At 40.6% G+C, this 72089-nt stretch overlaps 1 protein-coding gene across 1 annotated transcript; it reads right to left on the reverse strand.

The window, feature by feature from the left end:
* Positions 1-26240: 26240 nt before the first annotated feature.
* Positions 26241-30127, reverse strand: LOC120028137 (enkurin-like). The gene is made up of 5 exons (XM_038973336.1): positions 29914-30127; positions 29472-29617; positions 29153-29385; positions 28819-28965; positions 26241-26601 (listed from the first exon to the last, which is right to left on the reverse strand). Exons 1-5 carry the CDS (start codon positions 29991-29993, stop codon positions 26428-26430), a joined length of 780 nt encoding a protein of 259 aa, XP_038829264.1. The 5' UTR covers positions 29994-30127; the 3' UTR covers positions 26241-26427.
* Between the last annotated feature and the right edge of the window lie 41962 nt (positions 30128-72089).

Below are 72089 nucleotides of genomic sequence, written 5' to 3' on the forward strand. Positions count from 1 at the left end.
CCTTGAATTCTAAATAAAATCACAGACAGTGTCTCCAGCAAAGCACACACACACCATACCACCTCCTCTTCCATGCTTTACGGTGGGAAATACACAGGCGGAGATCAAATCAAATCAAGTTTATTTTATATAGCCCTTCGTACATCAGCTAATATCTCAAAGTGCTGTACAGAAACCCAGCCTAAAACCCCAAACAGCAAGCAATGCAGGTGTAGAAGCACGGTGGCTCGGAAAAACTCCCTAGAAAGGCCAAAACCTAGGAAGAAACCTAGAGAGGAACCAGGCTATGAGGGGTGGCCAGTCCTCTTCTGGCTGTGCCGGGTGGAGATTATAACAGAACATGGCCAAGATGTTCAAAATGTTCATAAGTGACAAGCATGGTCAAATAATAATCAGGAATAAATGTCAGTTGGCTTTTCATAGCCGATCATTAAGAGTTGAAAACAGCAGGTCTGGGACAGGTAGGGGTTCCATAACCGCAGGCAGAACAGTTGAAACTGGAATAGCAGCAAGGCCAGGTGGACTGGGGACAGCAAGGAGGATCATGCCCGGTAGTCCTGACGTATGGTCCTAGGGCTCAGGTCCTCCGAGAGAGAGAAAGAAAGAGAGAAGGAGAGAATTAGAGAGAGCCAAGATTTTCAAAATGTTCATAAATGACAAGCATGGTCAAATAATAATCAGGAATAAATGTCAGTTGGCTTTTCATAGCCGATCATTAAGAGTTGAAAGCAGCAGGTCTGGGACAGGTAGGGGTTCCATAACCGCAGGCAGAACAGTTGAAACTGGAACAGCAGCAAGGCCAGGTGGACTGGGGACAGCAAGGAGTCATCATGCCCGGTAGTCCTGACGTATGGTCCTAGGGCTCAGGTTCTCCAAGAGAGAGAAAGAAAGAGAGAAGGAGAGAATTAGAGAGAGCATACTTAAATTCACACAGGACACTGGATAAGACAGGAGAAGTACTCCAGATATAACCAACTGACCCTAGCCCCCCGACACATAAACTACTGCAGCATAAATACTGGAGGCTGAGACAGGAGGGGTCAGGAGACACTGTGGCCCCATCCGATGATACCCCCGGACAGGGCCAAACAGGAAGGATATAACCCCACCCACTTTGCCAAAGCACAGCCCCCGCACCACTAGAGGGATATCTTCAACCACCAACGTACAATCCTGAGACAAGGCCGAGTATAGCCCACAAAGATCTCCACCACAGCACAAACCAAGGGGGGGCGCCAACCCAGACAGGAAGATCACGTCAGTAACTCAACCCACTCAAGTGACGCACCTAGGGACGGCATGAAAGAGCACCAGTAAGCCAGTGACTCAGCCCCTGTAATAGGGTTACAGGCAGAGAATCCCAGTGGAGAGAGGGGAACCGGCCAGGCAGAGACAGCAAGGGTGGTTCGTTGCTCCAGAGCCTTTCCGTTCACCTTCACACTCCTGGGCCAGACTACACTCAATCATATGACCTACTGAAGAGATAAGTCTTCAGTAAAGACTTAAAGGTTGAGACCGAGTCTGCGTCTCTCACATGGGTAGGCAGACCGTTCCATAAAAATGGAGATCTATAGGAGAAAGCCCTGCCTCCAGCTGTTTGCTTAGAAATTCTAGGGACAATTAGGAGGCCTGCGTCTTGTGACCGTAGCGTACGTGTAGGTATGTACGGCAGGACCAACTCGGAAAGATAGGTAGGAGCAAGCCCATGTAACACTTTATAGGTTAACAGTAAAACCTTGAAATCAGCCCTTGCCTTAACAGGAAGCCAGTGTAGGGAAGCTAGCACTGGAGTAATATGATCAAATTTCTTGGTTCTAGTCAGGATTCTAGCAGCCGTATTTAGCACTAACTGAAGTTTATTTAGTGCTTTATCCGGGTAGCCGGAAAGTAGAGCATTGCAGTAGTCTAACCTAGAAGTAACAAATGCATGGATTAATTTTTCTGCATCATTTTTGGACAGAATATTTCTGATTTTTGCAATTTTACGTAGATGGAAAAAAGCTGTCCTTGAAACAGTCTTGATATGTTCGTCAAAAGAGAGATCAGGGTCAAGAGTAACGCCGAGGTCCTTCACAGTTTTATTTGAGACGACTTTACAACCATCAAGATTAATTGTCAGATTTAACAGAAGATCTCTTTGTTTCTTGGGACCTAGAACAAGCATCTCTGTTTTGTCCGAGTTTAAAAGTAGAAAGTTTTCAGCCATCCACTTCCTTATGTCTGAAACACAGGCTTCTAGCGAGGGCAATTTTGGGGCTTCACCATGTTTCATTGAAATGTACAGCTGTGTGTCATCCGCATAGCAGTGAAAGTTAACATTATGTTTTCGAATAACATCCCCAAAGTTAAAATATATAGTGAAAACAATAGTGGTCCTAAAACGGAACCTTGAGGAACGCCGAAATGTACAGTTGATTTGTCAGAGGACAAACCATTCACAGAGACAAACTGATATCTTTCCGACAGATAAGATCTAAACCAGGCCAGAACTTGTCCGTGTAGACCAATTTGGGTTTCCAATCTCTCCAAAAGAATGTGGTGATCGATGATGTCAAAGGCAGCACTAAGGTCTAGTAGCACGAGGACAGATGCAGAGCCTCGGTCTGACGCCATTAAAAGGTCATTTACCACCTTCACAAGTGCAGTCTCAGTGCTATGATGGGGTCTAAAACCAGACTGAAGCATTTCGTATACATTGTTTGTCTTCAGGAAGGCAGTGAGTTGCTGCGCAACAGCTTTTTCTAACATTTTTGAGAGGAATGGAAGATTCGATACAGGCCGATTAGTTTTTTATATTTTCCGGGTCAAGGTTTGGCTTTTTCAAGAGAGGCTTTATTACTGCCACTTTTAGTGAGTTTGGTACACATCCGGTGGATAGAGAGCCGTTTATTATGTTCAACATAGGAGGGCCAAGCACATGAAGCAGCTCTTTCAGTAGTTTAGTTGGAATAGGATCCAGTATGCAGCTTGAAGGTTTAGAGGCCATGATTATTTTCATCATTGTGTCAAGAGATATAGTACTAAAACACTTAACGGAGATCATCCGTTCACCCACACCGCGTCTCACAAAGACACGGCGGTTGGAACCAAAAATCTCCAATTTGTACTTCAGACCAAAGAACAAATTTCCACCGATCTAATGTCCATTGCTCGTGTTTCTTGGCCCAAGCAAGACTCTTCTTCTTCTTGGTGTCTGACCATGAAGGCTAATTCACACAGTCTCCTCTGAACAGTTGATGTTGAGATGTGTCTGTTACTTGAACTCTTTGAAGCATTTATTTGGACTGCAATTTCATAGGCTGGTAAATCTAATTAACTTATTATTTGCAGCAGAGGTAACTCTGGGTCTTACATTCCTGTGGCGGTCCTCATGAGAGCCAGCTTCATCATAGCGTTTAATGGTTTTTGCGACTGCATTTGAAGAAACTTGAAAAGTTCTTGAAATTTTCCGTATTGACTGACCTTCATGCCATTTCTTTTTGCTTATTTGAGATGGTCTTGCCATAATATGGATTTGTTATTTTACCAAATTGGGCTATCTTCTGTATACCCCCTATCTTGTCACAACACAATTGATTGGCTCAAATGCATTAACTTCTACTTCCTCCCAATCCCGGGTCCGGGAGCACCCCCATCAGTAAAAAAGCTGACTAGCATAGCCTAGCATAGCGTCACAAGTAAATAGTAGCATCTAAATATCATTAAATCACAAGTCCAAGACACCAGATGAAAGATACACATCTTGTGAATCCAGCCATCATTTCTGATTTTTAAAATGTTTTACAGGGAAGACACAATATGTAAATCTATTAGCTAACCACGTTAGCAAAAGACACCACTTTTTTTACTCCACCATTTTCTTACTGCATCAGTAGCTATCACAAATTCGACCAAATAAAGATATAAATTGCCACTAACCAAGAAACAACTTCATCAGATGACAGTCTGATAACATATTTATTGTATAGCATATGTTTTGTTAGAAAAATGTGCATATTTCAGGTATAAATCATAGTTTACCATTGCAGCCACCATCACAACTCTCACCAAAGCAACTAGAATAACTACAGAGACCATCGTGTATTACCTAATTACTCATCATAAAACATTTCTTAAAAATACACAGCGTACAGCAAATGAAAGACACAGATCTTCTGAATCCAGCCAATATTTCAGATGTTCTAAGTGTTTTACAGCGAAAACACAATATAGCGTTATATTAGCTTACCACAATAGCAAACATCACAACAGCATTGATTCAAGCCAAAAATAGCGATAACGTATAAACCACCAAAATATATTAATTCACATTATTCATATTAATTTCACTAACCTTCTCAGAATTCTTCAGATGACAGTCCTATAACATCGAGTTTGTTCGAAAATTTGCATATTTAGCGGCACAAATTGTGGTTATACAATGAGAAAAGTAGCAAAGCTGCCCAGAAAATGTCGGGAGAAATCTTTGGAGAGGCACCTATTCTAATCAGTAACTAATCCTAAACTTGACTAAAAAATACAGGTTGGACAGCAAATGAAAGACAAATTAGTTCTTAATGCAATCGCTGTGTTACATTTTTAAAATTAACGTTACTTCAACATACAGCGTGCGTTAAAGCGAGGCTGCACTGAAATTAATGGCGGCTTATGCATTTGACATTTTTCAACAGAACAACGAATTATCAGCATAAATAGTTCTTACTTTTTGATGAACTCCCATCAGAATCTTGGGAAAGGTGTCCTTTGTCCAAAATAATCGTTGCTCGGTTGTATAACGTCCTCTTCAACGTTGCAATTAGCAGTAAACATTAGCATTTGAGACAGAGATACCCAACTCCCTAGAACGCCACGAAAATAAATACCCGAAAATTGCAATATACTGACATAAACTGATATAATTCGGTTTAAAATAACAACATTATGATGTCTTTAACCTTTCACGAGTATCAATCCCGGATCCGGGATCACCCCCCACCCCCCCCACACTGATTAGCATAGCTAGCATAGCGTCACAATTAAATAGTAGCATCTAAATATCATTAAATCACAAGTCCAAGACACCAGATGAAAGATACAGATCTTGTGAATAACCCCATCATTTCTGTTTTTTAAAATGTTATACAGGGAAGACACAATATGTAAATCTATTAGCTAACCACGTTAGCAAAATACACCATTTTTCCTTTGTCCACCATTTTCTCTCTCCACCAGTAGCTATCACCAATTCGGCTAAACTAAGATATTGATAGCCACTAACCAAGAAAAAACCTCCTCAGATGACAGTCTGATAACATATTTATGGTATAGGATAGGTTTTGTTAGAAAAATGTGCATATTTCAGGTAGAAATCACAGTTTACAATTGCACCCACAGTCACAACTGGACTAGAATTACTAGAGAGAGCAACGTGTATGACCAATTTACTCATCATAAAACATTTCATAAAAATAGACAAAGCATAGCAATGGAAAGACACAGATCTTGTGATTTCAGACAATATTTCAGATTTTCTAAGCGTTTTACAGCGAAAACACAATAAATCGATAAGTTAGCATACCACATATGCAAACAATACCAGAGCATCAATTCAAGCCAAATAGCGATAACGTAATCATCGCCAAAAGATATTAATTTTTTCACTAACCTTCTCAGAATTCTTCCGTTGACACTCCTGTAACATCATATTACAACATACATATATTGTTTGTTCGAAAATGTGCATATTTAGCCATAAAAAACCGTGGTTATACAATGAAGATGGTAGCAAAACCAGCATGGAAAAGTCGGTCGCCATCTTTCAGAGTGATCTAGTTTAATCAATAGCTAATCATATACTTGACTAAAAAATACAGGGTTGACAGGAATCGAAAGACAAATTAGTTCTTAATGCAATCGCTGATTTACATTTCTAAAATTATCCTTACTGTGCAATACAGGGTTCGCCAAGCGAAGGGATAGAAAACAAAATGGCGAAATATGCGTTTAAAATATTTCGACAGAACAACGATTTATCATATTAAATATTACTTACTATGAGGTGATTTTCCATCAGATTCTTGGGCAATGTATTCTTTCTTGGGTCTAATCTTCTTTTGGTCGAAAGATGTCCTTTGTCCGTCTAAATGCCCGCTAACGTTCGACCGGGACCCCGAAATGTGCCCGGTGCTTCACATAGAAATGCATCAAAATCGCACTAAACGGATATAAATTGCTATAAAACGGTTTAAATTAACTACCTTATGATGTTTCTAAGTCCTATATCGAATTAAATTACAGACGGATACATTTCACGTTGATAACCGAGCCTGTGAAAATGGCATCCGGAGGTCCCTTCCTGCGTAAGGGCGAGCGTCGAAAGGGGGGCTACTCTCACTCCTTGGTCTTTTATAACCTCTGAGAGCTACCTAGAAGGCCCATTCCACTTCTCATTGGTTACTGACATCCAGGGGAAGGCGGGTGCAGTTCGTGTCGTTCCATAGGATACACAGAGACCTTAAAAACTGATCTGAAACCAGAGCTTCGCTCTCAGACCTTTCACTGTCTGTCATGGATTTCGCTGTAGAAAGAGTTCTGGGTCACCCACAGACATAATTCCAACGTTGTATGAAACTAGAAAGTGTTTTCTATCCAATAGAATTAATAATATGCATATTGTACGAGCAAGAATTGAGTACTAGGCAGTTTAATTTGGAGACGACAAAATGCTAATTCGGAACAGCACCCCCTGTAGTCGCAAGAAGTTTTAAAGCCTATATCGAATAAAAACACAGCTGCAAATTTCTAAGAGCTATAACCGAAGGTTCTAGTACGATATGCCAAGGTCCTTCCGTGCGTCAGAGCGAAGAGGGAAAAGACCAGTACTTTTCTTCCCAAGCCATTTATAACCTTTCAGATCTACGTAGAGACTCCATTTCAAGTCTCCCTATTCGCTAACATCCAGGGGAAGGCGTATGCAGTGCATCTCAACCAATAGAAGACAGGCAGATTTATAAACAGATCTCAGAGCAGCTTGCAAAATTTTGCATTCTCACATCCACATAGGAAAATTGCTCTAAGTCCAGTTCTGTTTTACTCACAGATATAATTCAAACGGTTTTAGGAACTAGAGAGTGTTTTCTATCCAATAGTAATAATAATATGCATATTGTACCAGCAAGAATTGAGTACGAGGCAGTTTAATTTGGGAACGTAATTATTACAAAGTGCCAACAGCACCCCCTATTGAGAAAAGGTTTTAAGAAGGAAGGAAATTGTACAAATTAACTTTCAGGTGTGCATTCCAGGTGACTACCTCATGAAGCTGGTTGAGAGAATGCCAAGAGTGTGCACATCTGTCATTAAGGTAAACGGTGGCTATGTGAAAGATCTCAAGTATAAAATATATTTGTTACGCGGAGTGTAACAGGGAAACCCAGACGAGGAGACTGGGATGAAGTAACCAAGGTAATTATTGAAACACAGGGGGAAGATGGAGTGCAGGCCAGGGGAAGCTCGGGCGGGATGCAGGAAACCAGGTGCGGAGGCTGAGGCTGGAGCAGGGGAGCAGTAGAATGTGGAATCAAGGGCAGAGTAGCAGGATGAGGAGACGTGGGACTGGAGACAGGGACCAGAGTCAGAGAGGGCAGAACTGTAGCGGAGAGGAAAACCGTGTCAGGCAAGGAAAACAGGCACAAAAGGATAACAGGATCTAAATAGTAACACATGGCTAGAAACGTAGACTGACTGAGCAGAGATTACGATCTGACAGTGTGGAAGTGGCAGGACTGAGTATTTGTAGAGGTCTTGATAATGGAACTGGTTGCAGCTGGTGGGGATCTGCTCTGACTCCAGCACACCTGTCTCCGCCCACACAATCACACACACACACACAGAGAGAGAGGGAGAGAGCACTGGGGGAGTGGCGGCAGGTCAAGGAGACACAGGATGAGCAGTAGAGGGCGTGGCAGGAGCAGATCCAACAATATTTTGATTTGTTTAACTTCTTATGGCTGCAGCCCGACGTCGGTACACTTATGACAACAGCCAGCTCAAAGTGCAGGGCGCGAAATTCAAAAGATATTTTTTAAAAATATTTAACTTTCACACATTAACAAGTCCAAGACACCAGATGAAAGGTACACATCTTGTGAATCAAGACAACATGTCCGATTTTTAAAATGTTTTACAGGGAAGACACAATATGTAAATCTATTAGCTAACCACGTTAGCAAAAGACACCATTTTTCATTACTCCACCAGTTATTTACTCCATCAGTAGCTATCACAAATTCGACCAAATAAAGATATAAATAGCCACTAACCAAGAAACAAATTCATCAGATGACAGTCTGATAACATATTTATTGTATAGCATATGTTTTGTTAGAAAAATGTGCATATTTCAGGTATAAATCATAGTTTACATTGCAGCTACAGTCAGAAATTGCACCGAAAGCAGACAGAAAAATTACAGACACCAACGCCAAATAACTAAATACTCATCATAAAACATTTCTGAAAAATACATAGTGTACAGCAATTGAAAGACAGGCATCTTGTGATTCCAGACAATATTTCCGATTTATCAAGTGTTTTACAGCGAAAACAAAATGTAGCGTTATATTAGCTTAGCACAATAGCCAGAAACACTTGGGCGCCGGCGACTACGGCAGATATATGAAATAACATCATAAAATGGGTCTTACTTTTGCTGATCTTTCATCAGAATGTTGGACAAGGTGTCCTTTGTCCAGAACAGTCGTTGTTTGGATTCAGAACGGACACTTTCCCTCTTCATTTAGCAAGCGCGCTAGCCGGGTGCCACGACACTCTCCATGTCAACAAACGGAAGAGAACGGAACACAGCAAAACTCCCGAAAAAATTTCAATAATCTGATGAAACCATATTGAAAAAACATACTTTACGATGATATGGTGACATGTATCAAATAAAATCAAAGCCGGAGATTGTAGTCGCCTATAACGGAAGCTAAACAAAAGGCAATCACACTGTCCAGCTCGCGCTATTCAGAGTACCGAAAATGGTGGACACGAGATTCCAAGATGATGTGTTCCAACTCAGATCGAGATAATCCCCTCATTTCTTCTCTCACAGCCTCTTGACAACCAGAGGAAGGTGTATGACGTGTATGTATACTAATAGGTCTTGTGCCCATTTATAGGCATGAAGAAGAACAGAGCATCGATTTCAGACGTTCCACTTCCTGGTCAGGAAAGTGCTGCAGAATGAGTTCTGTTTCACTCAGAGAAATAATTCAAACGGTTTTAGAAACTAGAGAGTGTTTTCTATCCAATAGTAATAATAATATGCATATTGTACGAGCAAGAATTGAGTACGAGGCCGTTTGAAATGGGCACGATTTAACTGGCTACTCAATACTGCCCCTTGCAGCCATAAGAAGTTAACACTTTTTTGGTTACTACATGATTCCATGTGTGTTATTTAATAGTTTTGATGTCTTCACTATTATTCTACAATGTAGAAAATAGTAAAATAAAGAAAAACCCTTGAATGAGTAGGTGTTCTAAAACTTTTGACTGGTAGTGTATATGTAACCTCAGCAAAAAAAGAAACGTCCCTTTTTAGGACCATGTCTTTCAAAGATAATTCGCAAAAGATAAAGCTCCAAGATGCAGGTGTTTCAGCCTAGGTCCGTGCTTTCTGTCGTAGTGGGGCAGCCAGCGGAAAATGCGGAGTGTAGGGTTTGGTAATGTTCTGTAGTTGCGCCGTGATTGGCTCAGTGTTCTGTCACTCATTGGGACACTACGTCACCTCAAAATCTATGCGTAGAGCTCGAAAATTCAAGCACCTTTGGTGCTGCCATAGAGTTATATTAGAGGTACACATCTAAGAAGGCTCAATGTTATTGACCACAGATAACAGGATGTCAAATCACATTATATCTACAATATCTACTTTGATTGGACTGATCATGTTTGCATCATACTTTCAACATTTTTGCTAGCAAGCTGGCAGCCATCATCATGAATCAAGTCAACAATCTACTGGCAAATCTTTTTCAATCCTTGTCATATGAAGAGAAATTATGAAGAGAAAATATAAATATAACATATCGGTGCTCATCGGCCATTGGACATGAGCCAATTGTAATCGGGGGATGATTGTGCCATGGGACCTTTAGTGACCACAGAGAGTCAGGACATCCGTTTAACATCCCATCTGAAAGCCATCACCCTACACAGGGAAATGTCCCCAATCACTGCCCTGGGGAATTGGGATATTTTTTTTGACCAAAGGAAAGGGTGCCTCCTACTATCTCTCAAACACCACTTCCAGCAGCATCTGGTCTCCCATCCAGGAACCAACCAGGACCAACCCTGCTTAGCTTCAGAATCAAGCCAACAGTGGGATGCAGGGTGGTATGCTGCTGGCTATTAGCCCATGAGGACCGCCACACCACCTTCCTGATCAAGTGAGCACAGCACAACAAGGTGAGTCCAAATAGGTATCGTATGCTGCTGCATAAATGATGTAATATGCTAGGGAGATATGTATACGGTAGCAAAGAAAGTAATACAAAGTGTATGTTGTGTAGTAAGCTGCTAGTAGCCCATGTGCCTCACCCTAATATTTTGGTCCCTTTCCCACTTATAATTTAGCCTACTGTTCTGACTTGGTGGGGCAGATGTAGCCTACAGCCTGTTGTATAGAAATGTAATCATTGAATGATGTAAGAGCTTTCATTGTCTGCTTATATGCCCCTTTATTTATCCTATGGTTCTGACTTGGTGTACAGGAAGAATGCTGTAAGAACGGGCCATGTTCTGAATTCTGTCGCTGTTCATTTCAAAAGTGCTGAACAAATAGTTATATTTACTAGTTTTGTGTTGTGTTGTGGCTTTGCTGGCATACATAAAAAAAAATGTATTCCAGACCCCTTCCCTTTTTCCACATTCGTTACGTTACAGCCTTATTCTAAAATGTACAAAATATTTTTTTTCTTCATCAATCTACACACAATACCCCATAATGACAAAGGGAAAACACATTTTTTGAAATTTTAGCTAATATGTTAAAAATAAAAAACAGAAATACCTTATTTACATAACTGTTCAGACCCTATGCTATGAGTCTAGAAATTGAGCTCCAGTGCATCCTGTTTCTATGGATCATCCTTGAGATGTTTTTACAACTGGATTGGAGTCCACCTGTGGTAAATTCAATTGATTGATCATGATTTGGAAAAGCCCACACCTGTCTATATAAGGTCCCACAGTTGACAGTGCATGTCAGAGCAAAAACCAAGCCATGAGGTTGAAGGAATTGTCCGTAGAGCTCCAAGACAGGATTGTGTCGAGGCACAGATCCGGTGAAGGGTACCAAAAAATGGTCCCCAAGAACACAGTGGCTATCATAATTCTTCAATGAAAGAAGTTTGGAACCACCAAGACTCTTCCTAGAGCTGGCTGCCCTGCCAAACTGAGCAATCGGAGGAGAAGGGCCTTGGTCAGGGAGGTGACCAATAACCCGATGGTCACTCTGACAGAGCTCCAGAGTTCCTCTGTGGTGATGGGAGAACCTTCCAGAAAGACAATGATCTCTGCAGCGCTCCACCAATCAGGCCTTTATGGTAGAATGGACAGACCGAAGCCACTCCTCAGTAAAAGGCAAATGACTGCCCACTTGGAGTTTGCCAATAGGCACCTAAAGGACTCTCAGACCTTGAGAAACAAGATTATATGGTCTGATGAAAACAAGATTGAACTCTTTAGCCTGAATGCCAAGCGTCACATCTGTAGGAAACTTGGCACCCTCCCTGCGATGAAGCATGATGGCAGCATCATGCTGTGGGGATGTTATTCAGCGGCAGGGACTGGGAGACTAGGCATGATCGAGGGAAAGAGGAATGGAGCCAAGTACAGAGAGATCCTTGATGAAAACCTGCTCCAGAGTGCTCAGGACCTCAGACTGGGGCGAAGGTTAACCTTCCAACCCTAAGCACACAGCCAAGACAAGGCAGGAGTGGCTTCGGGACAAGTCTGTAAATGTCCTTGAGTGGCCCAGCCAGAGCCCGGACTTGAACCCAATCTAACATATCTGGAGAGACCTGAAAGTAGCTGTGCAGCAACGCTCCCCATCTACCCTGACAGAGCTTGAGTGGATCTGCAGAGATGAATGGGACAAACTCCCCAATTACAGGTGTGCCAAGCTTGTAGCGTCATACCCAAGAAGACCCGAGACTGTAATCACTGCCAAAGGTGCTTCAATAAAGTACTGAGTAAAGAGTCTGAATACTTATGTAAATGTGATATTATTATTATTATTTATTTTTTTAATTTGCACAAAAAAAATCAGCTGTCATCATGGGGTATTGTGTGTAGATTGATGAGGGGAAAAAAACAATTAAATCAATTTTAGAATCGGCTGTAACATAACAAAATGTGGTAAAAGTCAAGGGGTCTGAATACTTTCCGAATGCTCTGTACATGCTAAAATCTCCACTGTAGTCTATATACTGTAGAAATAATGAAGCTCAAGTTGAAAATCATTAAACAAAATAATGAAGATGTCTATCAGCCTAATCAAGTGTAGATTACATCTCACATTCCAGTGTTTGAACTTGTAAAGAAATGCATGGGATTTATCTTAATGTGACTCCGTGCAGCAAATGGCAATGTCCGCTTTCGCTATATAATGCCAAAAGCCACTTGTGCAGTTGCCAGGAGCCAATCTAATAGAGTTCCACCACTGACCGCCAAAAGTGTATTTGATTAAATGGAGCCCTTAGGCAATTCAAAGTGTATTCTTCAGCTGTAGGTGCAGTTAGTTAAAGGTCGAGACCGTATCTGCATCTCTAACATGGATTGGCAGACCATTCCGTAAAAATGGAGCTCTATAGAAGAATGCCCTGCCTCCAGGTGTTTGCTTAGAAATTCTAGGGACAGTAAGGAGGCCTCCGTCTTGTGTCCGTAGAGTACGTGTAGGTACAGTGGTTCTTCCTTTAAAAGTTGCGAGCCTTCACCGCAGGACGTAGAGGTACCCAGTGTCACGGCTTCATTGCTCCAAATCACCACAAGGGGGAGTTAGAGCACTCATTATGCACTTGCTGTTACGATGAGCGAAGGGGGGGAACCCAAGAGCAGACTCAGAAGAGGAAGCCGGGATGAATGCACAAAAAGGTTTATTGATCACAGAGAAATGGGCAGTGCAGAACCCGGGGAAGCTCAGATGAGTTGCAAAAACCAGGAGGGTAGAGTGAGGTTGGAGTTGGCTGAGTAGAACTGGGGAACAGGTCCTGAGGGGAATCCAAGGTAATGGTGGTGGGTGATATCCAGAGCAAGGTGCTTGTTGGTGAGATGTGGAACAGGAGACAGGAGCCAGAGAGGTAACTGCAAGGAGAGGACACAAATGGTGTAAGGCAGGAAAACGAGCAAAGCAGAGCAACAGGATCTTGAGAATAGACAAAAGGCTAGACTGATACTGACTGAGCAGAGATTACGATCTGGCAGAGTGGAGGTGGCAGGAAAGAGTATACTGTAAGTAGAGGTCTTGATTTATGGGACGATTTGCAGCTGGTAGGGAACTGCTCTGACTCCAGCACACCTGTCTCCAACCACAGACAGACAGACAGACAGACAGACAGACAGACAGACAGACAGACAGACAGACAGACAGACAGACAGACAGACAGACAGACAGACAGACAGACAGACAGACAGACAGACAGACAGAGACAGAGAGAGAGACTACATTTACATGTATAATTATTCTCCCTTTCTTGAAAAAAAATGTTATCAGTATGTTTGTAACCAAATGACCTCCATCAGTCTCTAAATCCCCTTCATCATGATGTGGCCGGTTCAGACACTGTCTCTTCCCCCGTGATCTCCAGCGCCTTCCAGGTTTCGCATGTTTTCATTCCCTGGATAGATCAGCCTTTTTGCCTTTAGGCCCAGGTTATGTCTTGAGGACAGAAGCGTCCATCGACGCAAATGTTCATGATATTGGAAAAGAGTTTCCACATGTTTCATCATTTCAAGGACTTTAAAGTAATCTCCCCATCTAAAGCTAAAGACAGGCACAAAATAGTTGACCTCTGTGCAGGCTTTTGAAAAAGTATATGAACTAACTAATTTGGTCGAAATTTAACTTCTTATGGATCCCTTCGCGCGCCAATCCCTTTTAGCGGGATCGATTTGACAACACCCGGTGAAATTGCAGCGCGCCAAATTCAAAAACAGAAAAACTCATAATAAGAATTCATGAAGCATACAACTGTTATACATCGGTTTAAGGATTAACTTCTTGTTAATCCAGCCGCAGTGTCACATTTCAAAAAGGCTTGACGGCGAAAGCAGACCATGCTATTATCTGAAGACAGCGCCCTGCATACCAACACATGAAAATCAGATTTCAACCAGGCAGGTGCTACACAAAAGTCAGAAATACCGATATAATTCATGCCTTACCTTTGAAGATCTTCTTCTGTTGGCACTCCAAAATGTCCCATAAACATTACAAATGGTCCTTTTGTTCGATAAATTGCATTTTTATATCCCCAAAATGTCCATTTATTTGTCGCGTTTGATTCAGAAAAACACTGGTTCCAACTCGCCCAACATGCCTACAAAGTATCTAATAAGTTACCTGTAAACTTTGTCCAAACATTTCAAACAACTTTCCTAATCCAACTTTAGCTATTTTAAAACGTAAATAATCGATAAAATTTAAGACGGAATATACTGTGTATATACTGATAAAATGAAAGTGGAGCGAGTTCCAGGTCGCGTGCCCCAAACAAAAAAGTACACTGGGCTTGACTCTCAGAAAGGAAAGGGCTACTTCTTAATTTCTCAAAGAAAAAACATCAACCAATTTCTAAAGACGTTCGACATCTAGCGAAGCCATAGGAACTGCAAGCATATTTCTATTAAAAGGGGATTGTCATAGAATTGTGCTCAAAACATTTTTTCCCTGGATGGATTGTGCTCAGGGTTTTGCCTGCCAAATCAGTTATGTTATACTCACAGACATTATTCAAACAGTTTTAGAAACTTCAGAGTGTTTTCTATCCAAATCCACTAATCATATGCATATCCTAGCGTATGGGCCTGAGTAGCAGGCAGTTTACTTTGGGCACGTTTTTCATCCGGACGTGAAAATACTGCCCAAAGAGGTTTTAAACTATTGAATTCGGCACAAGCTAAAATTGTCACTTTGGAGTCTGGACTATATGCCACTGATGGTTTTGTCATTGTGTTCATGACACGAAGGACACAATACACCTACAATTGGTCTAGGAGACATGTTTCCTTTCTTCTTTAGTCTTCTGTGGTTTATCTCTCGAGGTGTCTTGTCGTTCGTAGTGTTCACAGCTGTTTACTTATACTGACCAATACCCTACCCCCCCGGAAATGACTGTTTCATATACAACAACCAGGCCATAAGCTCACTACAACAGTGCCCTACTCTTTAAAATGTTCAAACACATTCCACAGTTCAAAAAGGTCACTACACATCAATCATATTGACAGTTTAATGCAAACACATGCTTTACCATAAACAGATGCACTATCAGGTTACATAAGCACTCACTCAATAGCGTGAGAACGGAAGGACAGGATGTACATATATGGGCATAACCACGTGACACATAAAATAGGTCATCAATCCCTTTTCGACGTGCCATCTACTGTATTTCTTCTCACATACCCTGCAGGCACCAGGTTCAAGGGTGTGACTAATGTGACTGTGGGGGAGCTGCAGGCTGTTGTGGTGAGCCTGTAGAAACAGCTCGAGCAGCCATCACATTGTGAGTAAAACCACCCCTTCCTTTCTCAATCTGTGCAAGCTGGGCCTTCTTCAGTGCAGTGTCTAGTACTTATTTTCTCGATTTCTCATTCTTTTGTTTCTTCCAGTTCCTGAACCAGTGTCTGAGAAACTCTTCTTTCTCTCCCCCAGTCTTTCGGTCCCATCCTATTTCATCTTCAAAAAATCTGAGTTCCTCATTCCATATTGCTTTAACTTCTTATGGCTTCAGGGGCAGTATTGAGTAGCTTGGATGAAAGGTGCCCAGAGGTGCCCATAGTACACTGCCTGCTCCTCAGTCCCAGTTGCTAATATATGCATAGTATTATTAGTATTGGATAGAAAACACTCTGAAGTTTCTAAAACTGTTTGAATGATGTCTGTGAGTATAACAGAACTCATATGGCATGCAAAAACCTGAGAAGAAATCCAAACAGGAATTGGGAAATCTGAGGTTGGTCGATTTTCAACCCAGCCCCTATTGAATACACAGTGGCATATGGATCTGTTCGCACTTCCTACGGCTTCCACTAGATGTCAACAGTCTGTAGAACCTTGTCTGATGCCTCTACTGTGAAGTGGGGCAGAAGGAGACTGGAACTAGTCAGGTCTACCATGACCTGACCATGCTCTGACCATGTGCGTTCACATGAGAGGGAGCTCTGTTCCATCGCATATCTGAAGTCAATGGTATTCTCCGGTTGGAACGTTATTCGAGATTTATGTTAAAAACATTCTAAAGATTGATTCAATACATCGTTTGACATGTTTCTACTGACTGTTACGGAACTTTTTGACATTTTGGCTGCTTTTAGTGAACGCGCTTCCTGACTTTGGATTTGTTTACCAAACACGCTAACAAATATAGCTCTTTGGACATAAATGATGGACATTACCGAACAAAATGAACATTTCTTGTGGGAGTCCTGGGAGTGCATTTTGACGAAGATCAGCAAAGGTAAGTGAAGATTTATAATACTATTTATGAGTTTTGTTGACTGCACAATTTGGCGGGTAACTGTATGGCCTCCTTTTGTGGCTGAACGCTGTTCTCAGATGATTGAATATTGTGCTTTTGCCGTAAAGCTTTTTGAAATCTGACACAGCGGTTGCATTAACTTCTTATGGCTGCAGCCCGGCGTCGGTACACTTATGACAACAGCCAGCGCAAGTGCAGGGCGCGAAATTCAAAAGATATTTTTTTTTAAATATTTAACTTTCACACATTAACAAGTCCAATACAGCATATGAAAGGTACACATCTTGTGAATCCAGCCAACATGTCCGATTTTTTAAATGTTTTACAGCGAAAACACCACGTATATTTATGTTAGCTCACCACCAAATACAAAAAAGGACAGACATTTTTCACAGCACAGGTAGCATGCACAAAGCCAACCTAACTAACCAAGAACCAACCAAACTAACCAACAAACAACTTCATCAGATGACAGTCTTATAACATGTTATTCAATAAATCTATGTTTTGTTCGAAAAATTTGCATATTTCAGGTATAAATCATAGTTTACATTGCAGCTACAATCAGAAATTGCACCGAAAGCAGCCAGAATAATTACAGACACCAACGTCAAATACCTAATTACTCATCATAAAACATTTCTGAAAAATACATAGTGTACAGCAAATGAAAGACAGGCATCTTGTGATTCCAGCCAATATTTCCGATTTATTAAGTGTTTTACAGCGAAAACACAATATAGCGTTATATTAGCTTACCACAATAGCCAGAAACACAAGCCCTTCCCCAGCAGTAAAAGTTAGCGATCGTGACAAACCAGTAAAAGATATATAATTTTTGACTAACCTTGATATTCTTCATCAGATGACAGTCCTATAACATCAGGTTATACATACACTTATGTTTTGTTCGAAAATGTGCATATTTAGAGCTGAAATCAGTGGTTACACATTGTGCTAACGTAGCTACTATTTCCCACAACGTCCGGATATTTTTCTGACACTTTTTCTGACACACATATTCTGACCAAATAGCTATTCATAAACATAACTAAAAAATACATGTTGTATAGGAAATGATAGATCCATTAGTTCTTAATGAAATCGCAGTGTTAGAATTCTAAAAAATAACTTCATTACGACATCCAGCTTCGGTATAGCTAGAGTACCCAAACGTTGGGCGCCGACGACTAATTCACATGTACGACAGATATATGAAATAGCATCATAAAATGTTTCTTACTTTTGCTGATCTTTCATCAGAATGTTGGACAAGGGGTCCTTTGTCGGGAACAATCGTTGTTTGGATTTAGAACGGACACTTTCCCTCTCGATTTAGCAAGCACACTAGCCAAGTGGCACGAATCTCTCCATGTCAACAAAGTCAGAGAACGGAACACGGCAAAACTCCCGAAAAAATTTCAATAATCTGATTAAACTATATTGAAAAAACATACTTTACGATGATATGGTCACATGTATCAAATAAAATCAAAGCCGGAGATAGTAGTCGCCTATAACGGCAGCTAAACAGAAGGCAAATCCAGGTACCACCTCGCGCTCTCCAGAAAACCGGAAATGGGGGACACGTCATACAAAGAGCTTGTATTCCACTTCAGACCAAGATAAACACTAAATTTCTTCTCTCACCGCCTCTTGACATCCAGGGGAAGGTCTATGAAGTGCATGTATACTAATACTTATCATGCCCATTTATAGGCAGGAAGTAGAACAGAGCCTCGATTTCAGACTTTCCACTTCCTGGTCAGGAAGTTTGTGCCAAATGAGTTCTGTTTGACTCACAGATATAATTCAAACGGTTTTAGAAACTAGAGAGTGTTTTCTATCCAATAGTAATAATAATATGCATATTGTACGAGCAAGAATTGAGTACGAGGCCGTTTGAAATGGGCACCTTTTATCTGGCTACTCAATACTGCCCCTGCAGCCCAAACAGGTTAAGAACAAGTGTATCTTTAATTCTATGTAAAACATTTATCTTTCATCAAAGTTTATGATGAATATTTATGTTTTTTGACGTGGCTCTCTACAATTTCTCAGGATATTTTGGAGGCATTTCTGAACATGGCGCCAATGTAATCTGAGGTTTTTGGATATAAATATGAACTTTATCGAACAAAACATATATGTATTGTGTATTATGAAGTCCTATGAGTGTCATCTGATGAAGATCATCAAAGGTTAGTGATTCATTTTGTCTCTATCTGCTTTTTGTGACTCCTGTCTTTGGCTGGAAAAATGGCTGTGTTTTTCTGTGATTTTGCGGTGACCTAACATAATAGTTTGTGGTGCTTTCGCTGAAAAGCCTATTTGAAATCGGACACTTTGGTGGGATTAACAACAAGATTACCTTTAAAATGTTATAAGATACATGTATGTTTGAGGAATTTTAATTATGAGATTTCTGTTGTTTGAATTTGGCGCCCTGCACTTTCACTGGCTGTTGTCATATCATCCCGTTAACGGGATTGCAGCCATTCCTTTCAAGCCATTCTGCGAAGTCTATGTTTTCATCAAGGGCTACATGGCTTAGTCTGGTCATATCTCTTACAGTGGGGTATTCATATCTTAGAGTCCTCCACAGGGGTGCTCGGACTTCACGCAACACTGTTTCAGGTGGGGCGTCATCGATGCGGGCTCTCAACAACAGTGTCTCCAATTGCCCTGGTGTCATCATCCTTGCCAGCAGCACCTTGAGGTCCCCCAGGCACAGGTTTTCATTGTGCCTGTGTAAATGCTCAAAAGTCTGTATCCACACATCCGCTCCTTTCGAGATCCTGGGCATCCCTTTCACTGCTGTTTCCAGGTCTCCAAAACTCCAAGCCTTGTATTCCTGAGTCACCTGTCCCCCTGGACCCATATGATACACAAAGGGCATCATGGAAAATGTCTCTCCATCTCTATCCTTCCCTAAGTCTCTCAGTTCCTCTTCACACTCTTCTATCTCCCTCTGGTATTGTGTTACCATATCCATGGCTTGTCTGACCTCCTCTTTTAGCTTTTTACTTTCGCCCACATCATCTGTGTCCATTGTCTCTTTAATCTTATCAGCAATTAGCACCTGCAGATCTTCTATCAACTTTTCTCTTTTCGTAATGAACACAACTTATTATTTTCCAGTCTTCCTTCTTCTCTTTCTTTCTTCCCTTTCTCTCTGAATAGGTCACCCATGGATGGTTGTACCTTGTAATTTTGTTTAGCTTCTTTAGCTCGTTTTTTTTTGTTCAGGCGGCCATATGTCTATGGTCTTCCAGTCTGTTCCTTTTTGTGGAGTGAGTTTGGGTGGACCATATTCCTCTCTTCAGGAACTGTGCCTCCTTTTTTTCATCCAATTCTAGTTCTCATGCCGCTTGTTGCTGCTGTTGTGTCATCCACCTCCTTCATTAGAGTCCTCTCGAGGATAATTGTGGTTGCTTCTCCATTTTCTTCTGTCAGTGGTATGAGATGGTAGATCTGTGTATAGTCACCCGGGGGGCCTCTGGGTTGAGTCTCATACAGCGGCGGGGCAGTAAGGACTACTCCTGTTCTGCCCCTGTCCTGACTCATTTCTTTCCTCTCGCAATCTATTGTTTTCTCCAACTTTAGTTTGGTCACGGTAGCCTTGTTCATGAGGATCTGTCCTTCCAGGATCATCATTCCTATCACAGTTTCTGATACAAGTGTACTTTTCTTCTCCTTCTTTTTATAAATGTTTCTTGTCTGAATTTTCTCCTTGACTAAATACAACCTAGTCTTGTTGAATAAACCATCCAGTGGATATCTGTTTTCTCCTGCCATTTCTGTCCAGACATGCCATCTCTTAAAAGTTGTTGTAAATTCCACAGCTGGAAATGTATTTTGCATATATTCAACAGGCGTGACAGGCTTCATTGCTCCTATCTCCTCATTCTGGTTTGACTGTGCCATGGTGCTCCGGCTTTTTATTTAGATAGTCTGCGTGTAATGTGTTTTCTAATGAATATGTGTCACGACTTCCACCAAAGGTGGCTCCTCTCCCTGTTCGGGCGGCGCTCAGCGGTCGTCGTCACCGGTCTACTAGCTGCCACCAATTCCTTTTCCCTTTTCTGTTGGCTACTAGCTGCCTGCTTTTGTGCGGGCTTATTTTCTGTTCTGTCAGTAGAGGTTTGTGTTCTGTTACATTACGTATTGTTTGGTGTCCCGTTTTGTTGGTTATTTGTGCCTGTTGTTTTTGGCGTGACCAATCTTGGGAATAAATACGTATTTTCTGAAAACTCTGCTCTCTGCGCCTGACTCCACACCCACCACTCCTAGCTAACGTGACAATATGCCAATATAAATTCTTCTCTATCTCCTTTCAGTGTGTGTTAAACAACTGTGGGTGATACTGTAATCCTAATTCTACTCTCACTTAATCCAGGCTATTGTAAATGGTCTACTAAACTCTAATATATTTCACACTCGGCCTCACAGAGACAACCGCATGATAGACTTCAATTCCTAATATTATATCTTAAGAGTGTAGAGCAACAGTAATATTATACTCACCAGTACCCCTGGTGACAGCATCACAAAGTAGTTTTCTATGGAAATCTCTACAGAACACAATTTCTCAGTATGGAGTGCAGTTCACCTATCATCTATCTCATCATGGTAACTTTTTTTCTTGTGACAGGTAAGCCTAGATTTGCTGCAGCATAGCCTATGTTACAGTAATATAAGGACCGAATGTGCGTCAAATTTACACATCTCTATCTGGCTTTCGGGGTCACTATATTTTTTGTTGTAAAGATTTGTTTTATTTATTTCAGCTGCAGAGTTTGAAAACAGTCTACCACTAGAATATAATTTCTTTAAATCAGAGCATGCATGAGCAGTCTCTCTCCATCAATTCCATTGAAATTGCATCCAAAATAAATAATCCTCTTCAAGATATATACTTTATGTCCTAGCCTAACTCTTTCAGGTAATACATTCAATGCAGTGTAAGATAATGAATAATGGCTTATGCATAATAAGCTTCTAATTTATAGCCTCTGCCTCTTGCACTATACGCACGCACCTGTGCTCCGCTAGCCTCTCCTTAAAAAAATGCTCCTCAGTTCATGGAGTCCCATGCAGGAAAAGCTAGACTAGAATAGCTTCCTAGATTATTTTTTTTTGCATTTCTTATACCAATAGACTATTCAAAGAAGGACGCAAGCTCTTGTTTGAAGAATGTTAAATAGAGCAGCCAACAGATCACGTGTAGTTTGAAAGAAAAGAGAACGTGCTAGGCTAGAGCAGTTATTTATTCAGACCCATAACCATTCAATCTTTGTGAAGAGAAGTGAAAGCCGTCTGCATCTAGTTCTAGTCCTATATTATTCAAGCATGTCATTAGAATGATGAAGATAAGGACAATTAACCTTATTTAATTTAACTGACAGCGAGGCAGGAATAAAGCAACAGAGATTGAAAGAGGAGGTAGGCTAATAACATTCAGGGAAATATTATGAAAGGTAGACTATATACTGTATGCATCAGCCTACTAATAGCAAATAGGTCCTATTTCAAAATTAAAATCAAATTTGCTAGCCTATAGACTACTTTTAACTTTGTGTGCTGCACCAGAATTGCATGTTCTCTCAACTTTATCATGATTTGAACTAGGTGTGTGATTCCAGTCCATCTAATACAGTATAATACTGTATGGTACAGTAATACAGTTCACACTCAAAAAGATTAGCCTACTGGAGCTAGTTTCATGTATTTAACCAAGAGAATTTTCGATCAAAGCTCTAATCAAATCCAGACAGGCCTATTTATATGCTTTTGAATTAAATTTATGGTTTTGGCAGGAAATACCGGGTTACCCGGGAGAAAGTGATTTATTCTCTTTGTAAAATACCAGGAAAATATTCAACCCTAGTACAGGGTGAGGGATCCTGAGATAATTCCTGTGAGTAGGCAGAGACTAATAGAGTGATGGGAAGAATATGTGCTTCAGGAAGGTAGGTTTCTTGGCATTCATAGCTATGGTGGTCAATTGTACTGCAGAAATGGATCAAAAGTGACAGAAAATAGAGATTGTGATGGCAGCGGCAGAGAAATACTTGGGATTGTGAGGTTTTACTGCAGAACAGTTGCAGGAGGTGTTGAGTGGTACTGAGTGGTACCGTTGATCTGGAGTAGGATGAGATAGGGTAAATGATGGAATGGGGTGATGTTTTTTATTTTTATTTAGAGAAGGGTAATAGTTGGTAGGGTAATATTTCCTTTTCCCCAATTTTATTGCACCGTATCACAAATAATTTAATGTAGGTAGGCCGTGAATAGCCTTACAGTACAGCACAGTAGGTGGCAGTGTATGAACTTTAAATTGGATGCAATCTGCCAACACAATCCCAAGGCACTCCGGTCGTACCTCAGGAAGTGTCTGTGGATGGTGGTTGGAAGAGCGCGCTTGTTAGAAATGGAAAATCTTCTTGGAAGCTATTGACAAAGAAGAACATCAAGACGAAGCATCTGCTTTAAAAGTGGGATGCACTGTTGAGCGCTACATCCCGAGGGGTTCGTGCTGATTGTACATAGATTGTCACAGCTGGTTAAATTGCTTCCTTTGAGAGGGCAAGAACAAGATGTATGTTGGGAGAAGTGCAGTATTCTCATGAGGAGACGTATACTTACAATACGGAGGATTAATGGAGGGAAAAGGAGAGGCAGAGGTCAACGAGAGAGAGGGAGTAAGAGTGTGAGCTTGAGCTTGAGTCATTTAAAAATGGCAGAAAAAGCGAGATTTGTTATAGAAGAATGGTAGAAAGTGTAAGCAGAGTGAGCTGTGCGCCGGATGTGAATGAGGGTGAAGTATCGGATGTGGTAGATGTGGTGAAGTTCTCGGAGCCTGAGGCTAGCACCGAGGGTCAGGATAAAGATGAGTGTGACAGTAGAAGTGACATTCTTGGAAAAAGTGGATCCTTGCCTTTTGGCTGATCGATTTGTGGATTCAGGGTGGGTGAAAAAAAAACTAGTTGGGTACTGTGGCATCGGTGTAGGTAACCAGAAGTGGGCTTGTGATAATTGTTTGTGTTTCTGCTGGTCAGAGGGAGCAGGTGCTCCATGTTAAACAAATGGGGACAAGAAATGTGAATTGTTTTGCTCTCAAGGAAAGTGTGCAACTGAGAGGAGTGATTACTGGGGTAGCGGTAAATGTGAAAGTTGACCAACTGAAGGGGAAGGTTCCCGGTGTTTGTGATGCTCGTCATTTGGTACGACGCAGACAGGGTGGCGTGAGTGGTGAAACGGAAGAGTCGTCTGTCCTTTTGAGTTTTGATGTTGAGTCTTTGGCCGACAAAGTGATGTTAGGATATATAAGTTATCCAAGCTTTTGTGCCGCGTACATTACGTTGTTACAGGTGTCAAGCTTATGGGCATGTGGCAGCAGTGTGTAGAAGGGAGGTTCCTAAGTGTGAGAAGTGTGCAGAAGGGCATGAGACAAAGGAATGTGTAGCATTGGGTAAAAAAGTGGTAAGTGTTAATATGATATGGGGGGTAGGATATTTATGCCTCTGTAACTTTCTTATTCATCATTATTAAAAAAATGGGGGGACTATGTACAAGAAGTGCTGTAATTTCTAAATGGTTCACCCGATATTGATTAAAATACACAAAAATTAAAACTGACAGTCTGCACTTTAACCTCATAGTCATTGTATAATTTCAAAGTGCTGGAGTACAGACCCAAAACCCCCAAAAATGGTCACTGACCCAATACTTTTGGAGCTCACTGTATTTACCACAATTCCTCCTTCTATTCCCGTGGCTCTGGATGGAATGCATTCTGCCATGATAGTTTTCCCCGATGACAAACAGACAGACAGTAGAAGTAAAAATTCAGAGCCATAGGATGAAGTCAGCAGACAACCACTAAAGGGGAAGGAAGAAAATTAGTATTTTTTGTAAAAAATTACATTTAAGATAATAGTGATGTGGTGTTCCAAAAAAGCTTAGTTCTGAAGTTAATCCTGTTAAATTATAAATACTTTCTTATTCTGTCCCTTACCCTTTTCACTTTTTAAGGAAAGATTCCTGGTGCAATTTTAGGCTGAAACTCTAAACTAGCCATCAAGACAAGCATGCTGTGTGGTCATATTGTAGTCATTAGTGTGACTAAAAACAGGTGGTTGTTGTATTACAGTCCTTCTGAATAGACCACTAAATGTAACAATTAGACATCCACAGGGGTGGATCATAAGCTGCATGTGATATCCTGTAGTAGTTTTCCTGTAGGCAAAGTTGCTACAAAGGAAAAGTGACTAATTTGGGTCGAGAAATTTTGGAAAAGCACCAGATAAGTATTTGCTCATTTAGGCTCTTGTATAACGAACTTTAAGGATTACATCATGAACATAGCATGTAGTAACAGTAGGGCTAGGCTAGCAGGACACCTGTCGACAACTTCCGGTGAAATTGGAGGGGGCGCAATTCAAATAAATAATCATACAAATTATGGATATTAAACATTTAGGTACATACAAGTGTCTTCACTTGGTTAAAAAGCTTAAAGTCTTGTTCATCTAACTGCATTGTCCGATTTACAATAGGCTTTACAGCGAAAGCATGCCATGCGATTGTTTGAGGACGGCGCCCCACATCAAAATATTTTTCAACCAGCACAGGCTTCATAAAATCACAAATAGCGATTAAATATTCACTTACTTTTTGAAAATCTTCCTCTGATTTGCAATCCAATGGGTCCCAGCTACAACATGCATGGTCGTTTTGTTAGATAAAATCCTTCTTTATAACCCAAAAGGTCAGTTTAATTGGCGCCATCGATTTGAGTAATCCACTCGTTCAACATGCAGAGAAAGGAATCCAAAAAGCTACCGCTAAACTTTGTTAAAACAAGTCAAAATACATTTCCATTTAATCCTCAGGTAATATTTCATACGGAAAGAAGTATGTTCAATAGAAAAGCAAAATTAGCAGGTGCACGTCCCCTTCGCTGAGCGCCCACAGACTAATATCCAACTCTGACTCCCAGTACCAAAACTCTAAATTCTTCCTCGTTTGGAAAGAAACAAGCCTGAAACCTTGAACAAAGACTGTTGACATCTAGTGGAAGCAATAGGAATTGCAATCTGGGAGCTAGATTTGGATATGACCGTTCCATTGGAAGGGGCTCTCAAAAAAACAAACATTCTGGTTGTTTTTTCTTTGGATTTTCTCCTACCATATCTATTGTGTTATAGTCTCATACATTATTTAAACATTTCTACAAACTTCAAAGTGTTTTCTATCCAATGGTACCAATTATATGCATATGCTGGCTTCTGGGCCTGAGTAACAGACAGTTTACTTTGGGCATGTCAGTCAGACAGGAAGTGGAGAAAAATAGACCCTAGCCTTTAAACAGCTTATAAGCAGACCTTCAAAAAACACATTTACCATAGTGAATGAACAAATAAACAAAAACAGCACATAAAATACTGACGTGTTGTGTTTGAGATTAAATAACATCAAAAGATCTTAAAATATAGTGCAGAGTTTATTTAGTTTTCCAAAACAAAGTGAAATCATAGACAAGGGTAATGAGAGTTATATGACTATTTTCCAGACAATTTCACATCTAGCATTTAGGGCAGTTGTTTTTTTCTTCACTGAATATCTGTTTACAATGCATTTGCCATTTGACACTACAGAAAAGAGGTGTCGTGTGTTAGTTGTTGGCGATGTAGATAGTCTTGTATCTCTCGATGAGGTCAATGTCCCTCTCCAGCTGCTTCATCTCCAGCTCCAGACGCTCCTTGCGGTACTTCTTAGGTGTGGTGTCCGTGACAACAGAGAGTCCCTGGTACTGATGGTGCAGCTCCCCCCAGTTCATCTTCAAGCCCTGGACAGAGGATGATCCATCAATCACACAGGCTAAGAGATGATCTTTCCATTATTGCTCAGGAACAATGAATTATCAATGAGCCTGTGTATGTCAGCGTAATATTTATTCTCTGTAATACTAATTACCCCACCAAAGACTGCTTAAAAAAAGTATACTTGGTCATAAGAGACTATATATGGGCAAATAAAACTCATAGAATAAAAAGGAATGTTTTACATCTTCCTAAGTTAGAGGGTGGTTTTAAGTGTCTATTTTCTAAGGATAAAGCTAAGAACATTAACAACTTCATAGTTAAGAACACTATAACAATATGGAAGAAAATGAAACGTATTCTACAATAACCAATATCACTTCCTAAAAACACAACCCTATGGAACAATCCTTGGATAGCTTTTCAGAATTCACAGATAAATTGGTCCACATGGAAAACTAAAGGCATAAATGACATGGTAATATGAAAATACATTTATTTCCATGACAGAATTAAAAAGCCATTTTGGACTGACCAATGTAGATATTTTCAAATACATGCAACTTAAAAGTTTCATACCAAGAAATTTCGTTTTGAAATCTTTTGGACATCAGAGCAATCTTGAGGGAACCCTATTTGAGTTAGAAAAGGATATTCATATGATAGGTAAGATATATAAAATCTTGCAGAGAGCCTATCCAACTGACAATCTATTAGAAAACAATATAAACTACTGGAACCAAGACTTAAATAACTGATAATAGCACAAGATGGAGGAAATGTTGGAACATAACTAATGAAATTACAGTTAACAAAAATGTACGCTTAATCCAGTATAAACTAATGTAAGGTATATAATTTATTACACAAAACAAAATTCACACATTCTACTGCACAACAGCAGAGTCATGTCTTAAGTATAAAACTAACAATGACTCAATAATACATGCCTTCTCGAAAAGTTATGCGTGGTGTTAGAAAGTTGGCTGTCAAAAGTATTACAATGTACATTTACTTTTAATTCCGTCTGTCTGCATATTTCAAGACATGGCATATGAGGGTGCAGTGAGATACCTGTATAGTTAACTGGAAATCAACCAATTCTCCATCGTTAACACAAATTACTACATGGAACTCTATTCCACATCAAGTAACTGACGCAAGCAGTAAAATTAGATTAAAAAAAACAGATTAAAAAACACCTTATGGAACAGCGGGGACTGTGAAGCAACACAAACATTGGCACACACACACACTATATTGGCACACACACACACCACTGCGCCACCTCCCGGGTGGCGCAGTGGTCTAGGGCACTGCATCGCAGTGCTAGCTGCGCCACCAGAGTCTCTGGGTTCGCGCCCAGGCTCTGTCGCAGCCGGCCGCAACCGGGAGGTCCGTGGGGCGACGCACAATTGGCATAGCGTCGTCCGGGTTAGGGAGGGTTTGGCCGGTAGGGATATCCTTGTCTCAGTATGTAAAATGTAATAAAATGTATGCACTCTACTGTAAGTCGCTCTGGATAAGAGCGTCTGCTAAATGACTAAAAAAAAAAAAAAAAAAAAAAAAAAAACTATAGATACACATGGATTTAGTACTGTAGATGTGTGGTAGTGGTGGAGTAGGGACCTGAGGGCACACAGTGTGTTGTGAAATCTGTGAATGTATTGTAATGTTTTTTAAATTGTATAAGCTGCCTTAATTTTGCTGGATCCCAGGAAGAGTAGCTAATGGGGATCCATAATAAATACAAATTCAAATGATTTATTATCGAAATGTTGAAAGTGAGTGGGCGATGGAGAGAAACAAAATGGTGCAGTTTGAGGCCATGTGGCGGAGTGATGCAGCGCTGGAGATGGGGGTGTGAGTAGGTGGGTCTGGGCAGGGGTGATGTTGTGGATGTTTGTATGCGTCTGTATGTTGTCGTTTGTATGTGGATGTTTTGTATTATTATTATTTTTTAAATCATAAATAAAATCATTTTAAAAAGAGAATAATCGTAATGCCCTTCCGTGTTCCAAAAATTAACAGACACAAATCTTACCCCTTCTCTCACACCCTTCATTCAATTTGAATGTATGCTGGTGCTTTGTAAGCCTTTTCATCATTTGATACATTGTTCAAATATTGAATCTTATCTAAATGACTAATCATCTAAAACAAATACATGAATGTAATGAAACTTTATGAATAATTCTACGTCAGATTCTATTGGCTTGGTTCTAAGAACCTAAGTGGTTTACCTGTAGGATGTTGTTTTGCTCATCCTCAGAGAGCTGTTTCATGGTGCCCTGTCTCATGTGTTCCTTGACAAAGCTGTCATACTCATCCTGAGCCCTCCTCACCTCCTCAGTGCGATGCTGCAAGTATTCAGGGGTCTTTCCAAAGTCCTAGGGAGGGGATGGGAAAATAGTTATGTTGGGCTCCTCTTCAGTTCAGTTCAAATAGGTTGAGTGTCTTTGTGCAATAAGCATATAAGTATCTTTCTTTGAATAGCAATCAAAATCTTGGACAAATTCACTACCTGCTTGACAGACAAAGCAAAAGCAGTATTTGCATATGTAATGATAAGTTCACCTTTTTCTTGATGTACTTTGGGAGTAGTCCTGAATTTTCCAGGAGCTGTTTGTCTCCAGTTTTAGTGTCGGCATAGATAGGCTGTGGCTTTTTTGGCACTGCCATGATGTTCTCAAAGGCGTTTGTCTTTACAAAGTCCTTTTTGGTGTGAATGCCCATAAGTGGGTTGTCTGCTTTGGCAGGTATTTGTGGTTTTTTGAAAGTCTCATCATCCAAATATGAAAATGGTTGCTCTAAGGGTATAACAACATAGACACAGAGTTAGGAAATGACCTCCAAACAAAGTGATATTGAGATGTAATCTCATCCTATTGCTTACTTTCAGGAAGTTTGGGTTCCTTGGAGTGCTTGAGCAGATATTTCTCTGGAGAGGGAAAGTCTACTTTTACTGGTCCCATAGTCTTGTTGGTAGCCTTATTCAGCATTTTCTCATGCTTAACTTGTGCCCTAAACTTTGACATATACCTTGACAATGGAATAAAAAAGACAAGATTGATAGATTATTACAGGACATGGCATGAGTCAGAAGCCATGTGCAGTCTTTTTCACTGTGCAGGTTGTGGCAACAAAGTATCTCCATTACATTCATAATACACAGAAACATAGGCTAAATAAATATATGTGGCTAGCTGGGTACAGTAAAAATGCCATCGGCTGTGTGCGGTGCAAATAAGTTTAGCTAACTACAATGTAGCCTACATACAGTTACGTTGTTAACTAGCTACGTTAGCTAGCTATAGACAGTTCACAGTCAGCCATACCTTGGTGGTTTCTCTATTTTAACCTCCTCCCTTGGAATAAGGTTGTAAATACTTTCTGCTGGATACATAGTGGTCGACATATTTCTGGAATATGCACCTTTTTTTTTTTAGAAGCAAATAATAGCTAGCTAGTCACTCTAGCTGGCTCTACATTCGAATTTCTGGAATGTTTTGTTTGACAAGATCCCTGGGCAACAGTTGCTGGGCAACTGTCGCGGAATGATTGCGACATCAGCATCAACGTGCTACAATCTAAGGGCGCGTTTGTAATTCGCACTGGCTGTCTACTCGGATGTCAGAGCACTCCCGTCTGTCTGAACGTGGCATAGCGCAGAATAACTGACCCATAACACGCATCGAATATGGCCGGTGTCATTAAACATTAAACGCTCTGGATAACATGAAAAACCCCTAACCAGCTCTGCTTGGGCGAGTAAAATGGTCAGAGTGAGGTGTTCTCTCATTTTTTTCTGGAAGTTACTAGCAAGCTAGCTAACTTTAGCCAGTTGGCTCGGGTGCTTGACTGCCGTTGTGAGCCTAGAACGCTCGGATCAACCCTCTCCTCTGCCGGAGCGTCCAGTGTGCAGCCCGAGAGCAAAACGCTCTGAATTTACGAACCGAATAGAAGACAGACAGTATTACTACCACAGTGTAATCTCTTTGTTACTTTCATTTCATAGGCATTGTTACTGATTGATTACTACATTGTATATTAATTTAATAAGTGAAATAGGATGGTGCATCGAAAATAGAAACAAGTGGCCTATCTAATCGTAGAGCAATCTGCAGTTTGTCTGTTTTGCTTTGCCCTATTTTACATGTAGTACGGTAATTGCGAAATCAAGTTTGTCCATTTACTTTGCTGTACAATATGTCGACGTTCAACAAGCCAATGTGGCTGAATTTGGTCCAGCAACTCTTTCTCTATTACAACAATGGCTAGCTAAGGTACTGTAAAATATTATCCAGGTAGACTATAACATTTAAATAAAATAATTATCGACTGATGCATGTCAGATTAAATCAGAGAGCAAGCTCGTACCCCATCAAAACCCAACATATAAACTTGTTTTACTCCAATGTTTGTAAACAAAGTAAATATTAACAAACACCGTATAGCTTCAAAACATGGTTAAAATGTCAGCCCCATCTCTCAGCTTTTTAGGAAAACAAACAGTGGTGAAGAGAAGGCTTTGTTATTGTATCAACTGCTGATTGCCTCTTTAAACAGAATCGTATTTTAGAAGACAGAAATTGAAGTATGCAGATAACCTATGGGGTCTATTCATACTGGTCATGTAGCTAATTTAGCTAGCTACATTAACTGCTGTATGACCAGGATAGATGTTAATTATCATCTACATAAATTACACATTTCAACAGCTCCTAACAAGAAACTTACCTCACTGAATGAATGTATTACCTGTCAATATTTGATGGCATTACCCTGCAGAATCAATCTGATCTTATGTCTTACAGATCTGACAACAACTACCTCAAAATGCTTCCAGTATCCTACTGTCAAAGGGTGAAAATGTATATAGCGATGGGAGTGTTGAACAACACACAGCAGCTTGCTCAGAAAGCTGGGAAATGGTGGACAAGCACAAGCTCTTTCTCAATATCTAGATCATGGCTATCTACTGTACCCCAGATAGGGGACCAAAACATCCTGCTAATGGGTCTGGCTGGAACAGGAAAAACCTCAGTGGGGCGTGGAAGGTGCCGTGGCTGACAAGCTGTCAGAGGTGAACGTTTCCTGGAAGAAGAGGGGCAGGTTGTGTGCAAATTCTCCACTGCTGGCAGTGTCATCTCCATAACTGAATCCAACCCACTCCACTCTGGGGCTATGCAGCACCTCAAACGCACTGGACTGGTAGTGTATCTAGATGTAGCCACCGATGACATCATACAGAGGCTCTCCATGATGAAGATGAACAGGAATGTGGGCTGGGATACCAGAACTCTGATTCGGAGACCACTGTGTCAACCAGGAGTTTTAACGGATTATCTAGTGATTCAAAATACTTCAGTGAAGTTGTTGTTGAGGGTTGAGCAGACATGCCCTATCCTGAACGAGCCATCCTTGAAAATTGCAATACACCCCATGGATATCCTTGGTACAGATCTCAGAAGAATGGTGTTCAGAGCTTACGGGGTTAACTTTGCCAGCAAGACCATTGCACCAGTGAAACCTCGGTCATAACCAGTTTGTGCAGGAGCTCTTCCACTGCCCCACTGCTTCGTTCAAAGACCTGGTAGTTGATGCCTCAGCTCTTTGTCTCCCACAAATGTGCAACTACCTCATCCTTGTGGCAGCATCCGGTGACACCGACAGTACAGTGCTGAGTGGGTTTGGCAGCCTGAATGACCTGGACCGGCAGAGGAACGGCTTGCTAGTGTTCTTCCCAGAGGAGGGAGTGAGTGAGATTGAGAAGCTACAGATGACAGGCTACAAAGAGGGCAACGCTAGGGCTGTCAGTGTCCTATCGGACTTCTGTGAGAGGGCCATTAAGACAATATTTTGAGATTTAGGTCTAACAGGACACTTGGCTGTGGAGTATGGCACTGTCATCAGTACCTCTAACCATCACCCGGGCATGGCTGCTACCACAGGTGAGGTCATGCGGTAAGATGACATGGTAGTACTTGTGTTATTACAGCTCAGAAAATGAGATCTGAACTGTAAAGTGATATTTTTTTAATTTGTGTTATAGGGGACTACAAACCCATATTTATTATATTCAGGGGTGGGGATGAATACATTCTAAATGAACATTAATTAAATATAGGCTAAACAATGAATAATTGTTTGATTTAATTCAGTGCAATTCCACGATAACAGAATGATGCTGAGACACAGATTTCACTTTAAAAGTATGTCAAACAAAAATGTTTATTACAAAGTTAAACAAACCATACAACTCTATGCACAATGACTACTTTTAACAATTTCCACTGACAATTTTACAAAACACATTTAAAATATACCTCCGTTTTTTTATGTGACCACGTTTTCCAAGTTAAATATCTACTCTGAATTCAGATTCAAAGATGTCTGCAGAAATAATGGGGTGTCAGCTATGATATGACACCTTGAATTTGAAAAAATCTATTTGGGTTATTTAATGGCAGTAAGTGAAGTGTATTTGTGTTTGTATTTATTATGGATCACCATTAGCTGCTGCCAAGGGGTCCAGCAAAATTAAGGCAGTTATACAATTTTAAAAACATTACAATACATTCACAACAGATTTCATAACACATTAAGTGTGTGCCCTCAGGCTCCTACTGTACTACCACATTTATAAAAATCCATGTTTACGTGTGTGTATGTTATTGTGTGTGTGTATGCATGTGCCTATGTTTGTGTTGCTTAACAGTTTATGCTGTTCCATAAGGTTTATTTTTATATTTTTTTAAATCTAATTTTACTGCTTGCATGAGTTACTTGATATGGAACAGAGTTCCATATAGTCATGGCTCTATGTAGTACTGTTTGACTCCCATAGTCTGTTCTGGACTTGGGGACTGTGAAGAGACCTCTAGTGGCATGTCAGGAGAGATTGACATGCATATTATTAATGTTAGCGGCTCTGTGTACATCCAAGGTCCAGCCGTGCTGCCCTGTTCTGATCCAATTGCAATTTTTCTAAGTCCTTTTTTGTGGCACCTGACCACACGACTCAAGGTGCGACACAACTAGGGCCTGTAGGACCTGCCTTGTTGATAGTGTTGTTAAGAAGGCAGAGCAGCGCTTTATTATAGACAGATTTCTCCCCATCTTAGCTACTGTTGTATCAATATGTTTTGACCATGACAGTTTACAGTCTTGGGCTACTCCAAGCAGTTTAGTCATCTCAACCTGCTCAATTTCCACATTATTTATTACAAGATTTAGTTGAGGTTTAGGGTTTAATGAGTGTTTTGTTTTCAAATACAATGCTTTTAGTTTTAGAAATATTTAGGGCTAACTTATTCCTTGCCACCCACTCTGAAACTAACCGCAGCTTTTTGTTGAGTGTTGCAGTCATTTCAGTCGCTGTAAAATACCCCGTATGAGAAAAATACCCGTATGAGCTGCTCCATGCAACAACCAGTTGTTAGCTGCGCACTCATGCTGCCCACAGAATATATTCTGCTGAAACTAGGCTACCAGTATGTGTGCAGCGCACATGTGAATATATTTCACATGCTTTGCGTTTGTCATGATTTCTCTATTGTACTACATAATTGATAGGGCGTATACCTCCACTACACTACTTTGATACTCATCAGTGGGGATATAAAATGTGTATTATGGATTTACTGACAAGATACATGTCTCTCCACTCTAAAAATGGGAGTTGTTGTCCACAAAGCGGCACGGCGGGCTGTATGGCTCTCGCCTTTCTATGGATTGGTTGATACATCTCATTATTGTAATCTTTTTTTGGATAGTCGATGAGAGTTGTTGACGTCAACCGTCGGTATTCAATGGAGAGAGATGCTATGCTACTAGCCTCATGACATGAGTATGCATAGCCATCTCAAGACAACTCTGATATAAAGTGTTTTTTCTCAAAGTTGCCGGAATGTCGCTTGTCCTACTTATATCAGTACACTCGTAACTAAGCATTACGCAACTTCTATTAGATCAAAATAATCTCACGTAGCAATTAAGCCATACTTTTTTTTATTGACCAAATTCAACACTCTCATTGACCTCCATACAAATACTAATTTATTGGTGGGCGAAACAACGTGTTGGGCCTCTCTCTTCCTCTTCCAATCTGGCACAGCTCAGCATAGCTCCACATTGACATGATTGGTTGATGGTAGTTGGAGGCGGGAGGTTCTGTATAAACACAAATTCACTTCCTTGACAACATCCTTCACAACAGCTCTGCTCAGCGACACGCACAAAGTATGAATGCCTTTTGCAGTCAATGCTGTATGGCCACTGCAGATGACGGATTGACCATGCAGAGCCTTTTAGTTACAGGCTAGCCAGAAGTCTCTAATGCTAGGTAGCCAACCAGCCATGTTATTTCAATGAAAAATAAGTTTAACTTCTTGTCAATAGGGGGTGCTGTTAGCACTTTGTAATAATGACGTTCCCAAATTAAACTGCCTCGTACTCAATTCTTGCTCGTACAATATGCATATTATTATTACTATTGGATAGAAAACACTCTCTAGTTTCTAAAACCGTTTGAATTATATCTGTGAGTGAAACAGAACTGGACTTAGAGCAATTTTCCTATGTGTATGTGAGAATGCCAAATTTTCCAAGCTGCTCTGAGACCTGTGTATAACTCTGCCTGTCCTCTATTGGTTGAGATGCACTGCATACGCCTTCCCCTGGTTGTTAGCGAATAGGGAGACTTGAAATGGAGTCTCTACGTAGATCTCAAAGGTTATAAATCACTTGGCAAAGACATGTCTGGCCTTTTCCCTCTTCGCTCTGACGCACTGAGGACCTTGGCACATTGTACTAGAACCATCGGTTATAGATCTTAGACATTTCCGGCTGTGTTTTTATTCGATATAGGCTTTAAAGACATCATAATCTTGTTATTTTGAACCGAATTATATCAGTTTATGTCAGTATATTGCGATTTTCGGGGTATTTATTTTCGTGGCGTTGTAGGAAGTTGGGTATCTCTGGCTCAAATGCTAATGTTTACTGCTAATTGCAACGTTGAAGAGGACGTTCTCCAACCTAGCAACGATTCTTTTGGACAAAGGACACCTTTCCCAAGATTCTGATGAGAGTTCATCAAAAAGTAAGAACTATTTATGCTGATAATTCGTTGTTCTGTTGACAAATGTCAAATAATAATTCCGCCATGAATTTCGGTGCGTCTCGCTTTAGCGCACGCTGTATGCTTGAAGTAACGTTAATTTTAAAAATGTAACCCAGCGATTGCATTAAGAACTAATTTGTCTTTCAATTGCTGTCCAACCTGTATTTTTTTAGTCAAGTTTATGAATCGTTTTCGATTAGAATAGGTGCCTCTCCAAGATGGCGCCGGACAGATTGCTTGAGGTTTTGGACACTAATCACATTGTATAAGCACGATTTGTGCCGCTAAATATGCACATTTTCGAACAAACTCTATAAGCATTGTGTAATATGATGTTATAGGACTGTCATCTGAAGAATTCTGAGAAGGTTAGTGAAAAAATTAATATATTTTGGTGGTTTATACGTTAGCGCTATTTTTGCCTTGAATCAATGCTGTTGTGATGTTTGCTATTGTGGTAAGCTAATATAACGCTATATTGTGTTTTCGCTGTAAAACACTTAGAAAATCTGAAATATTGGCTGGATTCACAAGATCTGTGTCTTTCATCTGCTGTACGCTGTGTATTTTTAAGAAATGTTTTATGATGAGTAATTAGCTGATACACGATGGTCTCTGTAGTTATTCTAGTCACTTTGGTGAGAGTTGTGATAGTGGCTGCAATGGTAAACTATGATTTATACCTGAAATATGCACATTTTTCTATCAAAACATATGCTATACAATAAATATGTTATCAGACTGTCATCTGATGAAGTTGTTTCTTGGTTAGTGGCTATTTATATCTTTATTTGGTCGAATTTGTGATAGCTACTGATGGAGTAAAAAAATGGTGGAGTAAAGAAGTGGTGTCTTTTGCTAACGTGGTTAGCTAATAGATTTACATATTGTGTCTTCCCTGTAAAACATTTAAAAAATCAGAAATGATGGCTGGATTCACAAGATGTGTATCTTTCATTTGGTGTCTTGGACTTGTGATTTCATGAACATTTTATTATATGATATCCCTGTGGCTTTAGGCTAGGCTATGCTAGTCAGCTTTTTTGATGGGGGTGCTCCCGGATCCGGGTTTGTGAGGCGTTAGAGGTTAACTGACGCTTGGCCCAGAAAGACAATTTCCATACACGGGCATATAGAGAAGTGAGATTAGAAAATTCTTAAAAAGACACTTTAGTCATTACCTTGGTGCACAAAACATCCATTGAATTGTTCAAATAATTGTCGCTGAGGCCGAATTTTATTTTTCATCATCACTCACAGCTGAAGATATTCATATTTTATATTGATCCAATGTCTGTAATGTTTTTGGATGACGTGATCACTGCTCGCGCTGCTCCCTGTGAGCATGGAGTGCTAGTGCGCATGTGATGTTGGTTCGGTTAAACCAGATGCAACCTGAATATAGACGTACCATGAATCGGCATATGCGTGACTAGATTACCTTGAAAACTAGATTACCTTGAAAACAACAGCAGACTTCTTGGACGCAGTCTCCAGTTCTTATTGTACATTAGTGGCTAGAATGCATTGACCCTATTGCCAGGGTTAGAGGCAAAGTCATTAAAACCAGGTTAGAGGTTCCGAACTCCTTCTATTCATTCTAGTTCTATGTGTGCTGCTGCTGCATTGTGACCTAGGCAACCAAAGACTTGTTCGCTTGTTTCCGCAAGGAGCAACAAAGGAGAAGAGGGCCAGGGCCAGATCTTCCGGGAAGTCATCAAATAAAGTCTCTCGGACATTTGGTTTCCGTTTAGGTTTGGTAGGTTTGGTCTAATGGCCTGTTAGCCCAGAAACAAGATGGCGTTGAGGCCTCAACCCTTTTTGAGTTAAGGCCATTCTTCTGGGATTAAAGGTCAAAAACGAAAATAGAGCGGTAATTTGACCGCTTCACGTCAAAGTACATGAACCTACGGTGTCAGGAAAAAAAGAACCAGCCATTTATCGGAAATTACGACCATTGGTGATGGTTAAATAAATGTAAAAAAATTCAAAGTTACAGATCCAGTTGCAGCGTGTTCAGACGAATCCGTAAAGGTGGGTTCCGGAGCGCTACGTGATTTCTGTGATTTTCTGAAATCACACACACACACACACACACACACACACACACACACACACACACACACACACACACACACACACACACACACACACACACACACACACACACACACACACACACACACACACACACTGTCACTGTCACTGGGGAGTAACAGTGAGGGGCTTAAAGACACACAGAGCCTGCAATAGTTACATGCGTTCGAACTATCAAAGAACCGTCAGATCTAGAGCTCTGGAACTTTATATACATGTTCTACAGCATAAGTTGATCGTGCACAGTGAGTTGTGTGGCTCTGGAAGGTTCTCAGGCCGAGAAACAGTGTTAAGAGAATTATGTTCTCAATGCTCATAAACTGAACATCAATTAAACTACTCGGTCTGTTACCAAGAATTTGTAAGGTTCTTGTTGAAATGAAACAGACAGAGGCCAGTCTACAATTGTCAGAATGTTTATTTACGAGAGCTCTCCTTATCATTTCCTGTACATTGGTTTTAATACCTCTCATTTCGTCATAAATGTCCCTCCTCCTCTCAGACAATATAGTTCACAAGTCTTATCCTACTCATACATTGCCTGCCACCTGTTATACAATCTACTACAAGCCCAAGGTTTCTCCCCTCCCTGTGTGGGGAGACTTCCTTCCCTGTTATCAGTTCCACAGAGGTCACAAGTTGTCTGCCACAGTTCCTCTTCTCTTATGGACAAACATTCTCCATCATTATACAGAGACAGGGTACAATTCTGTTAGTTATAGTTCTACGTTAAATGTATACATCATTTAGTCATTATTCATAAAATTCATAACAAACAGCCTCGTACATTTGCAATGATTTCAATTCATTTTGACCATTGCGAAAATGACAACATTTAGAAAAGTCACAGAGTCACAAGTCTAGATGCATTGAAACCACCTCAACCCATAGAGACGGACCCTAAAGTTTCTGAACAGAAACTAAAACCAAACAACGATGTGTTCTGGATAAAGGACTCCTTGTACAAGATTCTGATGGAAGCTCAGCAAAAGTAGGAACCATTTATGATGTTATTTCGTATTTCTGTGGAAAATGTTTAGTATTATTTTCCGCCCTCATTGCAGGCGCTGTCTCGCTATAACGTAAGCTGTATGTCGTACTAAAGTTATTTTTAGAATTCTAACACGGCGATTGCATTAAGAACTAGTGTATCTTTCATTTGCTGTACACCATGTATTTTTCATAAATGTTTTATGATGAGTATTTAGGTATTTCACGTTGCTCTCTGTAGTTATTATTGCTGCTTCGGTGCTATTTGTGATTGTAGCTGCAATGTAAAACTATGATTTATACCTGAAATATGCAAATTTTTCGAACAAAACATAGATTTATTGTATAACATGTTATAAGACTGTCATCTGATGAAGTTGTTTCTTGGTTAGTGACTAATTCTATCTCTATTTGGGGGTTTTATGCAAGCTACCTGTGCTGTGAAAGAAATGTCTGTGCTTTTTTGTATTTGGTGGTGAGCTAACATAAATATACGTGATGTTTTCGCTGTAAAACATTTAAAAAATCGGACATGTTGGCTGGATTCACAAGATGTTTATCTTTCATTTGCTGTATTGGACTTGTTAATGTGTGAAAGTTAAATATTTCAAAAAAATATTTTTTGAATTTCGCGCGCTGCCTTTTCAGTGGAATGTGGGGGGGGTTCCGCTAGCAGAACCCCGGGGCTAGACAGGTTAACATTGCCAAAGCAAGTGAAGTAGATAATAAACAATTAAGACCTGTAGTCTGTATTCCTGCTGTTCTGGAAGCACAATTTGTACTAGAAACATACACAAACAGGCTGAAATCATCACAGAAAGGGAAACAAATGGCATCAACCTAGTCTCTAGGCCGTGCCGAGTTCAACGAGATGCCCCACTTGACCATAGCTCACTCGGTCTGAAAACACTGCATTCAACCCTGTGTAAATCAGTAAATTCTTAACGTAAAGACTATAAACTATAAACTCATGCAGACCCAGTGGGTTAGTGAAGGCTGTATACGTTTTATTCTCCTCACACATAGGTATGTTGTTAAAGCCTCTTCAAGTCCATTGTACTGAAAGACCGAAAGCAAAAGAAGCAACAACGACAGAGGACGTAGACGGCGGACGTAAAGGTAACGTAAAGGTAATGGCGGACTGAACGAAGTTATGTAGAGCACCTCAAGATAAAACATAATATTCGAAATATCTGCTAAATTAGACTAAAATATTAGCACTAAATAATCTGGTGGGTGATAACCTTCAATCTGGATAATAACACAAAACAAATCCTAAGACTAGAGACATTTATCGACAAATATTACGAAAACAAGCAACACCCAAACATGACGGAGAGTAAGACAGGGGAACCGATTCAAAAACGAAAACGTGACTCCTCAACCGACACTGATGATCTAATATTCTCACCACCGGCAATGGTAAAGGTCGAAACCGATCTGTTAAAATCAATAAATGACAAACTGGGTATACTTGAATTAGTTAGTAAAGATATAAAAGAGTTGAAGGCAAGCCTAGAGATGAGTGATGAAAAAGCTGCGGCTTTGGAGAAGGAAACACACGCGCTAAAAGGGACAGTCAATAAGATTGAAACCGAAATGAATGAATTTAAAAAAGAGAACAACGTTCTGAAGGAATGCTTACTGGACATACAAACTAGATCCATGAGAGAGAATTTGGTACTTACAGGTATCCAAGAGAAAGAAGGAGAGGTTCCTGAATCTGTAGTTAGAGAGTTCCTTTTTGCAGCGCTTCAGATTCCACGCGAAGTTATCGATAAGATCCAACTTGAACGTGTACACCGCCTCGGACAGAGAGGGCAGAGGTACGAACGCCCAATCGTTGCCAAATTTGCTTCATTTAAAGATAAAATAATGGTTAAAAGCCTGGGTAAAAGACTTGCTGGGACCAAAATTGGCATGAATGATCAGTTTCCGAAAGAAATTGCAGAACGGCGCAAAGTTCTGTATCCAATTTTCAAAGAAAATAGATTAAAAGCGAAACGAGTAGCTCTCGTCGTTGATAAACTATATATTGATAACCAGTTGTTCAGAGACACAAAGATTACTCCATGGTTATTTTAAAAATTACAAAGTTCTCATAGATGAGGAAAATAAACACAATTCAAGCCCGGTTACTGATTGTAACAATACAATACAAAATATAGCTTTTCTATAAATCTTCACATATAACTAATTGAACACAAGCACTATTTCTACATAGTGAAGATAAAAACTAAGTAAACAGAAGGCACAGTATGTGTGGATGGTGTGGTGTGTGTTTATTTTTATTTGTTATGTTTGGAAAGTTGAGTGAGTGAGTAATGAAATAGTTGCATATCCCAGAGCCAGTGTATTGCTGTGGGCCGGGTATGAGAGGGCTTTCAATGTTGTTCAGATGATGGATATACTTTTATAATGAATTATACGTCTTATTTATTTATTGTCCTATCATGGGGAACTACATTTTTAAAATAAATTATATCTAATTATTTATTATCCTATTTTAATGGTACGGTCCATGGCCCTATACCCTAGACACCCACATGAATGGCCCAGATACTAAGGAGAAGTCCCTAACTGTTTTATGTGCATGCTGTAAGCGGTCTGTATGCAGCCAAAATGAGGTCAGGGACCAAGAGCAGCACTGCCCCCTCAAGATTCTGAGCCTGCTTGGCAGGGTTGGTCCTGCAAAGCCAAAGCCCCCTAAAGGGAGAGCATAATAAACAAGGAAATTCTCAAAGCTGCTAATGAGAACCTTGACGACCTTGTACCTAGCCGGTGGGGATTCCGGTGGGGTGCCCCCACCCAGGCAGTGGCAGTGCTGGCAACACTAGCTGCAGTAACCCATGGGGAGGGGGTCACACTCGGACATTCAGAGAGGGGGTATATTATTGTGGCCCTGGTGGCACGAAACCAATCGGACTGCATGGAGATGCTTGGGAACATGGTCAAAATGGATGACCGTATTGTGGGTGTTTCAGGAAGAAGGTGTACATTTGACCTCCATCATCTAGGATGTGACAATGGTAAATAAATCTCTACATTTATGCTCATTTTTTGCGCGGTCTTGCAGGCCTTCTCATGCAGCTGCAACTGCAAGTACATTTGTAAATCATGACCCATCTTGAGTTGGGCTCTGGGATGGTGCAATTGTTGAGAGGGTGAGCTTATGGTTGTGTGGGGGTAAGGGCTGAATGTGTGTGGGTGTATGTGTGTATCCCACAACTGTTGCGAAGGAAGAAGTAAAAGATGTTAGGGACTATAGAGGATGATTCACAGCAATATGTAATAAAAATCGAGGTGAGGGCGATGGAAATGCATTTGGCAATGGATCTGCTTCGGTTCGGTGGATGGCGCTGTGTGCACTTTTCGAAGGATGGATCCCAGTCGGTCCGGGGCTGTGCGATGCGGGGGGTCGGGGGTGGTCTGCCGGGCATTGGGATGACAACCCAACTCGAGATGGGGGCTTTTGGCGGGTGGAATAGTGGGGACCAATTGGAGGTTTGCTTAGTGGAGATGCAAATGTCATGGTACAACTATATAGAAACTCAATCATTATGTTACTTTTTAATAGGACGTTTACAAACATATATTTTGATAAAAATAATTGAAAGGTGTGTCTCATTATGGTAAGTGGTGAAATAAGTATAGCCAGTTACAATTGTAATGGCTTAGCAGATAATAAGAAAAGACGATCAGTATTTACCTGGCTAAAAGAGAAGGATTATAATATCTACTGTTTACAGGAAACCCATTCGACAGTTTTAGATGAAGTTTTGTGGAAAAAGAACTGGGGGGGCGAAATATATTTCTCCCATGGGCAAAGAAATTCAAAAGGGGTGATGGTTTTAATTAATAATAACTTTGATCCAAATGTGCAACTTGTCCAAACAGATCCTCAAGGTAGATGGATTATTTTAAATATGTTATTGGACAATAAACATATATGGCTTATTAACCTATACGGTCCGAATAATGATGATCCAAGCTTCTTTGACAATATATATAAGAATGTATCAACTCTACAAGCAACACTAGACTCTATTATTATAGTGGGAGATTTTAATACGGTCTTAAATACCTCTATGGACCGGAAAGGAAATCACACTACAAACTATCACCCTCAGGCACTTAAGGAAATCAGGAATGTCATGGATATATTGGAATTAGTGGATATATGGAGACTTAAATACCCTGACCTAGTGAGATATACATGGCGGAGGCTTAATCAAGCTAGTCGCCTTGACTACTTTCTTATATCATTCTCTCTGGCACCAAAAGTTAAAAAGTGTTTGATAGGGGACAGAATGCGGTCGGACCATCACATAATTGGCATATATATTACTCTTACAGAATTTCCACGTGGGCGAGGATATTGGAAATTTAATCAAAGCCTACTAGATGATAAATTGTTTAGAACTAGGACAGAAGAATTTATAACTGACTTTTTTAGACATAACATAGGTACAGCAGATCCCCATATTGTATGGGACACTTTTAAGTGTGCCTTTAGAGGCCATGCAATTCAGTACTCATCTATAAAACAAAAGCAATTTCGATCAAAAGAGTCCATATTAACAAAGGAAATTGAAGGACTAACAGTACAGTTAGATAACAATAAAAACGGTACCATAGAGGCACAGAATAAGTTAGAGGAAAAACAAAAAGAAATGGAGGAACTTATTCAAGAAAGATCCAGTGTAATATATTATAAAAATAAAGCGAACTGGATGGAATATGGGGAAAAATGCACCAAATTCTTTTTCAATCTTCAATATAGAAATGCTACCAAAAAAAAACGTATTAAAACTTGTTACAAATGATGGAGTCACGCATGATTCACCAAATGATATTTTGAAAGAGGAAGTAAAGTACTTTAAGAATATATTTTCATTTCAGGCTCCTCCATCTCCACTAACTGAAACTAATTGTATGGATTTTTCCCTAATAATAATGTAAAATTAACATCTGTACAGAAAGACTCATGTGAAGGCCTAATTACAGAGGAGGAACTACTTGATGCAATTGGGGCCTTTAAGGATGGGAAAACTCCAGGACTGGATGGCATACCAGTGGAAGTATACAAACATTTTTTTGATATACTCAAAGGACCATTATTAGCTTGTTTTAACCACTCCTATATAAATGATAGATTATCAGACACGCAACAAGAAGGTGTGATATCATTATTACTGAAACAGGACCCAAGTGGTATATATAAAGATCCAGTCCATTTAAAAAATTGGAGACCTCTTACACTTCAGTGTTGTGATGCAAAAATCCTAGCAAAATGCTTGGCGCATAGAATAAAAAAAGTTTTGTCAGATATTATTCATCCTAATCAGACAGGTTTTTTACATGGACGATACATTGGAGATAATATAAGGCAAGTACTGGAAACAATAGAACACTATGAAATATCGGGGACACCAGGCCTGGTTTTCATAGCTGATTTTGAAAAGGCTTTTGATAAAGTACGACTGGAGTTTATATATAAATGCCTAGAATATTTCAATTTTGGGGAATCTCTTATAAAATGGGTAAAAATTATGTATAGTAACCCTAGGTGTAAAATAGTAAATAATGGCTACATCTCAGAAAGTTTTAAACTATCTAGAGGAGTAAAACAAGGTTGTCCACTATCGGCATATCTATTTATTATTGCCATCGAAATGTTAGCTGTTAAAATTAGATCAAATATTAATATTAAGGGATTAGAAATCCAGGGCCTAAAAACTAAGGTGTCATTGTACGCTGATGATTCATGTTTTCTTTTAAAACCACAACTAGAATCTCTCCACGGCCTCTTAGAGGATCTAGATACATTTGCTATCCTCTCTGGATTAAAACCAAATTATGATAAATGTACCATATTACGTATTGGATCACTAAAAAATACACATTTTACATTGCCATGTAGTTTACCAATTAAATGGTCTGACGGTGATGTGGACATACTCGGTATACAAATCCCAAAAGAAAGAAATGATCTCACTCCAATACATTTTTATAGAAAGTTAGCAAAAATAGATAAGATCTTGCTACCATGGAAAGGAAAATACCTGTCTATTTGTGGGAAAATCACCCTGATTAACTCTTTAATCATATCACAGTTTACCTATTTGCTTATGGTTTTGCCTACACCTAGTGACCTGCTTTTTAAATGATATGAACAAAAAATATTCAATTTTATTTGGAACGGCAAGCCAGATAAAATTAAAAGGGCCTATTTATATAACGAATATGAATTCGGAGGGCAGAAATTATTAAATATTAAAGCATTAGACCTCTCACTAAAGGCATCAGTCATACAAAAGTTATACTTAAATCCAAACTGGTTCTCTAGTAGATTGGTACGAATGTCTCATCCTATGTTCAAGAAGGGCCTTTTTCCCTTTATTCAGATTACACCTGCTCACTTTCGGTTGCTTGAAAAGGAAATAATCTCCAAAATATCTTTATTTTTTAAACAAGCCTTAGAAAGTTGGTTGCAATTTCAGTTTAATCCACCTGAAAGGACGGAACAAATAGTACAACAAATCTTGTGGTTAAATTCAAATATAGTAATTGATAAAAAAACTGTATTTATCGAAGAAATGTTTAAAAAAGGTATAATTTTTGTGAATGATATCATAAATAGGACTGGTGGAGTAATGTCACACATGCAGCTAACACAGACATATGGAAATGTCTGCTCTACCCAAAATTACAACCAATTAATTGCAGCATTACCACAAAAATGGAAGAGGCAGGTGGAAGGGGATAAAAGTAAGGAACTTGTATGTCGGCCTTATATTAAAGAACATAAATGGCTAAAGAAAAGTGTGATAAATAAAAACATATACCAATTTCATTTAAGGACCGAAAAACTTACAGCTGTGCCATATAAATTGCAAAATAGTTGGGAAGAGATTTTCGATGTACCCATTCCATGGCACATGGTTTATGAATTGATACGCAAAACAACGCCGGATTCAAAACTTCGAATTTTTCAATTTAAATTATTGTACAAAATTCTTGCAACTAATAGAATGTTATATATATGGGGGATACAATCTTCCCAGCTCTGTAGATTCTGCTGTGAGGAGGCAGAGTCATTAGACCATTTATTTTGGTATTGTCCGCATGTAGCTCGTTTTTGGTCACAGGTCCAGGAATGGTTGAAGAATTGCAACATTTGCGTAGAACTAACGCTACAGATAGCAATACTGGGGGATTTGAAAAGCCATAGTCAATCAATCAATAATATAATAATTATTTTAGCAAAAATGTTTATTTTTAATTTACAATCCGTGGAAGCTATGAGAATAGGAAGATTCAAATCTTTTGTGAAGCATCACAGCACAGTTGAAAAATATATGGCAAATAAAAATCCGAAATGGATGATGTTGGAAGATAGATGGGAAAGGTTGAGTGGAGCTGAAGGGTGGGACTAATAACAAGATAAACAATGTAGGGCATACGGGATCTGTGAAATGTGTATAGGTGCGGAGCTATTGTGAAATAGCACAGTTACAAGTGGAAATCAAACTGGATGGACAACAGAAATAGAGGAAGGACTAAGAACAAACAAGAGAGAACTATTATAAAGTAGACTGTGTCTGTAAAATGTGTATAAGATGTATAAATTGAAGGTAAAAACAGAAATGTTTATCAGTTTACTCCAATTGGGGGATCGGTGGTAGGGTTTGCGGGGAATAATAATAAAGGTATACTCTTTAAAAAAAGTATGTATGTCTATGTAGGTATGTGTATGTATATATGTGTATATGTATGCATACGTGAATGGATATATATATTTACCCAAAAAATATGGGGGATTGGAAATGATGCAGACAATTACATTGGAAGCAACATTCTTTCCGCAATATTAAGCTGATCCACCCCCCAAAAAAAAAAAAAAAAAAAAAAAAAAAAGACCTGTAGTCTGTATTCCTGCTGTTCTGGAAGCACAATTTGTACTAGAAACATACACAAACAGGCTGAAATCATCACAGAAAGGGAAACAAATGGCATCAACCTAGTCTCTAGGCCGTGCCGAGTTCAACGAGATGCCCCACTTGACCATAGCTCACTCGGTCTGAAAACACTGCATTCAACCCTGTGTAGATCAGTAAATTCTTAACGTAAAGACTATAAACTATAAACTCATGCAGACCCAGTGGGTTAGTGAAGGCTGTATACGTTTTATTCTCCTCACACATAGGTATGTTGTTAAAGCCTCTTCAAGTCCATTGTACTGAAGTAGGTGTTGCCCCCTTGATCAGAATGGTGTGGAAGTGGGTGTGCATCTTTGAGTGTCCTTGCATTTAGCCATCTGAAATCTTTACATATACAGAGCCCACTGTCTTTCATCCACACCATTACCAGAGAGGAAGCATATTTGCTGACGGATTTCCTGATTATATCCTGTCCCTCCATTGACGTCAATACTTGTCATAGTTTGGGCAGGCAGAACCCTACCGTATGGTAGGCGAAATGGTCTGTCATCTGTGAACCAAATGCGATGCTTAAAGCCCTTGGCTTCGCCACAATCCTGAGCGCTCTTGGAGAACACATCATTGTAGATAATATTAACCTGTCTAGGACCGGGGTTCCGCTAGCGGAATTCAATCAACAGAAATCTCATAATTCAAATTTCTCAAACATACAAGTATTAGACACCATTTTAAAGATAAAATTCTCATTAATCCAACCACAGTGTCCGATTTCAAAAAGGCTTTTCGGCGAAAGCAGAACATATCATTATGTTAGTTAAGCAACTAGTTACAGAAAGCATACAGCGATTTTCCAACCAAAGAGAGGAGTCACAAAAAGCAGAAATAGAGATAAAATTAATCACTAACCTTTGATATTCTTCATCAGATGACACTCCCGGGACAACATGTTACACAACCCGATCAAGTTCATATTTATATCCAAAAACCTCAATTTACATTTGGCTTTGCCTCCAAAACATCCCTTGAATTTGCACAGAGCCACATCAATTTACAGAAATATTCATAATAAACATTAATAAAAGATACAAGTGTTATTCACAGAATTAAAGATATACTTCTCCTTAATGCAACCGCTGTGTCAGATTTCAAAAAAACTTTACGAAAAAAGCAAACCATGCAATAATCTGAGTACGGCGCTCAGAGACCAACACAACCCAAACAGATATCCGCCATGTTGGAGTCAACAGAAGTCAGAAATAGCATTATAAATATTCACTTACCTTTGATGATCTTCATCAGAATGTATTCCCAGGAATCCTAGTTCCACAATAAATGTTTGATTTGTTCGATAAAGTTCATCATTTATGTACAAACACCTTTTTGTTTGCGCGTTTAACCCAGTATTCCAAATTCATGAAGCGCGATCACTCGGAGCAGACGAAAAGTCAAAAAGTTCCATTACAGTCCATAGAAACATGTCAAATGAAGTATAGAATCAATCTTTAGGATGTTTTTAACATAAATCTTCAATAATGTTCCAACTGGAGAATTCCTTTGTCTTCAGAAATGCAATGCTAACTATCACATGAACGCGCATGGTCAGCTCGTGGCACTCTGGGAGAGACCTTACTCAATCCCCTCTCATTCGCCCCCACTTCACAGTAGAAGCATCAAACAAGGTTCTAAAGACTGTTGACATCTAGTGGAAGCCGTAGGAAGTGCAATATGACCCCATAGACACTGTGTATTCGATAGGCCAAGAGTTGAAAAACTACTAACCTCAGATTTCCCACTTCCTGGTTGGATTTTTCTCAGGTTTTTGCCTGCCATATGAGTTCTGTTATACTCATAGACATCATTCAAACAGTTTTAGAAACTTAATAGTGTTTTCTATCCAACTCTAATAATATGATTTATGCATTAGCAACTGGGACTGAGTAGCAGGCAGTTTACTCTGGGCACGCTTTTCATCCAAACGTGAAAATGCTGCCCCCTATCCCAAACAAGTTAAACTAATTATTCTCTTGTTGCTTGACTGACTTTACAGGATTCGATGTCAACCTCTCCCAACCCTTCATCTAGTAGTCGCTGCTTCAAATCCACTGCATCCCGAGAGTTTCCCCTTCCATCTTGCAGGAGCCTTGGAAAACTGTGAAGTCTTCTATAGCCGGACAGGGAGACACATCAGCCAGCTTGCAGTTTCTCTTTAGAGTGATAGGTTTGTCCGATAGGTTAGTGACATTCATGGGCACCCACCTGTCGCCCCACATGGGTGTGATGACTCGGCCCACCATGATGTTTCGTCGTTCACATATCGTTGTTCTAAATCTTCATCACACTCGAGAGTTTGTTTCTCTTGACCCGTATACACCCACTCCAAATGTGGGCCCGCTAGTTTAACGGCTCCGCTCCATGGGTTGCTTGTGTTGGCTCTTCGCTGTATCTAGACCCAGGCTTCAGACAGTTTTTCTTCCAGTGACCTGACTCAAAGCTTGACAAACACAGACCCTCCCTTCTACAGTATGCAAGCGTAGAGTGGTTTGTACCTTTACACACCTTGCAGTATTTCCTGAAAGAGTACCTTTGGTTAGGTGGGTTCTGCGGTCTTACTGTTGTCTGAGTGGTCTGTGTTAGCACACGGTCAAGTAGACTTATCAAGGTTTGCATGCAGTTTCGCTCAGTTTGATTAGAGGGTGTGACAAGTACCTCACTATGGCTAGGAGACACTGGACAAGTTGTCACTTCATCTTCAAGTACAGGTGTCTGGACATGTGTGGCCACCTGTCTCACAGCAGCAGGGCGTTTTGACCTGGTCAGCAATCGGGCTTTCATTTCAGACTGATACTCGTCTAGACGTTCTTGTATCTCAGCTGCCGTCCACCTATCAGCTGTTTTGAACTTTAGAACCGCAGAAAGAGAAGGATCTGGGCAGTGTTTCACAAACATCATGGTTACCTCTGCTGGAGTCCTCGATGCTCTGACCCTGCCTCCTCAAACACTCGTCAGCCACTTGTTCAGACGGATCCAGTACTCTGTGACATTTTCACCTAGTACTGGCAAAGTGTTATAAACATTGGCAAGAAGCATGGATGAATATGTCGACTCACTGAAATGCTGTTTCAGTATATCTATTATCACTTTAGGGTTCTCGTAAGGTTTCAGAGATGTATTGCTGTGGAGTGTTATCTTTACGATGTCTCTAGATCTCACCATAAGCTTGGACATAATCTCCTGTGACTGTTATATCACAGGCATGCCCCTTTTCCTCAGGTAAGCATCCATGAGCTCCTCCTATTCATGTACTGAGTACTTGTCAGACCTGTCCCCTCTGAATAATGGGGGCTCTCTGATGTCAGACTGCTTGACCAACTTCATACCAGATAAATTAAGAGAGGGTGTGTCAGTGAATGTCTGGCCTACACTGAGCATGTGCCCCTCTATCTTCCTTCCTAATCTGAGCTGATATAGACGGTCCTATCTGATGAGCAAATTGTGTGATAAGATTTTCAGGATTGGCCAGCTCTGAACTATCTGAGTGGGTGTAACTAGGCATAATTACAGGAGCTGAGGGTGTGACGTTAGGCACCCGAGTAGAACAAAATATTGGTGAATCTACAACATCTATACACATAAGGACATGTACATAGTGAACTCATACACATTGTAAATATGAAAATAGAATACAGTATTTCAGAACGTGACCTACCTCTTGCATGTCAATATCAGACTGGGAAGAATTGATGTTCGCAATCTCCCCCTATCTGCAAGCATGACCAATAACATAACACCTTAATGATATGTAAATTCAACCAACCAATATGAATACATAACCATTGAATACATATTTCTGCAGAGGAAAGTGGGAACGTAACTAACCCTGTTACATCTACATGCCCTGCATGTAGGCATATGAATCCTATAGTCTCACTGGACATATGCTGTATATTCAGTGGACTATGTATGAACCTATACATCAAAGGTATTCTCTCTAACTGCAGGCTGCTGCAGTGTCCATTAGATGGCACCAGAACCATACACTTTATAGTTCAACCAGAGGAAACCGGTGATTAGTTCACCCTGTGTTCTGCCTCTAAGCATTTTAACTGATGTCAAAGACATTATCTTATCTTAACTGTAATGTTTCTGTTTGTGTGTATGTCTTCTGTCCTCTCCAGGCCAGCAGTCCGAGAACATCCAGGCAAACAGATGGTTGACTATGATGAGGAGACACGACGTGCTCTTTGTTTATGTTGGAAAGGAGTCTCCACTCAAGGAAGGGGCTCCGGATGTTTCTTCGATTCAGAGCATAGCTTCCAAGAGCAGAGTGAGAGATATTACAATATGTAGCAATACAATATGTATTAGACGTTGTTTTGGTCAAATACAATCAGACATGTTAGTTAACATAAATATCACTATTAACAAATAGTTAGTGGAATAAACACCCACCAAGCAAGAATGAAAAAAGGGGGATGGGCTACAGTTGAAACGACACAGTCAACACGCACTAGGTTGATGTGGGGAGACGCTCAAACTCTCCCAGCTCCATCAGTGCTCAAGAATCATATATCGTTGATGTGTCTACAGCTAGCAAGCTACTCAGCTCTCCTCAGGCACAGGGCCTAACCTCTGGGGCTATAGGGGAGATGGGAATCACGATCTCAATATATGTCATGATACAAACCATAGAAAATAATTCAGAATGATTTTGATGATGTAGATTGATGTTGATGATGTCGCCTATGGTGTGGAATTAGGAACTACAGTTTTCCTGGTCAAGAAGAAAATCAAGGCCCTATAATCAATTATTACATCACTCACAGATTCATTTGATAGTAAATTATGTCAAATGTTAATTAAGGAATTCAGTGCCTGAAATCATAGTAGCATTCATATTTTCACAGTGTGTTGATGGACATTTGATAACGATTAAAAGACACATTTACCCCAGTCAATTTCAAGTAGTTAATTTGCCATTCTGAGGTGTTATAAGAAATATGTACATTAGAATTATTGTTTTTTGCTCTCACATATAGTACAGTCATGGCCAAAAGTTTTGAGAATGACACAAACATGAATTTCCACAAAGGTTGCTGCTTCAGTGTCTTTAGATATTTTTGTCAGATGTTACTATGGAATACTGAAGTATAATTACAAGCATTTCATAAGTGTCAAAGGCTTTTATTGACAATTACATGAAGTTGATGCAAAGAGTCAATATTTGCAGTGTTGGCCCTTCTTTTTCAAGACCTCTGCAATCTGCCCTGGCATGCTGTCAATTAACTTCTGGGCAACATCCTGACTGATGGCAGCCCATTCTTGCATAATCAATGCTTGGAGTTTGTCAGAATTTGTGGGTTTTTGTTTGTCCACCCACCTCTTGAGGATTGACCACAAGTTCTCAATGGGATTAAGGTCTGGGGAGTTTCCTAGCCATGGACCCAAAATATCGATGTTTTGTTCCCCGAGCCACTTAGTTATCACTTTTGCCTTATGGCAAGGTGCTCCATCATGCTGGAAAAGGCATTTTCGTCACCAAACTGTTCCTGGATGGTTGGGAGAAGTTGCTCTCGGAGGATGTGTTGGTACCATTCTTTATTCATGGATTAGGCAAAATTGTGAGTGAGCCCACTCCCTTGGCTGAGAAGCAACCCCACACACGACTGGTCTCAGGATGCTTTACTGTTGGCATGACACAGGACTGACGGTAGCGCTCACCTTGTCTTTTTCTGAAAAGTCTTTTTCCGGATGCCCCAAGCAATCGGAAAGGGGATTCATCAAAGAAATGACTTTACCCCAGTCCTCAGCAGTCCAATCCCTGTACCTTTTGCAGAATATCAGTCTGTCCCTGATGTTTTTCCTGGAAAGAAGTCGCTTCTTTGCTGCCCTTCTTGACACAAGGCCATCCTCCAAAAGTCTTCGCCTCTCTGCGCGTGAAGATGCACTCACACCTGCCTGCTGCCATTCCTGAGCAAGCTCTGTACTGGTGGTGCCCCGATCCCGCAGCTGAATCAACTTTAGGAGACGGTCCTGGCGCTTGCTGGACTTTCTTGGGCGCCCTGAAGCCTTCTTCACAACAATTAAACCAATCTCCTTGAAGTTCTTAAATGGTAGATTAGGGGGCAATCTTACTGGCAGCAATATCCTTGCCTGTGAAGCCCTTTTTGTGCAAAGCAATGATGACGGCACGTGTTTCCTTGCAGGTAACCATGTTTAACAGAGGAATCAAATCAAACGCGCCAAATAAATTGATATTTTGGGGCTATAATAAAGGAATTTATCGAACAAAAGGACCTCCTACAGGGAGGAAGTGAGGACTCTGGGAGTGTGGTGCCAGGAAAATAACCTTTCACTCAACGTCAACAAAACAAAGGATGATCGTGGACTTCAGGAAACAGCAGAGGGAGCACCCCACATCCACATCGATGGGAACGCAGTGGAGAAGGTGGAAAGCTTCAAATTCCTTGGCATACACATCACTGACAAACTGAATTATCCACCCACTCAGACAATGTGGTGAAATTTGGCTTAACGCCTAAAACCCCCACAAACCTTTACAGATGCACAATTGAGAGCATCCTGTCGGGCTGTATCTCCGCCTGGTACGGCAACTGCACCGCCCACAACCGCAAAGCTCTCCAGAGAGTGGTGCAATCTGCCCAACGCATCACAGGGGGAAAACTTCCCGCCCTCCTTGACACCTACAGCACCCTATGCCATAGGAAGGCCAAAAAGATCATCAAGAACGTCAACCACCTGAGCCACTGCCTGTTCACCCCGCTATCATCCAGAAGGCGAGGTCAGTACAGGTGCATCAAAGCTGGAACCGAGAGACTGAAGAACAGCTTCTATCTCAAGGCCATCAGACTGCTAAACAACCATCACTAGCACATCAGCGACATAGATAAGGAATCACTGGCCACTTTTAGAAATGGATCACTAGCCACTTTAATAATGTTTCAGTATCTAGCATTACTCATCTCATATGTATAAACTGCACTCCACACTATTCTACGGTATCTTAGTCACTTTTCAGTAATATTTACATATTGCATCACCCATCTCACATGTACTGTATTGTATTCTATACTACACCACTGACTGTTAAACAGCCATCTCCAGCACACCAGAGGCTGCTGCCTATAGACATAGATTAGAAATCACTGGCTACTTTAAGGAAATGAAACACTAGCCGCTTTAATAATGTCTCTGTATCTTGCATAACTCATCACATATGTATAAACTGTACTCTATACTATTCTACGGCATCTTAATCACTTTAATTGTGTGTAAATATTGCATCACCTATCACTGTGTTCTATACTATGTAACTGTATCTTAGTCCAATGCCGCTCTGACATAAGACATATGTATATATTCTTAATTCATTCCTTACTTATAAATCACACCAATACGTTTCTGTGAAGAAGGAGGCAGGGTTAGTGGGGAGTCTAACATACACAAAAAGGATATACATTTTCTTTGAGAAAGCACAGCGAGAGAGCATCAGTGTTATTCTGCTATGGTGTGCCTTGGTTGAAATGGCACCTCTTTCACAGGAAACTAGGTCTTGTGTCATGTAACATGTTAGGATACCAATCAATGCTTATATAGTATGAGTTGGTCTCCATTCCTTTCGTTGGCCTCATGGATGGAAATGACTACATCAACAGCCTCATTATGGGATGAGTGTCTACTCTCCTCCTCCTCTCATCTACCCCTCTGCTTATTTACCTCCTCTTCTGTACTTCCTTTTCTCCTCCTCTTTCACCTCCTCTCCTCTACCTACTCCTCTTCTCCTCCTTCTCATATTCCTGTTTTCTACAGCTGCCTTATCACGCTGCCTTATCACAGCTGGGGTGTGCACATCTGAGATGTGGAGTGGCACAGTGATGCACAACATGCTTTATCTTAGCTGGGCTGTGTAGTTGTCTACTGTGTGTGTGTGTGTGTGTGACTGTTTGTGACTGTGTGTGTATGTGTCCTGTGTGTATGCATGTCATCTCAGCTGTGTGGCTGCCCAGTGCTGGACCACCTCTGATTCAGTTGTCAGCTCTAGTTTGTAAAGGTTTCATTAACTGTGACCGTCAGGGGCCCATGTTGCCCCCATAGTCGCACTGTTTGCATAAAAATAGAGATGACACTCCAAAAACATCGCATCACATTGCCTTTCATCCATACCATGTCAGGTCACATCAAAAAGAAGGGATGCATGTATCTTGGATGCATCTTGACTATAGAGCTTTTTTTTGTTTACTCTAATCTACTATTTAATTGGCATAATGTTTGATATGATATGTGGGGTTTTCCTTGGTCAGCTCACAAGGTAAGAAAAACTCCTGGCCCTATATGATAAGGGTAGAGGGATAATCTGCAGTATAGGAAAATATTACACCTTTATGCTCCTGTGTCTTTTAAGTAGGGTCTGGATGTCAAATATGAAGACCTATGGGTTGAATAGGGACATGTGAGCATAGATTGCAGTACTGCTCCTTGCTGAAACACATGTATACTCCTCTTTCCCCACCGAAGACCAGGGTTCAATCCGTATTTTTTTTTTATCCCACCTGTCTGATTTTTGCAGTGGAAGGATTGCAATCATCCTTTATTGAGATATCTCTGTAACCTTTTTTAGAGTGAAAATCTCCTCTTCCTCTCCCAACAGCTAGGTGTCTGTGTCGTCCATCAATTTCCATCAATTTCCAGTGTCAGTATTTGGCATTATAATATACTCCACTATATGGCAGCTGGAAAAAGTGAGATCCTTTTCCCCCCTTGTATATTATAAAGTCATGAATTATACAATAATCCTAACACAACGGAAGTCACTATCTTTCCTAGAGTGTTCAGCAGGGTTATTTTTACCTGGCAAAACAAACTAAAACCCCACCAAGTAAACGGCAGTGGACAGGGAGTTCTGGTCCCCAGGCCCGTGCCAGCCTACCTCATGGCTGCCATGCCTGGTGCTGCTGCCTGAGGACTCTCTCTAATCTCTTTCACAATAACACCCCTCTGTACAATATCCTGTGTAGCTACTGTCTGATGCCCAGTAGTATTCCCCTGCTAGTCACCAGTATAACAAAGTCATGTCTCTATACGTGGACAGTATAGACAGCATACCAGCTGTTGATATACAGATCTCTGTGAATGACGTCAAGCAATACATTCAATGTGTCGACCTACAAAAATCATACGGTCCGGACGGTGTCAGCAGCAAGGCAATTCAGGTGTGCACAGACCAGCTTGTATTACTGTTCCAGAAGCTGTTCCAGCTGTCACTGAACAGTGAGATAATTCCAGACTTATGGAAGAAGTTGCTGATTTTCCCAATACCTAAAAACAACATGCAAAAAGAAAATAACGATTTACACCCTGTTGCCCTGACATCTGTACATATGAAATATTTAGAAAGAATTATGAAAAAATATATATATTTCTTTGGCCTCTCATCCCAATTAGACTCAAACCAATTCGCCTACCGTGCCTCCAGGGGTGTGGATGATGCGTTACTGGTCATACTGAACAATATCTACAAACATTTAGAAAAGGCAAATAGCCTAGTAAAAATTGTACTCATTGATTTCAGTAGTGCGTTGAACACCATCCAATGCCACCTACTGGTAGATAAGCTGGTGAATTTGGGTGTCAACTCTCTACTGATTAAGTGGATGAATAGCTTCCTTGTGAACCGTACTCAACAAGTGAAGTTCAACTCCGCCATCTCTACATCTAGAACAGTGAATACAGGAGCCCCTCAAGGTTGCGTACTTTCACCGATACTGTACACACTGTACACAAATGATTGTCAAGCCTCTGAAGCACCCCACACATTTTTGAAATATGCAGATGACATTGCTGTTGTGGGTTTCCTCCACCCAGACCAAGCCTCTCAAGGTTTTGATAGAGAAACGTCAAAATTCGTCCAGTGATGGGCAGATAACTTTTTTAAAATAAACGTTAAGAAAACAAAAGACAAGGAAATTGATTTCAGAAGGAACAAAACTCCACTACCCCCTACGAAGATCAATGGGGAATCTGTCGATAGAGTGACCACATATAAGTGCCTGGGAATCGAAATAGACCCTTAAACTGAAATTCAATGACTGTGCCTTTGCAAAGATAAAGAAATTGCAACAGAGAATGTTTTTTTTTATGCAAACTGAACCATTTTAATGTGGACCACCATATCTTACAAATGTTCTATAAATCTGTCCTACAGAGTGTGCTGTCCTTTGGTCTGATATGCATGTTTTGAAACATGCGAATGCAAGACCAAGTCAAGCTTCAGTGCTTGATAATAAACAGCGAAGGGTGGGGGGGTCAATGTTAATAGTCCGGGTGGCCATTTGATTAATTGTTCAGCAGTTTTATGGCTTGGGGGTAGAAGCTGTTAAGGAGCCTTTTAGTCCTAGACTTGGCGCTCCGGTAACACTTGCCGTGCAGTAGCAGAGAGAGCAGTCTATGACTTGGGTGACAGGAGTATTTTACAATTATTTGGGCCTTCCTCTGACACTACCTAGTATATAGGTCCTGGATGTCAGGAACCTTGGCCCCAGTGATGTACTGGGACGTACGCATTACCCTCTGTAGCGCCTTACGGTCAGATGCCGAGCAGTAGCCATACCAGGCGGTGATGCAACCAGTCAGGATGCTCTCTCTGGTGGAGCTGTATAACTTTTTGAGGATCTGGGGACCCATGCTAAATCTTGCCATGCCCTCTTCACAGCTGTCTTGGTGTGTTTGGACCATGTTGGTGATGCGGACACCAAGGAACGTGAAACTCCCGACACGCTCCGCTACAGCCCTGTCAATATTAATGGGGGCCTGTTTGGCCCTCCTTTTCCTATAGTGCACGATAAGTTCTTTTGTCTTGCTCATATTGAGGGAGAGGTTGTTGTCCTGGCACCACACTGCTCCCTATAGGCTGTCTCATCGTTGTAGGTGACCAGGCCTACCACTGTTGTCTTGTCAGTAAACTTAATGATGGTGTTGGAGTTGTGCTTGGCCACACAGTCATGTGTGAACAGGGAGTACAGGAGGGGGACTAAGCGCGCACCACTGAGGGTCCCCCATGTTGAGGATCAGCGTGGCAGATGTGTTGTCGCCTACCCTTACCGCCTGAGGGCGGCCCGTCAGGAAGTCCAGGATCCAGTTGCAGAGGGACGTGTTTAGTTTCAGGGTCCTTAGCTTAGTGATGTGCTTTGTGGGCGCTATGGTATTGAACGCTGAGCTATAGTCAATGAACACCATTCTCCCATAGTTGATCCTTTTGTCCAGGTGGGTAAGGGCACTGTGGAGTGCGATTACATCATCTGTGGAGGCGGTATGCGAATTGGAGTAGGTCTAGGGTTTCCGGCATGATGGTGTTGATGTGAGCCATGACCAGCCTTTCAAAGCACTTCATGACTACCGACGTGAGTGCAACGGGGCGGTAATCATTTAGGCAGGTTACCTTTGCTTTCTTGGGCACAGGGACTACAGTTGTGGCCAAAAGTTTTGAGAATGACACAAATATTAATTTTCACAAAGTCTGCTGCCTCAGTTTGTATGATTGCAATTTGCATATACTCCAAAATGTTATGAAGAGTGATCAGATGAATTGCAATTAATGGCAAAGTCCCACTTTGCCATGCAAATGAACTGAATCCCCCAAAAACATTTCCACTGCATTTTAGCCCTGCCACAAAAGGACCAGCTGACATCATGTCAGTGATTCTCTCGTTGACACAGGTGTGAGTATTGACGAGGACAAGGCTGGAGATCACTCTGTCATGCTGATTGAGTTCTAATAACAGACTGGAAGCTTCAAAAGGAGGGTGGTGCTTGGAATCATTGTTCTTCCTCTGTCAATCATGGTTACCTGCAAGGAAACACGTGCCGTCATCATTGCTTTGCACAAAAAAGGGCTTCACAGGAAAGGATGTTGCTGCCAGTAAGATTGCACCTAAATCAACCATTTATCGAATCATCAAAAACTTCAAGGAGAGCGGTTCAATTGTTGTGATGTAGGCTTCAGGGCGCCCAAGAAAGTCCAGTAAGCGCCAGGACTGTCTCCTAAAGTTGATTTAGCTGCGGGATCGGGGATCCACCAGTATGGCAGCAGGCAGGGGTGAGTGCATCTGCACGCACAGTGAGGCAAAGATTTTTGGAAGATGGCCTGGTGTCAAGAAGGCAGCAAAGAAGCCACTTCTCTCCAGGAAAAACATCAGAGACAGACTGATATTCTGCAAAAGGTACAGGGATTGGACTGCTTAGGACTGGAGTAGAGTCATTTTCTCTGATGAATCACCTTTCCGATTGTTTGGGGCATCCGGAAAAAAACTTGTCCGGAGAAGACAAGGTGAGAGCTACCATTAGTCCTGTGTCATGCCAACAGTAAAGCATCCTGAGACCATTCATGTGTGGGGTTGCTTCTCAGCCAAGGGAGTGGGCTCACTCACAATTTTGCCTAAGAACACAGCCATGAATAAAGAATGGTACCAACACATCCTCCAAGAGCAACTTCTCCCAACCATCCAGGAACAGTTTGGTGAAGAACAATGCCTTTCCCAGCATGATGGAGCACCTTGCCATAAGGCAAAAGTGATAACTAAGTGGCTCGGGGAACAAAACATCGATATTTTGGGTCAATGGCTAGGAAACTCCCCAGACCTTAATCCCATTGAGAACTTGTGGTCAATCCTCAAGAGGCGGGTGGACAAACAAAAAAAACAAAGTTCTGACAAACTCCAAGCATATGCAAATGATTGCATAGTATATGCAAATTGACATCATACAACTTTTGGCCACGACTACAAGAATGGGCTGCCATTAGTCAGGATGTGGCCCAGAAGTTAATTGACAGCATGCCAGGGCGGATTGCAGAGGTCTTGAAAAAGAAGGATCAACACTGCAAATAGACTCTTTGCATCAACTTCATGTAATTGTCAATAAAAGCCTTTTACACTTATGAAATGCTTGTAATTATACTTCAGTATTCCATAGTAACATCTGACAGAAATATCTAAAGACACTGAAGCAGCAGACTTTGACACAAATATTAATTTTCACATTCTCCAATCTTTTGGCCATGACTGTATGGTGGTTTGTTTGAAACATGTAGGAATTACAGACTCGGTCAGGGAGAGGTTGAAATTGTCAGTGAGCAAGGGTACAGGGGGAAAGAGACTTCTTCAAAATCAAATTAAAACAGATATGGCAACTCTTTTATTCCAGCCTCTGTATAGTGGAGCAGCATAAGTGTTGCTCTCCACTTTCAGGACATCCCTGCCTGCCAAACCCTCCCCTAACCCGGACGACGCTGGGCCAATTGTGCGCCGCCCCATGGGTCTCCCGGTCGCGGCCGGCTGCAACAGAGCCTCTAGTGGCACAGCTAGCACAGCGATGCAGTGCCTTAGACCACAGTGCCACTCAGGAGGCCCCTGGGATAATAAAGTTGATCTGAATCTAAAACTCGAAGTAAAGAGAGAGAGCAAAAGAATAGATGACAAAGAGAGGGTTGGAAATGAGAGAAGGATAGAGATGAGGTCAGAAGAACTCTGTCAGAGCTGGGAGGGAAGTGCAATGTAAAGTGTTCTGAAAAATGCTGATCCAGCAGGAAAAAGGTCACCTGAGGGGAAAAGGAAAGTCATTATGTATATTTTTCCCACCTAAAATTACCTATTGAAGTTTCATACTTTTTTAAAGTCTGAAGTGCAAGCATGCCTCACTCAAGTAGGAATTCAAAACAGTAAAAAAATATATTTCAAGGGAATCTTCAATGTGGATTGAGCACACTGAGTGGTCTGTTTTTGAGTAGTGCCCCTGCTAGCCTCGGTAATTCACAGTGAACGAGATGAGCAAGCAGCCATCAACTTGCCCTCAGAGTACACGCACACACACACACACACACACACCACCCCCAAAACACGCAAAGCGGGGAGTTAACAGAACGTCCCCATAACCCCCTAAGACGATGTCTGCGCCCCTCGCATAAATATAATTACCATAATAAAATAATCCACATAAACATCCGCCAGTTTAAACTAGATATATTTTTTTTTTGCATTGGATGCGTCTCAATAAACCGCATCGGCATCTGCGGTGAAAGGTGACAGAGTTAGAGCAATGTTTGTCAGACCATGAGACATTCCGAAAATCGGTCTTCTCACAAAATCGTCTGGTTTGGCCTACGACACCCCCCTCTCTGTAAAGACCCTCCCTCTCCATCTTTGACCCCACCCACCCTTCACCCCTCTCTCAATCCCTTCCTCTTCACCAATTTTCCCCCTTCACCCCTCCCTCCCTTCAGTTGGTGTTCTGCAGCTTACCGGTGCTGGGCTCGTTCCTGTTTGGCCTGCCGCTGTGCGCGATCATCCTGATGTGCTACGGCATCTGGACAGCCGAGATGACAGCCAAGAGGACATGGAGCTCATGAAGAGGGAGGACGACGAGGAAGATGAAGAAGAGGATGAGGGTCGGCAGACCACCGGAGAGCTGCAGGGCCCGAGGAGTATAGAGAAAAAGAGGAAGAGGAGGAGAAGAACCCAGATGACAAGAAAGCAGAAGAAAGCCGAGGCTAGTGGAAGAGGCAGAAGATCTTGCCTAGTAACATAAAACTCAGAGACATGTCAACAATGTTTTCTTTGTTCATCTTTATCATCCTTTTCTCCACCACTCTACTGTTTCTTTCCACAGCTTTTTTTTTGTTTATTACATTTTATGTATAAGTAACACAGTCAAAAATCATGTCCTATATTAAATGTGCCTTTTTGATATGTAACTAGGAAGATTAGTCATTGATACGTAAATGTTACAGAGAAGAAAGGATGGAAATTAGCTAAGCTTTAGCAAAATGAATACAATTTTATTAATCACGTTGCTTAACCAACCACTACACAGGGTCATTCCATACTTTGCATCAGGTAGCATTTGCTTAGTTAGATAGCTCTGTTAAAACAAAAATGCCCCTTATAATGTGGTAAAAAGCTGACACATTTCTCCCATGCCAATGGTAGTGAAATATTTTATATTTGATTTGTACCCTTTCTTCTGTTGGACAGAATTCCCAAATTCAGAGCTTTTGCAAAAAATCCCACCACTTAATGTTGCAACTCATAGTAGACTCCAGTGAAAGTGCCCATGAAGGAACATTTGCCATTAAATTAATAATGCTTTTTCTATTGTACTTTATTGCCTGGTGAGATCTGCTCTGCTGATGCAAAGCGCTGTACGGTGTCGGTGGCATTCATGCATTTCAAGTGGAATCTCACGTTCGTAGCACCAGACACTAATTCACAGAACAATTTCCAAGAAGAAACATCTGGAAATGTAGGCTTGAAGGGTTGTCTGCCTTATTTGATATGCTGTAGTTTTAAATTAACATACTGTAAGTAAGTCGTTTTATCTCTATTTTAGATGGCCTATGGTTAGTGTGTGATGGGAGACAGGCTAAATGAGCTCAATATGGGTGTGTGTCTGAAATGGCACCCTATTCCCTATATAGTGGGGCGACAGGGTAGCCTAGTGGTTAGAGCGTTGGACTAGTAACCGAAAGGTCGAAAGTTCAAATCCCCGAGCTGAGTACAAAGTACAATCTGTCGTTCTGCCCCTGAACAAGCAGTTAACCCACTGTTCCTAGTCTGTCGTTGAAAATTAGAATTTGTTCTTAACTGACTTGCCTAGTTAAATAAAGGTATAAAAAAATTTTGCTTTACTTTTGAACAGAACCTATATAGGGAATAGGGTGACTTTTAGGATGCAGACATGGAATTGTCATATAATTGAAGACATTGGCTGATCAGATCCAAAATGGTGTCTTTTTGCTCTCTTCTGTAAGAGCTTCACCACCTGTTGTCCATCACTAGTTCTGGTAGTTCATGTCTTTGAGAAGGACATGGTAGCAGATTGTATCCAAATGCACTGAGATACAATTCAATGCGAGTGTACTCAATGCACTAACAAATACCTGTTGGGAGTTTTTACAGTACTTAAAGTACATTCCCTCTTGCAATAAAATGGTCATGGGTGCGTTTACAGGGGTACAGGACACATCACTGCACTCTATACTCTTCTGTAAACTGGTCATCTCTGTATACCTGTCGCAATACCCACTGTTTGATGCTTATTTATAAAACCATTTTAGGCCTCACTCCCCCCTATCAGAGATATCTACTGCAGCCCTCATCCTCCACATACAACACCCATTCTGCCAGTCACATTCTGTTAAAGGTCCCCAAAGCACACACATCCTTGGGTCGCTCGTCTTTTCAGTTCGCTGCAGCTAGCGACTGGAACAAGCTGCAACAAACACTCAAACTGGACAGTTTTATCTCAATCTCTTCATTCAAAGACTCAATCATGGACATTTACTAACAGTTGTAAATGCATTGTGTGATGTATCGCTGTCTCTACCTTCTTGCCCTTTGTGCTGTTGTCTGTGCCCAATAATGTTTGTACCATGTTTTGTGCTGATACCATGTTGTGCTGCTGCCATGTTGTGTTGCTACCATGTTGTTCTCATGTTGTGTTGCTAACATGCTGTGTTGTCATGTGTTGCTGCCATGCTATGTTGTTGTCTTAGGTCTCTCTTTATGTAGTTTTGTGTTGTCTCTCTTGTCGTGATGTTTGTTTTGGCATATATTTTTATTTAATTTGTTTTTATTTTTAATCCCAGCCCCCGTCCCCACAGGAGGCCTTTTGCCTTTTGCTTTTTGGTCGGCCCTCATTGTAAATAAAAATGTGTTCTTAAACCTGTCTGGCTCTGGCGTTCCGCCAGCGGAAATCCTCCCACATTCCACTGAAAAGACAGAGCGCGAAATTCAAAATATATTTTTTTGAAATATTTAACTTTCACACATTAACAAGTCCAATACAGCAAATGAAAGGTACACATCTTGTGAATCCAGCCAACATGTCCGATTTTTAAAATGTTTTACAGCGAAAACAGCACGTATATTTATGTTAGCTCACCACCAAATACAAAAAAGGACAGACATTTTTCACAGCACAGGTAGCATGCACAAAGCCAACCTAACTAACCAAGAACCAACCAAACTAACCAACAAACAACTTCATCAGATGACAGTCTTATAACATGTTATTCAATAAATCTATGTTTTGTTCGAAAAAGTTAGCGATCGTAACAAACCAGCAAAAGATATATAATTTTTGACTAACCTTGATAAGCTTCATCAGATGACAGTCCTATAACATCAGGTTATACATACACTTATGTTTTCTTCGAAAATGTGCATATTTAGAGCTGAAATCAGTGGTTATACATTGTGCTAACGTAGCATCTTTTTCCCACAACGTCCGGATATTTTTCTGACACTTTTTCTGACACACATATTCTGACCAAATGACTATTCATAAACATAACTAAAAAATACATGTTGTATAGGAAATGATAGATCCACTAGTTCTTAATGCAATCGCCGTGTTAGAATTCTAAAAATAACTTCATTACGACATCCAGCTTAGGTATAGCGAGAGAGTACCCAAAAGCTGGGCGCAAACGACTAGCACAACATGTTCGACAGATATATGAAATAGCATCATAAAATGGGTCCTACTTTTGCTGATCTTTCTTCAGAATGTTGTACAAGGGGTCCTTTGTCGGGAACAATCGTTGTTTGGATTTAGAACGGCCTTTTTCCCTCTCGATTTAGCAAGCACACTTGCCAAGTGGTGCGAATCTCTCCATGTCAACAAACGGAAGAGAACGGAACACGGCAAAACTCCCGAAAAAATTTCAATAATCTGATTAAACTATATTGAAAAAACATACTTTACGATGATATTGTCACATGTATCAAATAAAATCAAAGCCGGAGATATTAGTCGTCCATAACGGCAGCTTATCAGAAGGCAAATCCAGGTCCCTGCTCGCGCTCTCCAGAAAACAGGAAACTGGTGACACGTCATGCCAAGAGCTATAATTCGAGCCCAGATCAAGTTACACACTCAATTTCTTCTCTCACTGCTTGTCGACATCTAGTGGAAGACGTATGAAGTGCATCTAAACTAATAAATATCAAGGACTTTAATAGGCAGCCCCTAGAAGAGAGCATCGATTTCAGATTTTCCACTTCCTGTCAGGAAGTTTGCTGCAAAAGGAGTTCTGTTTTACTCACAGATATAATTCAAACGGTTTTAGAAACTAGAGAGTGTTTTCTATCCAATAGTAATAATAATATGCATATTGTACAAGCAAGAATTGAGTACGAGGCCGTTTAAATTGGGCACGATTTTCCCCCAAAGTGAAAACAGTGCCCTCTGTCCTCAACAGGTTAACCTCTAACGAGTCACAAACCCGGATCCGGGATCCCCCCCATCAAAAAAGCTGACTAGCATAGCCTAGCCTAACGCCACAGGGATATCATATAACATAATTTTCATGAAATCACAAGTCCAATACAGCAAATGAAAGATAAACATCTTGTGAATCCAGCCATCATTTCCGATTTTTTTAATGTTTTACAGCGAAAACACAATATGTATTTCTATTAGCTAACCATAATAGCAAAAGACTCAACCGCATATTTTCACCATGTTTCCACCGCATAGGTAGCTTTCACAAAACCGACAAAATAGAGATAAAATTAGTCACTAACCAAGAAACAACTTCATCAGATGACAGTCTTATAACATGTTATACAATAAATCTATGTTTTGTTCGAAAATGTGCATATTTAGAGCTGCAAATCGTGGTTATACATTGTGAATACGTAGCAACATTTTCCCAGAATGTCCGGAGATATTTTGGACACTCACCTAATCTGACCAAAGAACTCATCATAAACTTTACATAAAAATACTTGTTGTATGGCAAATGAAAGATACACTGGTTCTTAATGCAACTGCTGTGTTAGATTTTTAAATATAACTTTACTGCAACATACAAAATACATTATTGTGAGACAGCGCTCACATATTCTCCGCCCTGTTGGATTCTACATATTCCACAGAAATACGAACTAACATCATAAATGTTTCCTTACTTTTGCTGAGCTTTCATCAGAATGTTGTACAAGGAGTCCTATTTCCAGAATAAATCGTTGTTTGGTTTTAGAATGTCCATTTCTTCTGTCGAATTCGCGCCACAATGCTAGCCAAGGTTGCTAACATTCCCACACTCTCTTGGTGCAAAGAACGGAAAATTCCAAAAGTCCCAATAAACGTTGAATAAACTGATAAAACTCGGTTGAAAAAACCTACTTTATGATGTTATTATCATATGTATCAAATAAAATCAGAGCCGGAGATATTTGCCGTGTATACCGAACGCTTTTCAGAAGACAATGTCGAGCTCCCCTGCGCGCCTTCGAGGACAAAGAAAATACCTGTCACTCCAAAAGCTCTTATTCGACCTCAGATCAAGCTAGACACCCCATTCCACCTTCCACTGCCTGTTGACATCTAGTGGAAGGCGTATGAAGTGCATGCATATCGATAAATAAAAGCCAGTTGAATAGGCAAGCCCTGAAACAGAGCCTCCTTTTCAGATTTTTCACTTCCAAACTCTCCAAAACAAATGGCAATATCCTTAGCAGGACAAGCATTGGCCCAGATTACTAATTTAGTTTACCATCACTTGATGTGAATGTATTAACGGAAATTGGGGATGGCCGATCTCTAACATCTAGAGGGGAATAAAACCAAAAACAGCAGAATTCACTGAGTCCAAATCAATCTGTCCTGACACAACAAGATGATTCAAAACATATTTGATTTCCAATGGGGCTATGCCCTCCAGAATTACATGCATAATGTCTTGCGGAGTTTGTTGTATGATATCAAAGGCTGGGAATTCAGCTATCTTGCTCCTTCTATTGATCCCATGTGTTGTTCGGCTGTTGCGAAGCAAGTCCGTCTGTGCCTTTTCTATTTCATCACATTGTCTGACATGCTTCTCCAATGTCCTTTTAGTATATGCATCCTCATTGAAGTGTGACTGCATGTCCTCAAAAGAACACTCAGTGTCTGCACTTACTGTAGGCAAAGCCCACACCCTCTTTGTACCCTGCTATTTCATGTTGTGCCAGGGTGTCTCCACAGAGAGAGACCATGGCACCATATATCGTGTTCTCTCCGTTAATAATAAGCATTTTAACCCCACTGTACAATGCATCCATGTCTTCCTTGATTCTATTCAATATTACATCTACACCAGATTGACGGAGGTCTGCTGATCTAGCCATGGCAAGTAGCCTGATAGCAGCCAGTTTAGACCTGTATTTTGGATTTATATTTCCTAGGGTGTAGTACACCATTAACAACTTGTTTTTTTATGCAAAGGATCCTAGTGGATTACAGATTTCTATTTCATCCGTGTACAGAACAATCTGCAATGCATTTGGTTTCTCTGAAAATAAGGGATGTGATTTTAGAAGACCACCATCAACAATGTCATGAAAAGAACTTGCACATCTGGGGTCCCTTTTCAACCACAGACCATATCCTTGGGTGTGATAAGAACTGTTCTAGACTTTTGACTAATGGTACATAATAAAATAATTTGTCTTTGATGAAAATGTCTTTTGATCCTCCACATTTCATCCTGCATATGGTTCGAGCAATTGGAATTTCCTCTGCGTCCAAACAGCTAAACTGCTTCTTAATAACACTGTCCTGTCGAAATGTTGTTGCAACGCCAGCAAAAGGGTCAATGAAATTATCAAATATATCCATTGCATCTTTTTCAAGTTGACCTGATGTGCTTCCTGAATGCTTCTTTAGCACTGCCTCCATCTGCTTCCTGAGGTTGTCCAATAGTGATGATTGATACTGCTGTACCCCCGCAACAATGTCATTCACGCCTTTCTGAAAATGAGAGAGAGCGAATCAATCATGGAGGTTGGAACACACATGTATACCTATGATATTCAGATTTACTTATGACATTCATTAACACAAGGACATAAGGGATCAACAATAGTAAGGTGGACAACCTAGCACTGAGAATGAACTCAACCATCACTGAACAACTACAAAATTCTCTGCATAATGTAACAAACCAAATACTGTTCAGAAAAAGAATCTTACCTGTAAGAGACGATGCTTGGCTCTGGCATTTATCACGAAAGCAGTGGCATGTGTTGTCAGATCCTAAAAATGTTTTGACATTGAATGTAGTATCCTGAGGCTGGACATTACTAGTTCATGACAAGTATAATGTTTGTGACAGGAGAAGTGGTTGTGAAGACTGACTATGAATGCTATTAGTAAATCTAAGTACTTTAAAAAATATGGTACATTTCAGTAGATTGCCACCAACCGAGTAACTTACTTGTTGCACTGTGACAGCTCCATGTTGGTCAATGCCCCTTTGCCCTTCATCTGAGTCAGATGTATGGAGTTGCTGATCAGTGATGCTGGAGTTAGCTAGAAGCTGATCGGGTTGAATGTTGTCCTGTGTACCACACATCAAAGATAGAGATTATTATTTGAAATTGTATTTAGTTTCACCAATAGAGCTATTTAAGTGTTTTTTTCCTATTTATCAATGAGTATTTTCACATTAATATAGCTAAAAGCAAATATCCTATGGACAGTATGACTTTGGTCCGTGTATCGTCCGTTCATTCAAATATCTTACCAAAAAAAATCCTAGCTAGCTACTTACTTGTTCCGGTGGTACTTGGCTTTCCTCCGATGGCTGTTCATCTGGTCTGGTGCAATCAAATAGTTATTGAAGGTGGTTTCTCTTTACATGATGATAGAAGGAATTCTACACTCTATATTCCTCAGTGCATCCGTCAATACCACAGAGCAACCAGAAATCAGGGCTGTGACTGTGCAATCTATTGATATGGCTCAATAACAGTTTCAATGAAAAAGTAATAAAAACGCAGCAGATAACGCACCGCCAAAGCATCTTGAACGTTACTAAAAACAAACGCAAGTAAAACGTTCCCACTGCTTTCGATGAAAAGGGGGGGAAAGAACTGAAAATGACGTTCACAAGTATTTATAATACGACCAAGTAATTTGATTGGAGTAGAGTACAGTAGGACTGGGACTTTTAACTATACATGTATCACTCCGCTGTACAGGTGTTCTAATAACCGTTAAATACATTAACGATCGTTATCTATCTTAAATTGTAACAAACTTCGCATTGCAAAGATGAACATATTTCCACAAATAACATTTTAGTTAAATTATGAATGGTCGTCAGGAGAGGACGGTAACGTGTAGACCTACACAAAGTAGCAGTAGCAAGCTAGTGTGTAGGAAAATGTATATGTGGTGCTTGGCAGTCCCAGACCAGTTGGGAAACTATGATGATGATGATTAAATTATTAAATAAATAAACAAATCATAATCTGTTGTCGCTTATTACTGTTAACTAATAAATTGCGCTTGTAGAACTGTTGTATAAAAGCAATATCACACTCGAGGTCGTGCTGTTATACTGAATATTATTATCTTTGGACTGCGGCCTCGCACCTATGACCGAACCACAGGTGTGCTGATATTCAGCACTCCCTCTCGTGTGATATTGCTTAACTGACGAACGTTCATCACATTATCTAGCTACATAAGGGAAGCCTATAACAAAAAATTCATAGACTGTCCAAATCTTTGAGTCATCTAACAACAACATGAATGAAGATCGAATGGATGACACATATCCAGGCATGGATCATATATCAACCGCAGTATTAAAAGGTAATGTTTATACCGTCTACCTTTCTACTTAGCAAGCTAACGTTAGCTAACGTTCATTTGAATTGGAAAGTTGGCAAACCAAGTAAGCATGCTAATTTTAACTAGGTAACGTTGACTGTTAGCAGTTAATAACTGCACGAACAGCCATTCGTTGAAAAAATTTAACTTTGGTTAGATTGAGAGTGCTTTATTGCCAGAAATAGTGTTAATGAGGTGTAAATGTGCCCTAATGACTGACACCGTCGATTATTGAGCTTCACCGTCTTTGGCGCCCTTTCTATTGACAATAGAAAATAAATAGAAAGGGCACCAAAGACGGCGAAGCTAAATTATCGATGGTCAGTCATTGTCTACAATCTTAGCTAGGCAAGCAAAGATTAACTAACTAAGATTTTCAATATGCAAGACAATTTAGTGATAACGTTAGTGCAAGCTAATGAAACTATCTTTTGGTTTAAAGTAATTGACGGCAACGTTAATGATATAACGTAAATTCACTCACGTACGTACAACGTACAATTGACCTTATTTTTGCGCCCCAAAAACGTAATACTTCCAGATCAACTGTAATATCAATACCAATGTAAAGCACAATTTCTCTCCTTTCCAACAAAATTAATGAGACCCTCATGATGCCGATCTCTGCATAATTCAACAAGGCAATGAGCTTCGTCGGGTCTTTTTAAAAATGGCGGGTGGGTAGCGAAGGCTACGAGGTGATCTTGAAAGGGGGAAATATGTTAGGTGAAGAAAACAGTTTTTTTTCACACCATTTCTCCAACTAATCAACTTTAAAATGTAAATAAAACAAAGAGTTTATGTAATGTCTCATCACATACCTGTTTGAAGGTTTGTGTCGAATTTGAAGAGGGGTTTAGGGCTGCGTTAACGTTAGCCTCACAAGTGAACTGCAGCTGTTCCGGCTTTTGAGTGTCATGATGGCTTGCAGCATTGACGAGCAAAAAAATGCAATTGGCACCCTAGTCATGAAATATTAGTTTAATATTGGCAATAATTATATTAATTTAGACAATCATGAAGTTTTCTTACAAGTGCATATGGTTAAGCATGATTTTAATCTGCAAGAGAAGGGCTACCCCTGGTGGAAAGAGGCTGTACGGCACAAAATGAGTTGCAAATCAGTGCTGTACGTTACGTAGTGACACGTCACGATGTAACGTACAGCGTCAGAGGGGTCAGTTTTTTCATCTTTTCTCCTTCATCTGTTAGTCCATTACCATGTCAATCAACTCTGAATCGAAACGTAGTTCACATTTTGATACCAACACAGTCACTACAGTCACTACAGTCCCATTCGTTTTCATTGCAGCCTCGTTTGAATGTCGCGGTTATGCACATTTGTACGGAATGGGGTGAGTTTTCGTTACTGGTTGTCTAATTTTGTTAGCTAATATAAGCTAGCTTGGTAAATTATTCCTGCAATAACTGGAAAGGGAAGACAGTATGCTAATGTCTCATAACCCATATATACCTGACACTTTGCGTCTATAAACTATGATTTAGTTGCTAATTACTTAACTCTTTACCATGTGGTTAAATGTGTTTATCAGCTGCTAATATAAGCACAGACATGCTGCCCAGCCTCTCTAAGGAGGATTTACGTGATCTTTTTCCCGGGCCAGAGCACTTCTTCAGAAGGAGAACCATTTGGAGATTTTCTCATGGGGAAAATGAGGTAATGTTAGATTTTGACATTTGGGAGATATTTAATCTAACCATGCAGACAGTGTTTCCTGTTATCAAAGTAGCATTTCCTGGCCATCATTACAATACATGTATCTAAAGATGTAGTTGTTTTGGTGTTTCCTTTTAGGTTGTTGTTACAGTGTGGTGTTATTTTTTATTTATAATTACCATTGAATAAATGTATGTCTTATACAGGGTCAAGAATCAGACCTGTGTAGGCCAGGCACCTCTGGGACCTGTGATTTCAGCCCCACTCCGACCCCTTCCACTCTCCACCCCCCCTTCCTCCACCCTCCTGTCCCCTCCATCCCCCCCATCCCTCTCCAAACCCAAGAGACCAACATGGTGCCACCAGAACCGTACAGCTTGTCAGCCCACAGTATGTCTTATACACAGACACAGAGTTGGAGCAATCAAGAAACACCTTTTTTGAAAAACAGCGTGCTGGACAAGGAGACTATATCCTTTCCAAAGATCTTCACTGTCGACTAATCAGGAATACAGTAACAAACATGACTTCCAGTATCCATGCAGCCGTGAACTCACTGTAATGGCGAAGCGTCTCATAGAGTAATACCCAATGCTGCGGGACAGATCTACAACCAGTGGAGCTGAGTGGATAAGTCACTACTCAGGTATTCAACACATGTTGTTTCCAAACGCAGCACTGTTGGATACCTGGCAGCCAAAGTGCAAACATCTGACACTCAAAATAAGATGGATGTGCTTCATCCAGATCAATCAGGGTAACGTGTCTGCTTGTATCGTTTCATTTCTGGATTCGATTTTGTTTAATGTGATTTATAACACAAACAATTTGTTGTTTGTTAGGAATCTGTGAAGAAGCAGCTTTTGAAAAGGATTCAGAATGTGACAACCCCCAAAAAGAAGCAGGAGCGACCCCTTCAAGAAAGAGGCCACGAAGCCTTAGATTTCAGAGTAGCCAGGAGATGTCCATTGATGAGACTGATGAATCCACCTCCTCAACCCTGAT

Source organism: Salvelinus namaycush, chromosome 33, assembly GCF_016432855.1.
Source record: "Salvelinus namaycush isolate Seneca chromosome 33, SaNama_1.0, whole genome shotgun sequence".
In the NCBI taxonomy this organism is placed as follows: domain Eukaryota; kingdom Metazoa; phylum Chordata; class Actinopteri; order Salmoniformes; family Salmonidae; genus Salvelinus; species Salvelinus namaycush.

Coding starts and splice junctions, on each gene's coding strand:
- LOC120028137 (XM_038973336.1), bottom strand. CDS start 29,993: ATGTCGACCACTATGTATCCAGCAGAAAGTATTTACAACCTTATTCCA. Junction 29,618..29,913: donor AAAATAGAGAAACCACCAAG/GTATGGCTGACT, acceptor TCCATTGTCAAG/GTATATGTCAAAGTTTAGGG. Junction 28,966..29,152: donor CAAAGTACATCAAGAAAAAG/GTGAACTTATCA, acceptor TCCCCTCCCTAG/GACTTTGGAAAGACCCCTGA.